Consider the following 69637-nt stretch of genomic DNA (forward strand, 5'->3'; position numbering starts at 1 on the left):
GGTCTCTTTGCCTTGGCGGGAGCCTTCTTCTTCTTCGGAGTTGCCTTCTTCGCTGGTTTTGCGGTTTTGGGCTTCTTCTTCTTAGCCTTAGGTATCTTGAAGGACCCGGATGCTCCGGTCCCTCTAGTCCGGCTCAGGCTTCCACTTGTCACCAGCTTGGTAATAGCGCTGTTGATGCGCTTGTTGGACTTGGCCACATCGACGCCATTCCTGGCCAGGAGTTTCTTGAGCGCCGCCAGAGAAACCCCTTTGCGTTCCTTGGAGTCGGCCACGGCGTCCACGATGAGTTTGGAGATGCTGGGTCCATCCTTCTTGGTCCGGGAGGCGGACTTCTTCATCGGGATTTTTGCCGAGGATCGGATAGCCGCCGGAGCTATTTCCGTCATGTTTCTGGGTCGATCGATCTTGTGTCAAACTTAGAGCGAGAGGCGGGACTTATAACAGACGTGAGAACCGTGAAGAGACAACTCAGCCCGCCGCCACGCTGCCGCCTCAAACATGGCCACACTTGTGTTTTCTCGGCTTCACTTTACGCTTAAAATTCTAACTAAATTAAGGTGTTATAACTTAAATGTTGCTGTAACAGAAGCAAATCTCTCCCCTCTATGTACTAACGTTGTGTTTGGCTTCCATAACTTTGTATTTTTTTCCCAGGACCCTTCAGACCTGTCAGATACGCTGTGATTTTGTGAGCTGAGCGGCGGGTTTTTTACACATTTCGTCTCCTAAAACATTTAAAATCGGTTTGCATAGCGTATACATGTTGTGTTTTTGTTAGCAGAGACATATTTAAGCAAAGGTCTGGTGAAAATGCTGAGGTGGTGCGATTTGTTGAAGGGTAAGTGGGGAGGATTTCTCTGGCAGCAAACACATGGAAGCTGTAGGTGAATAACTGTTATAGAACACTGTTATGGAACAGACTTATGGTTACCAGAAAGGAAACATTTCTGCTAAACCATCAGCAGAATGGATTAGCTGCTTGTCTCTAATTAGTGCCATTTAGATTCACCCAAAAAAAGAGAGAAAGCAATGTTGATCCATTCAGCAATGATTTCAGATCGATTTTTAGACCCTTGCCACATTAAGAGGAATCTGAACATAACAGCATCTGGCTAACTGCTGGTATACTAGGATATTACTCTCAACATGTAATGCATCAGAGGAAAAATAACATTTGTAAATCACAGAGTTGTGCTACCAGGAACTACTTTACTCCACAAACAACAAATAATGAATATTTTCCAATCTGTAGAGCATTTTTCATGAATTAAAAGTCGTTATTTTCAGACTTAGACCAATAGTTTTATCTGTAAGGAAAAAAAAACTTTCTGAAAAATTACCTTATCAAAAGTAAACTGTCAGCACTGGATCAAACTGAAACGACATAACACTGAACTGAATCTTTTTGGTCATTTAATTCAGTGAGAAGCTTGATTTCAGTCAAGGCAGAGGGAAAATTTTCACTTAAATATCTGAAAACAAATATGAGAAGCTGCTCTAAAGCTTCCTCTCCCTAGTCAGAGGGTTCATTTACAGCCTTAGCAATGTTTTGTAATGCAGAAAGTTTGGCCTGAAATAACCAGAGAGAGAAGTAAACATTTATAACAGCAAAGTTGTTGTAGGCCTAGAGACATTAAAATCTAAACTAAGTTTGTGTTTTGAGTTACTATAAGATAGAAAAGGTAAAGATTTCTCTATTTAAACAATGAATGATTTTTAAAAAATATTTTTTGAACATCCACTAGCGCTCTCTACAGAAGTCTGAGAGCCATTGTCCTTCATCAGTCGTGTTGAAATGATTGACAGTCACTTGCTGCCATTTAGTGGGTATTTCTGAAATTGGCCAAAAAGGAATTGTTGAAGTTAAAGCTGCAGTATGTATTTTTTATGAAAAGTTTTATACATATATTTTTACATATTTGTTGCAACTGTCACAATGTTGTGACAACAGGTTTAGAGACAGATAATGTGTGGAAAAAATAGAGCTCCTCTGCCTTCTCCCGTTGCTCCCAGAGCTATCTAGAAACAGCCATTCAGAGTCAGGAGGCAAGTCTTAGCGCTTTGGAATAAAACAAATAAAAATCTCCCTAATGGCAAACTTCCAGCAGATTGCAGCTCTGGTCAGATATTGGGAAATATCACAACAGCATTGATCACTGTTTGGGTGGAGGGCGGGAGATATCCCGAGAGAAAAAATATATAATTTACAATCTGATGTGTAACGATGGCACTTTACAAAATGTAATGTTTTAATTGTTGACTGTGTGTCCTATTACTTTGTCTGTACAAATTCATTTTATATTTATATACATCGTTTTTGGTGGATCTGAGATCATTTTCTTAAAAAAATGTTACTAAAAATAAACCACAACATACGTTTGTATATTTAACTTGCAAACCCTGATATGTGATTAAAGGAACAAAGGTGGGTTTTATATAACGCAGCACCACAAACATTTCTCTACCAATGTAATCAGTGTTCATAAATTAATGGAAGTAATATTCCTATATAACAAGTGTCAGATTTAAGAAGAATCAACAGATTGGAGATTCCGTTTAATTTATTCATTTTCTTAGCTCTCAAGACCCTAAAATATTTTCTCTAGTTATACTTTGAGTATGAAATATGTCACCAACTACTATTTTATTTTATTACCACCTGTCCCTGTTTACATGTAAGTAAGCATACAGCACCATCTGGTGGACAACCAAATAAAAACAATTTTGTTAGTATAATGTAACGAAATCATAATAAAAAAAACAGTAAGTTAGTTTTCTGTTAATACTTAGTCATTTGTGGGGCACTGGCAGGTTTATTTACACCTTTGTCTTTAGGTAAATAACTGAATTTCCTGAAATTAAAGTTTGACAAATCTTCACTAAAAATATGCTTTATTTTCTTTTTTTTTTAAGAAAATATGTCCAGCTGAAATAAAAATACATTAATTCCTGTGTGGTGTATGGAAATTATACTGGAACTAAAATCATTATGCTTTGGTGCTTTATTTTGTAACTCCACCTTACTGGTGAGCGGATGTTATTACGAAAGTGCGGGATTAAAAAAAACTATTCTGATTGGACGGCCGGCCTTCTCGTAAATATTGACCAATCAGTGAACATATGATACATATAAGTGCTGAAAGTGCAGCCTACGTGGCATCATTTAGATTTTTGTCAGAGTCGAAGTCAGCTTTAACTATTCAACATGTCTGGACGCGGAAAGACCGGCGGCAAAGCCAGAGCTAAGGCCAAGACCCGCTCATCCCGTGCGGGGCTCCAGTTCCCAGTGGGCCGTGTTCACAGGCTGCTGAGGAAAGGAAACTACGCCGAGCGCGTCGGCGCCGGAGCTCCAGTCTATCTGGCGGCGGTGCTCGAGTATCTGACCGCTGAGATCCTGGAGCTGGCTGGAAACGCTGCCCGCGATAACAAGAAGACCAGGATCATCCCCCGTCACCTGCAGCTGGCCGTCCGCAACGACGAGGAGCTCAACAAGCTGCTTGGTGGAGTCACCATCGCTCAGGGTGGTGTTCTCCCCAACATCCAGGCTGTCCTGCTGCCCAAGAAAACCGAGAAAGCAGCCAAGGCCAAGTAAACCGTTACAGCTTCAAAACTACAAACCCAACGGCTCTTTTAAGAGCCACCCACATCTATCTCAAAAGCAAACTCCTCACTTGTATCTACAGGCCATAACATATGCATATGATTTATGCTACAAAATTACAAATTGTTTGTTTTCACCAACATTAGAAGGATGCTATGAAGTTTTTCTTCTTCCTTTAGGTAGTGAGACATGTAGTACTAAATATCTCCTGAAAATTTGAACTATTCCCCAAATATCCTGAAATCAAATGTTGTAAAACACTGAATATACAAGTATAACTTTCTGTATTTTGTCAAAATTTCATAACAATGCTTTGTCTAAAATCCACCAGGTTGGGTTAATGGAACGCTTCTCAGGCTAATGTGACAGAACGCAAGTAAACCAAATATGTAAAATCCATTAATTGGACTAGAGAGTATCAAAATAATTTTTAGATTGCAAATACAGCTCAAAGAGATTCAACATTATACAACATGAGATGGCAAAAAAAAATTAGGATTTAGGAAATTAGGGGAAAAAAAGCTATCAAAAGGATTGAGATCGTTAACTCAAAAAAAATGTAATAAAATAAATTTCAGCACACCTGTTTGTACATTTAACTTGTAAATCCTGATGGTACAGAAGAAGTGTATATAGGCTATGATGTGAATTAAATAATTTTTTTTATTTATTCACAAAAAGCTAGTAATCCATTTTATTTAGACATTGTAATTCTTAGTTTGATTAGTTCTTACGCATTTTATGTTTTTATTATGTAATATTTATTGAGTAGTATTTATTGTGTCTGCTCTTTGGCGTAAGCTTGAGGCGGAAGTAGAAGTATGGCGCCTTGACTGTCTTCTCTTACGTCCGTGACACAAACTTAAAGCCAGACCTTCAGCCTTCTTCGGTCAGTATCGTGATACAACTGAAGCACAATGAGTGGACGTGGAAAGGGAGGTAAAGGACTCGGGAAAGGAGGCGCCAAGCGTCACCGTAAAGTTCTCCGTGATAACATCCAGGGAATCACTAAGCCCGCTATCCGCCGCCTGGCTCGCCGCGGTGGAGTCAAGCGTATCTCCGGTCTCATCTACGAGGAGACCCGCGGTGTGCTCAAGGTTTTCCTGGAGAACGTCATCCGTGATGCCGTCACCTACACCGAGCACGCTAAGAGGAAGACCGTGACCGCCATGGATGTGGTGTACGCTCTCAAGAGGCAGGGCCGCACTCTGTACGGCTTCGGCGGTTAAATCTACCAGCTTCTTGCTACAAACCAACGGCTCTTTTAAGAGCCACCCACACTTCTTAAAGAGACGATTCTGAATTTTAATATTTATTCTCTGCTTCTAAAGACTTGTATTGTGGTATATATGACTGAATTTTATTTTTAACACTAAACACAATTGATTGTTGGAGCTAGAATTATGTATTGATGAATATGACTCTAACCCCATATTGTGTCTGGAAATTGTGATTACTACATAGTACTAAAACATTTATAATGTATAAATCGGGGGATTGTTAGACAGATGTCCAGACAAAAGTCATCCTGGATTGGCAGAGTACTCAACATTCATTCTCAAGTAAATAAAGCCCTACCTCAATTTTTTTTATTTTATAAAGCATTCAAGAAATTCAAAATTATACTTTTGAATAGTTTTTTTTTTCTTCACTCTGAGTATCCAAGAATAATTTACTCAATTAAGGGTAGCTAAGAAACCCTTACTTTCTACCCTTTTTTATAGTAAAAGTGAAACTATGTGGTAAAGCAGCTCCTAAAATTATTGTTCCCAAAAATTACTCAAGTAAATGTGACTGAGTAAATATAATTAATAGATATCCACCTCTGCCATAATATCAGATATTAATAAAATGAAAGGTGGAAAAAATGAAATAATCAACAAAAATCTATGTAAAAAGTCATGGACAACATATCATTAACATGTTATTCAGGTGTCATAAGATTTATTTAATTTGTAAGTTTCAAATGAAAAACTTTGATAGTTTCTTTAACATGTAAAAATATCAATAACTGATGATTTCTGCTTGAACTCTAATATATATATATATATATATATAAAAGGAAACATCAAGGCAGTGCTCTAGAGAGGCTCACAGACACACAAACCTTCCGATGAGCTCAGCCAATCAGAGGCAGGCGACAGCGCACTCTGATTTACATACAGAATCTATAATACTGGTCTCTCTGCCCGTGCTTCTTCAGTCGTTTCTGTTTCCCAGGAACACATCAGAATGCCTGAACCCGCCAAGTCTGCGCCCAAGAAGGGCTCCAAGAAAGCCGTGACCAAGACGGCCGGTAAAGGAGGCAAGAAGAGGAGAAGGACCAGGAAGGAGAGCTACGCCATCTACGTCTACAAGGTGCTGAAGCAGGTCCACCCCGATACCGGCATCTCGTCCAAGGCCATGAGCATCATGAACTCGTTCGTCAACGACATCTTTGAGCGCATCGCCTCCGAGGCTTCCCGTCTGGCTCACTACAACAAGCGCTCCACCATCACCTCCAGGGAGATCCAGACCGCTGTGCGCCTCCTGCTGCCCGGTGAGCTGGCCAAGCACGCCGTGTCTGAGGGCACCAAGGCGGTCACCAAGTACACCAGCTCCAAGTAAACCTGCTGTTTACCATCTAAACCACAAAGGCCCTTTTTAGGGCCACACAAATATAACTTGAAGCAGAAATCCTGTTTATTCCAAAGGCGAAGTTTTGTATTAAATGTATGAAAAGTGTGATGTAAAGTAGAAACAACGTGGGAGTTCCACCCTTTCATGCATCGTAATTGTCTGTTTTCAGTGTTCTCACGTTTAATATTTCTTTTCATTTTGAACCTGTAAAACATTTATACTGATTCCAGTTCCCATATCCGTGGAAGATTTATAGATTTATTAATAAAACCTTTTGAATTTGTTCCATATGGTTTGAAATATTTGTCTTCATTTTGTTACAATTCTCCAATTTGGTCAGTAACTATGATACACAGCAAAATCTGTTATATCCTTAAATTAGCTTATTTGTCATATTTTGAACTTTTTTTGTAATCCATGTTTATTTATATTCAATCTAACTTATCCCAAAAAAATTATTCAATGGAATATAACTGGGAAAACAATTAAGACAGAATTATAGCTTTCAACTAAAAATAAATGCAAGGATTCACAATATAAAATGCAAAATAAAAGGCTATAATTACAAATAACAGGTTCTATTTATTGTAATTCATGTTGCCAAGATAATATCCTTCATTTTGGGGGGGAAAGAATACTAGGACTGGCATGCATTTACTAGTGATTTAGCTTTATTTTGAATTGTGATTTATTTTTTTGATTTCATTTTTACTGGATTCATTAATGGAATAATCACCTTATTCCATTGGAATAATTGCTGGAAGCGCAGGTCGGTCTTTAGTTCTACTTTTTTTTTTTTTAAATGAAAAGGGTCATAAATAGATCACCCTTCATGATTTACATATTAGTAAACACTTAAATTTAAAAATATTCGTCTTAAGGTGTATGTAGGTGGCTCTTAAAAGAGCCGTTGGTTTGTTGAAGCGAGTCAGAAGTCAGTTTAAGCCCTCTCTCCGCGGATACGGCGGGCCAGCTGGATGTCTTTGGGCATGATGGTGACCCTCTTGGCGTGGATGGCGCACAGGTTGGTGTCCTCGAAGAGACCCACCAGGTAAGCCTCGCTGGCCTCCTGCAGAGCCATGACGGCGGAGCTCTGGAAGCGCAGGTCGGTCTTGAAATCCTGAGCGATCTCCCTGACCAGGCGCTGGAAGGGCAGCTTGCGGATCAGCAGCTCGGTGGATTTCTGGTAGCGGCGGATCTCTCGCAGAGCCACGGTGCCGGGCCTGTAACGGTGAGGCTTCTTAACTCCGCCGGTAGCTGGGGCGCTCTTACGGGCAGCTTTGGTTGCCAGCTGCTTCCTGGGAGCCTTTCCTCCGGTGGATTTACGAGCGGTCTGCTTGGTTCTGGCCATGTTATTACTGTTTTCTTCTGGCTGTTTTACAGTGAAGAGATGCTTTCTCATTGAGAACAGCGCTCTTATAAGGAGACTGGCAGCAGGCGGTCACTTCTGATTCGCTGAGGTTGTTGACGTAGTGAGACCAGTCTGACTCAGCTATTGGTTAGATTTGAATTTTCAAAATAAAGCGCGAGAGACGTCTAAATAAAGGAAGAGGGGAAGGGGGGAATGTTACACGTTTAAAGAAAACGTTGAAATTTATATTAATTGATCCTTACACTAGCCACGAAATATTCTACTTTTGAAATGTAACGATTAATACTAACATAATTTTAACTATTGCTCATCACTATAATTATTTGCATCATAAAACATTCTCTTATTATAAAAAGTTGTCTGCACACAAGTACATGCTGTTCCTTTTATCCATTATTTATTTAGTTACTTAGTTATTGTTTGTAGTTGATGTAAGATCTCATTTTCAACAGGACCCTTCAAATACATTAAACAGTATAAATAAATACAAAATATAACACACATATAAACGCATTTGAAAATCTGTACAAGTTAGTTAATAAAATATACTTTACTTTACTGAGCTCCAAGGAGAACTTTATTTGTTAATGAGCTTTACCTTCTAGTGTTAAATATTAGAAAATACAAATATAACAATAAACTACATAAAATGTACTTTAAAAACCCACCTGCTTCTTCTGTTTCATTTGAGTTGGAAATGTTCAGTATCCTTTATAGTTCACACCCTAAATAATAAATATAAATTTAAACCTGTTCAATAAGTTATTTCAGTAGTTTACATCCATCTGTCAAAAAGGACACAATTTTAATCTAAAATTACTCAAAACTTAATTTGCTGCAGTTTTAATACAAGGAGTCAATCTTAAATAATTCTGTATATTACTGTCAGCTTTTTTAAAAGTGATCAATACTTTGAAACAGGCATATTCTAGAATAGTTAATATCAAAATCATAATTGTATTTAGCTGTCCTATGGAGCACAACATTAACATTCAGTCAATCCAGTTGATATATTTGTAAAAATATGTGTATGTTGGAAACAAAAAAACAGATTATTTGTAGGAGTCATGTCTTAATTTGTATAAGTGGTGGCTCTGAAAAGAGCCTTTGGTGCCTTAAGCAGTGGTTGGAGGAGAAAAGTTGTTTACTTCTTGGCCTTCTTCGCTGCGGGTTTTTTGGCTCCCGTTTTCTTGGCTGCAGGCTTCTTAGCAGCCTTTGGCTTCTTAGCGGCGGGCTTTTTAGGGCTCTTTTTGGGGCTCTTCTTGACCACTTTTTTGGGAGATTTCTTGGCTGCTGCCTTCTTTGGGGATTTCTTGGCTGCTGCTTTCTTGGCGGCGGGTTTCTTGGGTGTTGTGGCCTTCTTGGGAGCTGGTTTCTTTGCCTTGGCGGGAGCCTTCTTCTTCACCACCTTCTTGGCCGGTTTGGCGGCTGTGGGCTCCTTCTTAGCGAGCTTGAAGGACCCGGTTGCTCCGGTTCCTTTCGTTTGGCTAAGAGTTCCCTTCGTCACAAGCTTGGTGACGGCGGTGTTGATGCGCTTGTTGGCCTTGGCCACATCGACGCCTTTCCCGGCCAGGACCTTCTTGAGCGCCGCCAGAGAAACTCCCTTGCGCTCCTTGGAGTCGGCCACGGCGGCCACGATGAGTTTGGGTAGGCTGGGTCCATCTTTCTTAGCCTTGGTACCGGACTTCTTCTTCGGTGCTTTAGCCGGGGCTTTAGCCGGTGCGGCTGCTGGAGCTACTTCTGCCATGATTCTCAGTTACTGTTAGTGATTCTCTGTTGTCGTCCAGCAGGAGGCGGAACTTATAAAATTCATGAGAACCGTAAAGAGACAACTCAGGCCGCCGCTCTGCTGCCGTCTGAAATGCGTCCCCATTTGTGCTTTCTTCGCCACATTTAAGGCTTTAAATCTCCACTAAAGTGGCGTTTTCTATCTTAATTATCATTGTAACGGAAAGACAACTGTTCTCTCTCTACAATAAGGCCATATTTGCCTGACAGGATTTTCTCTTTTTGATCCAGGAGCGCTGGAAGGTGTCAGAATCTCTTTAATTCTGTGCATCGAGTAGCGAGTTTTCCCCACATTTCTTCTCCTAAAACATCTAAAATCATTTTGCGGAAGACATAATCGCGGTGCTGTCGATAAAAAAGAAGGTTGCGGACAAAATAAAAGTATTTTGGTTGTCATGTTTAGATTATATGGGTATTAAATAGGAATGGTTTTCCCGACAGTAAACACACAGAAACTGTCTATGAATAAACCAGTCAGGATTCCTCTCCTGGAAGAATCCAATAGCAATGACTTATATCCCATCAAATAAATAATCAAAACAAATATTATCAGAATTTTATACCAGATTTTGATGTAGAAGTTCACATACGCAGTATGTGTTCATTTTTTTGGGAGTAGAAAATAGATTTATTTCCTCATTATATTATATAATTTGCATTTACAAATCAGATTGATGGACTCATTTAACAAATGTTAACTGAAAAATCTTTGCATATTTACACTCCTGTAGACTTTTATGTTATTTAAAGTCTCCCAAATTGAATTGATAGTCACAAGTAAAACATTTCAAGATATTGATTAGTAGTATTTAATGCAGCATTTAATGCAATTTTTAAAAAATGAGGGGTGGATAGTTTAGGGCACAACACTTAGACTTTTATGACGTCATTCAGATCATTTTTGACATGAGTGAAATTTTATTTCTCAGGTGAATGGTATTACATATATTAAGAGTTAGAATGTGTTTTGCTTCTATTGGAAATCTGTTTCAGCGATAGACAGATATGGATTTGGAATAATTTTCTCAACCTATACAGAAATGAAAATCAAAGTATATTTGTACAATCTGTTTTAAATGGTTGAGTAACTCCACTACGCAGTCAGCAAAACGGAAATAAATGAAAACCAGACTTCTAATAGGATGATCATAAAATTAGCTGGTGGTTTTCAACATTGGAGGAATCGGTGAAATATGAAGCAGCTGTTCGCTTCCATCAAGCGAGTATTGTCTGATCAACGTCCTTCTATTAATACTTGTAATAAATAATAATAAATAATTTCAACATTTGTTTTATTCTGAATTAAACAGTTTTTTTAGATTAAAGAAACATGGTAGAAAGTAGTTTGAGAAATTTTGGTGTTTGAAATGGAACATTGTAATTTTTCTCCAGTTTTAATGGCAAAACAAAAATGTAGGATGAAAGGATTTGTTCAATATTTAACACTTTAGCTTTTCTGCAATTTCTACACAACTACATAAGGACTTTTGATTCAAGTTGTATTTGTGTGGCCTGATAGCAAGATATTATCTTGGCCGCATGAATTTCAATAAATAGAACCTGTTATTTCAATTATAGCCTTTGGTTTTGTTTTTTATATTGTGATTCCTTGCATTTATTTTTAGTTTTAAGCTATAATTCTATTTTTTTCCCAGTTATATTCCATTGAACTTTTCTTTTTTGGATGATTACAGTTAGATTGTTTTAATATAAACTGAACATGGATTACAAAACTTAAGAGGTTCAACACAGATGTAAAATAACTAACTTAAGGATATATATTAGATTAAGACATTTTCGCTGTGTATCATAGTTACAATTCTCCATTTTGGTCAGTTGGTTCTGGAACCAAAAGACAAATATTTCAAACCATATGGAACAAATTCAAAAGGTTTTATTAATAAATCTATAAATCTTCCATGGATATGGGAACTGGAATCAGTATAAATGTTTTACAGGTTCAAAATGAAAAGAAATATTAAACGTGAGAACACTGAAAACAGACAATTACGATGCATGAAAGGGTGGAACTCCCACGTTGTTTCTACTTTACATCACACTTTTCATACATTTAATACAAAACTTCGCCTTTGGAATAAACAGGATTTCTGCTTCAAGTTATATTTGTGTGGCCCTAAAAAGGGCCTTTGTGGTTTAGATGGTAAACAGCAGGTTTACTTGGAGCTGGTGTACTTGGTGACCGCCTTGGTGCCCTCAGACACGGCGTGCTTGGCCAGCTCACCGGGCAGCAGGAGGCGCACGGCCGTCTGGATCTCCCTGGAGGTGATGGTGGAGCGCTTGTTGTAGTGAGCCAGACGGGAAGCCTCGGAGGCGATGCGCTCAAAGATGTCGTTGACGAACGAGTTCATGATGCTCATGGCCTTGGACGAGATGCCGGTATCGGGGTGGACCTGCTTCAGCACCTTGTAGACGTAGATGGCGTAGCTCTCCTTCCTGGTCTTTCTCTTCTTCTTGCCTCCTTTACCGGCCGTCTTGGTCACGGCTTTCTTGGAGCCCTTCTTGGGAGTGTAACAGATGGTATCAATGAGTCTCGGAAGTCGTTCAGGTGGGTCTCAACCAGATATTTTATTTTTTTATTCTGGGGGAAGAAGGGAAAACAAATGAACAACCTCCTCAACTCCTTCTCCCTGCACTCCAGCTCTAAAATGTGAAAATAAAAACAATGTTCAACCGGGCTGTGCTGGACTAGCACCGGTCGTTCGCGCCAAAATGAAAAGGAAATTATAATAAAACTGTTTATAAAAAAAAACCTACAATGACGGTCACAACTGCAAAATAACACACTAACAAACAATAATAAACAACATATGGTAAAGACATCAACATGAACAACATCCATACAGAAAAACAAACATATCTCAGCAGCTAACTTTCCTCTGACTTACCCACAGCAGCACAGAACAACGCTCTGAGGGAAAAAGGGGGGGCAGAGGAGCTATGAGGGCTGGAGTAAACTACGGAAGCCCAGGAAACACAAACGAGGCGGAGAGCAGAAGGGCGACCCCCGCAGGCAAAAACAACAAAATAAATAAAAATAACTGAATAAGATAAAATTCACAAATTCTCAATATAAAATGAATAAGAAATAATAATTTAACAAAGAAACACATTTGTAACTCTGTTACAGGAGCAGATTTTGCGGGTTCAGGCATCCTGATGTGTTCCTGGGAAACAGCAGAGAATGAGGAGGCTCGGCACAAACTACTATTTACAGAGGCTGCATGTAAATGTGAGCGCGCTGACGCCTGCCTCCGATTGGCTGAGCTCATCGGTAGGTTAGTGTGTCTGTGAGCTGTGAGCCTCTCTAGAGCAGTGGTCCCCAACCATCGGGCCGCGGACCGGTACCGGTACGCGTACCAATTGGTACCGGGCCGCGCAAGAAATAATGAACTACTTCCGGATCTCTTATTTTGAAAATCCTAAACCGGATTTTACCTGTTACGTCTTGCGCGTCAAAATTGAGCCAACTTGCAGCAGAATGAGTAATAAAACAACATCAGAGTACAGTGAACCCTCGCTATTTCGCGGTTCCGCTGCTTCATGGATTTGCATTGCACATTGTGTTCTGCATCCTGATTGGCTAAACAGTCTCTCCGCTTCTTCTCTACCTGTGTGTCAACAACGTTGCGGTTTAATATGTACACGTATGTAAAACAGCTTGCTTAATTTAACACAATCGATGGTGGCATGTCGGTTTATAAGAATCTTTTTGCCCAGAAGAAAAAAGAGCGACAACAGCTGCCGATAACTATGTTCTTCTCTCGACAAAACACACCTGCACCGCGGGCTTTAGAAGAAAAAACCGCTACAGAGCGGAGTCAGGCTGCAGCGGCTCAGTCAGAAGTGAAATACACGTGAGTCTCTATTTGTCCTACTGTACTTTGTTTTGGGGTTTTTTCATAATCATTTTTTATTTTCTCCTGTTCTAATTCAATAACTCAGGTCGCGGTGGGGCGACGCTGATCTCCGCAATTCGGGCAGGGAATCCGCTTTCAGTTCATATTAAAATTATTATTTTACAGTACAGTAGTTATTTGTATTTGGTTTCAATGTATTATGGAGTATTTTATTGTATAATAAATGTAAAAAAATAAAGGTTCCTACTTTGTGGATTTCGCCTATCGCGGGTGGTTGGGGACCGCTGCTCTAGAGCACTGCGTTGATGATTCCTTTTATATATATATATATATATATATATATATATATATATATATATATATATATATATTTTAGAGTTCAAGCAGAAATCATCAGTTATTGATATTTTTACATGTTAAAGAAACTATCAAAGTTTTTCATTTGAAACTTACAAATTAAATAAATCTTATGACACCTGAATAACATGTTAATGATATGTTGTCCATGACTTTTTACATAGATTTTTGTTGATTATTTCATTTTTTCCACCTTTCATTTTATTAATATCTGATATTATGGCAGAGGTGGATATCTATTAATTATATTTACTCAGTCACATTTACTTGAGTAATTTTTGGGAACAATAATTTTAGGAGCTGCTTTACCACATAGTTTCACTTTTACTATAAAAAAGGGTAGAAAGTAAGGGTTTCTTAGCTACCCTTAATTGAGTAAATTATTCTTGGATACTCAGAGTGAAGAAAAAAAACTATTCAAAAGTATAATTTTGAATTTCTTGAATGCTTTATAAAATAAAAAAAATTGAGGTAGGGCTTTATTTACTTGAGAATGAATGTTGAGTACTCTGCCAATCCAGGATGACTTTTGTCTGGACATCTGTCCAACAATCCCCCGATTTATACATTATAAATGTTTTAGTACTATGTAGTAATCACAATTTCCAGACACAATATGGGGTTAGAGTCATATTCATCAATACATAATTCTAGCTCCAACAATCAATTGTGTTTAGTGTTAAAAATAAAATTCAGTCATATATACCACAATACAAGTCTTTAGAAGCAGAGAATAAATATTAAAATTCAGAATCGTCTCTTTAAGAAGTGTGGGTGGCTCTTAAAAGAGCCGTTGGTTTGTAGCAAGAAGCTGGTAGATTTAACCGCCGAAGCCGTACAGAGTGCGGCCCTGCCTCTTGAGAGCGTACACCACATCCATGGCGGTCACGGTCTTCCTCTTGGCGTGCTCGGTGTAGGTGACGGCATCACGGATAACGTTCTCCAGGAAAACCTTGAGCACACCGCGGGTCTCCTCGTAGATGAGACCGGAGATACGCTTGACTCCACCGCGGCGAGCCAGGCGGCGGATAGCGGGCTTAGTGATTCCCTGGATGTTATCACGGAGAACTTTACGGTGACGCTTGGCGCCTCCTTTCCCGAGTCCTTTACCTCCCTTTCCACGTCCACTCATTGTGCTTCAGTTGTATCACGATACTGACCGAAGAAGGCTGAAGGTCTGGCTTTAAGTTTGTGTCACGGACGTAAGAGAAGACAGTCAAGGCGCCATACTTCTACTTCCGCCTCAAGCTTACGCCAAAGAGCAGACACAATAAATACTACTCAATAAATATTACATAATAAAAACATAAAATGCGTAAGAACTAATCAAACTAAGAATTACAATGTCTAAATAAAATGGATTACTAGCTTTTTGTGAATAAGTTGAAAAAATTATTTAATTCACATCATAGCCTATATACACTTCTTCTGTACCATCAGGATTTACAAGTTAAATGTACAAACAGGTGTGTTGAAATTTATTTTATTACAATTTTTTGAGTCAACGATCTCAATCCTTTCGATAGCTTTAATTTTTTATTTTTTAACAAATCCTAATGTTTTTGCCATCTCATGTTGTATAATGTTGAATCTGAGCTGTATTTGCAATCTAAAAATTATTTTTGATACTCTCTAGTCCAATTAATGGATTTTACATATTTGGTTTACTTGCGTTCTGTCACATTAGCCTGAGAAGCGTTCCATTAACCCAACCTGGTGGATTTTAGACAAAGCATTGTTATGAAATTTTGACAAAATACAGAAAGTTATACTTGTATATTCAGTGTTTTACAACATTTGATTTCAGGATATTTGGGGAATAGTTCAAATTTTCAGGAGATATTTAGTACTACATGTCTCACTACCTAAAGGAAGAAGAAAAACTTCATAGCATCCTTCTAATGTTGGTGAAAACAAACAATTTGTAATTTTGTAGCATAAATCATATGCATATGTTATGGCCTGTAGATACAAGTGAGGAGTTTGCTTTTGAGATAGATGTGGGTGGCTCTTAAAAGAGCCGTTGGGTTTGTAGTTTTGAAGCTGTAACGGTTTACTTGGCCTTGGCTGCTTTCTCGGTTTTCTTGGGCAGCAGAACAGCCTGGATGTTGGGGAGAACACCACCCTGAGCGATGGTGACTCCACCAAGCAGCTTGTTGAGCTCCTCATCGTTGCGGACGGCCAGCTGCAGGTGACGGGGGATGATCCTGGTCTTCTTGTTATCGCGGGCAGCGTTTCCAGCCAGCTCCAGGATCTCAGCGGTCAGATACTCGAGCACCGCCGCCAGATAGACTGGAGCTCCGGCGCCGACGCGCTCGGCGTAGTTTCCTTTCCTCAGCAGCCTGTGAACACGGCCCACTGGGAACTGGAGCCCCGCACGGGATGAGCGGGTCTTGGCCTTAGCTCTGGCTTTGCCTCCGGTCTTTCCACGTCCAGACATGTTCTTCTATATGTTTTCTTTCTTTACAGATGAAGATAATCGTTCCAAGCTGATGTCAGCTATATATACACAACGCTGCTGCTCACTCATTGGTCAGAGTGAGCGTTAGGAGGGTTGTCCAATCACAGTTGAGCTGGTGTCACTTTTCAGTTTGCGCCACAAATTTCCACTTCCCGACACGGTCCCTTTCAAAATAAGGCGAACATTTCAAATTCAAATTTAGAAAAGATACGGTACAAACTCATTGTGGACAAATGGAAACAGTGGAACTTTTCTTTTTGGAATGTAAAAATTATACACATGAAAGCCTGGTATTAATTATACATTTAAATATGAATATAAGTAAGTTAGAAGTAAGGCAGCTACTTCAAAGGTAAGCTGGGGATGGAGTTTTTAGCAGCATTTTTTATTTTTTTAAGAAGAGCATGTATTATTATTAAATTTCCCTTGTGGATCAATAGAGTATTTTTGAATTTGAATCTGTATATCTCATCCATTCTCCAATCTTGAAGGTTGTAATGTGGCATGTACTGTATGGTTGTTGTTTTTTTACAGTAAAACATACTGTAATTACTGTATGTTTTTGAAAACTACATACATCTGTGAACTGTGTCTTGTTTAGTAGGCTGGCATCTAATGTAGTCGGTTTAAGATCAATAAGTTTGGTGTGTTACAGTAAATTATATTAAATTACAACTGAGTCCTGAAAACTACAGGATCGTTAAATAAACTAACTTTTCATAAACTATGAGGGATTCTATTGAAAACTATTGCATAGTAAACTACAACGAACTTCTTTCAAATGCGCTAAATTTGAGTACATTGCAAAAGAATCTAATAAACTACAGTGACGTCACTAAAACTGCAGTAAATGTGTGTCAGCTATAGCAGAATACAACTATTTACATTTTATTTTATCAGAATTGATCTCAGTAAATTATAGCATGGATCAGTAAGCTAGGTAATTTCAGTAAATGTTAATAAACCATAATTGAGTTCATTAATACTATGGTGCAATTCAGTAAATTACAATTAACATTTTTAAAATACAGCAAATTTGAATAAACGACAGAAAAGTAAGCTACTATACATTTAATGCACTGTAGAAGTAGTAATTCCAATAAATAACAGTGATGTTCAGGGACAGAACAGTAGATTTGAGTTAACTAAAGCAGAATTAAATAAACTACGTAATAAATCAGAACTGTTTTCACTAAACTATAGAGTAGATCAGTAAACTACAGCAGAATGATGGCCCTCAGAGGTCAGCATCTCAGCATCCTGTCGGCCATCTTGTAGTGGGAGGACAGATTGATGCGGTGAGCTCCTTTTTTGTATTTTTTCCTGATTTCATTGATCTTTTAAATGCTTATTGGGATAAACTCTTTATAGACCATCACAGGGTGTGTTTCTGGGCTGATATGAATCGCGCAGTGAAGATAAACGGTGTGAAAAGAAGCTTTAAAACCAGCAGTTGGTTGGTTTTTGTTGTTGTTTTGAGGGAACTAGCTGACGGAGCCGCAGCAGGCCTCCCCTTCAATTACAGGGACAAAAACACAGTTTTCTCCCGCTCTGATCTTTTTCCTGTAGTCTACCTGTTGGAGCGCAGTGAAACCGACCGTATCTCTGGGAATAATTACCTAAAAAATGTTTTCACGGTTCAGTTGTAGCTGGCTAGCTAACGCTTAGCTGTCATGCTAACAACCTAGCGTTTTCTATGGATTTAGCTACAAGCTAACGGCGGCTAGCTGCAGCTTTGAGCATCGTTTAAAGCGTATACATTGACACGGTAAAACAGATTTTATACACACCAAACTAACAAACAAACTATCACAACGAGTCGTAGTTATTTACTGATGCGTGTTTACTTGTAAACTGACTATTGTTGATGCTAGCGTTAGCCTACATCTCCTAGCTTCTTGCTACACATCCAGGCTTATAAACCGACCGACTCGCTTTCATAACTTATACTGGAGGACTATAATGAGGTTGTTCTGCAAACTGTCGTTCAAAGGAATTAAAATTTTACTTTAAGTAAGTTTGCATTTAACCTTTTTAGTTTTTGCAGATACATGATGTTTAACCAGCTGTGGTAAACAAAAGGAAATAGCGTCGATCGACGCTGCGACAAGGATTAGTATTTCATCTGCTTTATGGTTCCTTTTGTGTTTAAATGTAACCCAAGATGTGTTGAAAAAAACGGTGTAATGTTTGTGCAGGTTAGACTGGTCATCACATTTAGATGAGCTTTGATCAAATCTGACATTAAAACATCTTATACTTAATTCAGGTGCAAGGAAAACTGAAAATAGATCCTGAATTATCAGGAACCTTTTCCACCTGTCAGATTACTTTGAGAGATTTAAAGTTATGAAGTTCTGTGTTTCTACAAGCCTGCATGTGAATGCAAGCTCTGGATGTGTGTGTATTCACCTACAATAGGAGAATTTGGAATAAGTGGATCAACAAGAAATGTTGCTTTAAATGTTTAGAAAAGTTAGTTAAAGAGTAAAAAATAAACTTGTGCATCCAAATTATTAAAGCAGGGATGTATTAAACATTTTATCAGTTCCAGTTTTCTTGTATTGAATGATAAAGGTCTGATCTTTTGGACAAAAAGGTTTTCATATTAATCAGTTGAACTGTTTTAAATCCAGTTTGCACTGACTGTTTAAGTTAATTTTCTGCCTTCCAGTTGGTTTACACTCATAATATGGAACTGTTTGGAGATTATGATGTATACTCTGGATAAACAGCAATATTAATTTTTCAGAGGAAGTTCTGAGCTGAACCTAAACTTACCTCAATAAACCACCTATCCTGCTTCCCAGATCACCAAATAAATACTTAACTGCAGGCTGAACTGATTTAACTTGAGTGACCAACTGCAGTTAGATATAATGATGGAGTCGCATTACCACGTTTCCATGATCAGAGCTGATCTTTTTGATCATTTTGATCGAGAGATTTGATCAATTGGCTGCTGCTGCTTTAACCTGCATCCATCTCTGATCTAACCTGGTGATTTTCCAGAATCAGTCATACAGGTAGAGCGCTGCAAAAACTGAACCAGCTCTAAAAACTTACATTTCAGGAGCTTTAACTGCTTCTTATTTACCAAAGTAGTGAAATTATTACCTGCTTCTCACCTAGAAAATGATCAAACTAGAGCAGGACGATACACCTGAAAAACCTGTCATGATATAACAGTTTCATATCAGTCCATCAATAATTATAGATTTTTTTAATAGTATGTCAAACTGGTGATGTGACGCTTCCTGTTTTATCCAGTTTTCTCTAGACTTTTTTATTTTTAAGTAGTTATGAGTCACGGTGGTGAAACCTTAAACTGCTGCTGTGCAAATTACTCAGCAGGTTGTTGCTAGGTAACCGAAGAGTGAGTGAGTCAGTTGATGACACCATGGCTAGCCTAGCTAGCCATGAGAGATTGAGCGGCTAAAGTCTTTCTTCTGCCTACATCTCCCAGAATACTGTGCTGTTCTGGATTGGAGTTCAGTGAATATTTTATATGTTGAATTTTAAATGTTGATAGATAGAATATTCTATCAGCTCTATTACCTATTGACATTGATCAGGTGTTGATTGTGATATATATAGTTATTAATTTATTGTCCAGCTTCATTGATTTCATGAAAAGCAACATTTTCCTTATTGCCCTGGAAAGAAACAGAGTTGTGCAGTATTACATCTGACTACAATAAACAGTTCATGCAGAATTTTTCCACAGAGAAATGAACCTTTGCTCAGCAAGTTCATTTTGTTCCTGAGTTCTGGGAAGAGAAAGATAAATCTCAGTCTGCATTATTCAGGCAGGAAGTTTTCTTCTTCACATCCTAATCTGATCAGAACATCTTTAGTCTCTCTGCGGGGAACCTTAAAGAAATGTGACTGGTCTGTTTTGTCATGAATCGGATGTGTGACCAGACGTTTGGATCCCAGTTTCCTGCGTTCTGACCGTCTCTGATCGCTCCTCAGGTGACACGCGGAATGTTTGGTGCTACCAGGAAGAAGTTCATGGAGGGGGGGATCGAGAGCGAGTACTCTTCGGACGACTCCAGCCTCTACTACAACCACACGTCCATGTTCGCTCCTCACCGGGCCGACAAAGACGTAAGTCTCTGTTCTGCTTCAACGCTGAAAACCCAGTTAGCATGAGTTTGACAATATGAAGAAAAAATCAATGCTCCCTTCTAGCTGCTGTAGCTCTTTGCACCGTAGTTGTTTAGTGTTTTTTGTTGTTAAGTGGTCAACTTGTTTTTGTTCTTTTTTTCAGATGCTGTCGTCTTCCTCCTCATCCAGTCAGCTGTCGCAGCTGGGAGCCAGTTTATACGCCCCACAGAGTAAGATCAACACTCAGATCAGTTCAGCCTCTCCAGTGAGGGTCCAGTAGATCCAGCTGAGGTCCTCTGATACGGCTGGCTTTGGTTAAAGTTCATCACTGAAATATGTTGCTTCTTTCTGTCTCATCATCACAGATTTTCCATTTTCATTACCAGTAGTTCTCAAGTTTTTCTGAAAGTTTTTCACTGGTTTTCTTCAAATTTTAGCTACTTTTTCACTAAGCTTTTAGGTTTATAAAGTGATTATTTACTTAGCTTAAGGAGGAGCTCAGGAGAAATGAGGCTGGAGACCTAGCAGACCAGCAACCTATAGAGGGATTTATAAGCTCTGTGTGGTGAACATCGTCTGTCTGTAAAAAATATCATTAAAAACTCTAAAATTCTGGAAGCGATCATATCAAATTTACAACTTTTGCTCCTGTTTTCACTTTTTCTTCTGTGGGAAACTTTAGGCTCACAAACAGCTGGTTGTACCTTCACTCCAAATATGAAAGTTCTTTTTTTGTCAAGAAAACAAAATGTTTTTTTGTTTACCATCATAAAGACAAAGACTTCATAATCAATATTCAAGTGAGAATGCTTAAGATTGTGTTTTTCTTTAATATTCTGTCTTCTCTACGTTTTTCAACACTTAACTACTTCTGCATACTAAAACTTGGACACAGGTGTCAACTTTGAGGAATTATAAGCCACAGATTTTATGGTATATCATATTTCAAAATGTTCATCTTATCCTGGAGAGTTCTACTATGTGTTTTGTTAATTTCATTTTCTTATCATTTTTGAAATGTTTTATCGTTTATACAAAATTGCTTTTTGACAGCTTATTACTTCTGCCTATTTGAACCTATAAACTCCATTCAACTTTTAAACTAATCACAAGGTATTAATCTATATTCAAATGATTCAGCTTTTTGATATCTTTTATGCTTTTTATAAAATCATAATTTTAGTTTAATGTGAGTTTTTGCCCGTTTTCAGGTTTACTCCTTTTTCACAAACGAAATGCTGCCGTTTGTAAATATTTCACTCTACAGAAATAATTTATGCATCAAAACGTAGCTACAGGTGTTAGCTTTGAGGAAGTGTAAGCGTCATTGCTGAAGGTTTTACGGTTTTCTTTAAAACACTGCCTCAGCGCGGACATGTCACCCCGGCCTCCATGTGAAAAATCTTCAGCTCCGTCTTTCTCTTCAGCATCAGCAGATCTTCATGAATCTCTCCAACCTCTTTGCTCTGCTTGGCTCAGATCAGCATAAAACCTTTTAGTTTTATTCTCTGAGTTAAACACAGAAACTTCATCTTGTGTGTTTCCGTCTCTCCCCGCGGCTGCAGGTGCTCTGGGTTTCCCCATCCGTGGGATCAACAGCAGCGCGGCGCCGCAGCTCAGTCGAAGCTCGCTGACCCAACCCGCCGGCCAGCTCTCCAATCACACCAGTACTCCCAACTCCGGACCGCTGCACACGCCCTCGTCGCCCAACAGGTTTGCCCCCTCATGTGTTTGATTTTACTGTCATGTTTTGTTTTTTTTTATTTATTAGTTGTTCTGTTGTTTATAAAATAGCCTGAACTTTTAAAATAATGAACTGATCCTTGATGTTACAGTGAATTTATGGTTTTAATTTGGTTTCATGGTGGAGTAGAAACAGAAATGTATTATTATTTTGCTTTTTTCTTGAGAAATGAACCTAATTATTTGTTTCTTTACGTCTTTAATGTATTTCTAATATTACATTAAAAAAAGACTTAAATGAAAAAATCTGCACAAAGTACAAATTTTATTCAATTAATCGATTACTAAAATAATCCCTGGTTTTTCTAGCTCCTGTTTTATATTATATTGACTATAGTGTAGATGCTGAAATAATAAACACAGAATCTGTTTCTTTAAACATCATGATGATGTTTTATTTGATGAAAGTGACGTATTCCCGACTCTTCCTTGTGCAGGGCCTCCATCATGCCCTTAACCAGCAGCCGCAGCGTTCTGAACCACAACCAGCAGGTGGGCGGTCCCACGGGGCAGACGGGCGGAGGAGAGCGAGGCGGCGGCGGCACAGGGCGGAGCGCAACCATGGGGAGTCCCAGCAGGTCGTCTCCCAGCATCATCGGCATGCCCAAACAGCAGCAGGCGCGGTTCTCCTTCAACAGGTTCTCGTGACGCCATCGTGATCTGAAATCCTCTCTGTTCTCTAGAGACTTTACAACATTTTGTTTTCAGCTGATCTATAGAAACTCACACTGAATTAGAGCTGGTCACTTTTAAACTGATTAAAGCGTAAGTCGAGCGTAAAATCCTTTGTAGGTCTTTGATGTACAGCGATTCTGACTTTTTTATTTGTTCAATTAATGATTCATTTATTGTTAGAGATAAAAATCATCTCATTATTTTCCCATGTTGGCAGAAGGTTTGGACACCACTGATCAAACTGAACTTCTGCTTATTATGAATGTTATTTTAACAGTTTCACACAGAAACCTGATTCTAGTTTTTAGAAGACTTTGCATTTTCGAAACCACATTAAAAACATTTTCCTGTCTGCAGAACATCTTCTGCTTTACTCTCTTTTCTTATTTTACTGTCTTTTCTACTGGCTGATTTTTTTTTCAATTAAGAAGCTCACCCTTTTTTTTTTCCCCAAAAGGAATCCAGGGTTCAACATGAGCAACTCCTTAACCAGCAACATTTTCAACGGCACAGGTACAAAAAATGAAACCTGGTAGATTAGATTTCAGTGTCAGGAATAAAAGTAAAAGTTGGTCGAAACGACATTTGAAGCCAGTTTGTTGTCTCTGCTCCTCCAGACGGCAGTGAGAATGTGACGGGGTTGGATCTGTCCGACTTCCCGGCGTTGGCAGACCGGAGCCGGAGAGACGGGAGTTCGAACCCGACCCCGCAGCTGAACCCGCTGGCCGGCCGGGCGCCCTACGGTAACACACAGACGATACAGAACATCCGTACGAGCATGCAGCTTTTTATTTCACTACTGCAAACTGTCAAATGACCTTTCCTGATTTCATTTGTGTTTCTGTCTTCCTGTAATTATTACATAAACGTAAAAATTTTATTGCATTTAATATTTATTGTTATGATGCTGTTCATGGGTTGTTTTAATATTCATACAGATGCTTGAAAACATTCAATTTCTGTAACAGAAAGTCCTTGAAAGTGTTTGATTTTAAACTGAACAGTTTTGTAATAAAGTGAAATGTAACATCTGGAAAAAGTTATTTACGATTTAAATCAGATATTTACAAACACCTAATATATGACAGATTTTTCTTCTGACTTGAAGTTAAATCAGACTAAACTTTCCTTGTTAGAATGATCAAAATGATTAGTTTACTTTGTCTCTGCTGTAGAATGTTGAATAATATCACAAGACGTTATTAATAACAGTAATAAATGATGTTACATAATATTAAATTGAAGCTATTTTTTAGTTAATTTATTTGATGTTGAAAAAGTTTGAGAAGTGATTTTTTCTGTGTGAAAAGTGAACGAGCCCTGCATATAGTTATGGATCATTTTATGTTTTTATTATTCCCAGTTGGCATGGTAACCAAGCCATCCAGCGAACAGTCGCAGGACTTTTCGATCCATAATGAAGATTTCCCAGCTCTCCCCGGTCCAAACTACCAAACTAAAGATCCCAGCAGCAACAGCGACGACAAAACGGTCTGAACTCTTCAGTTAGGATGAGCTCACTGTTTCTCAGCTATTTCCTTTCTGAGTTCTTGCTCTCTGCCGTTTCCGAGCAGAACCTGAACTCGTCGGGAAAGGCGTCTTCGAGCGCCGACGGTCCCAAGTTCCCCGGCGATAAAAGCTCGGCTCCGAGCAACAACAACCAGCAGAAGAAAGGCATCCAGGTTCTTCCCGATGGTAAGAAACTCCTCATTCCTCCCCACCGAGCCGCTGCTGCAGTTCGTCTCCTCATTAACGCTGCGTCTCAGGCCGAGTGACCAACATTCCCATCGGCATGGTAACGGACCAGTTTGGAATGATCGGCTTGTTGACGTTCATCCGGGCGGCAGAGACGGATCCCGGCATGGTTCACCTAGCGCTCGGCTCAGACCTCACCACACTGGGCCTGAACCTCAACTCACCTGAGTAAGACGAGCTCACACACACGCACACACACACACACACACACGCACGCACGCACGCACGCACGCACGCACGCACGCACGCACGCACGCGCACACACACACACACACACACACACACACACACACACACACACACACTCTAACAGAAGCAGAAGACTAAACTTTAACAGAAAGATTTGAGGGTTTCCCACCAACATTCAGTGTATTTAAGCGCCTTGTATCTTCCAGGCTGTGGTTCTGATCCGGTTCTGTTTTAATCTGCTCTCATATTTCCTGCAGTTTGTTGGAAGTTGTTCTTCTTTTCTCTGGATTTTCTGTAGTTTCTGGTTCGCTCTGTTAGCCGATGGATGAAAATCAGTCAATTCAGTCGAAGGTTAGAAACCTGCCGGGATTTGCTTTAAACTTAGAAATATCGACATGTTAATCTGTCTTTAAATACAGAATGGATGGATTCATTCTTCTTCTGGGAAATTCAAATGTATTATCAAAATGTTGTTTATAACCGAGTAAATATAAAGCAAGAGCACAGAAAATAGAAGAATTAAGAGCAAAATGTGACAAATCACATTAAAACATTGCAGTCTTTGCTTTGTTACACACATATGGATTGTGTTTATTAATTATTTATAATTACAGGTGCATGCCACACTTCTCAGATTTTTATTTGTAAAAGATCGACCAACTTTCTCTGCTGGAGAAAATGAAACACTCTTTGCTTCCTGCTATGACTTTTATCTGACCGGCTGAACTGAGACGAAGTGGAGAAACGTTTAACAGATTTATAAAATATTTCTGCTAAATTGAAACTTCTGGTGTGACAGCAGGTGTGTGTGTGTGTGTGTTTCTGTCAGGAATCTGTATCCTAAGTTTGCGTCTCCATGGGCGTCGGCGCCATGTCGGCCGCAGGACATCGGTGAGTTTCCATGACAACAAACTTATGAATATTGTAAATGTGCTCATGTTAAAATTTAAAATATTTAACTAGCACTTTGTTCACTCAGCGTCTTGTTCAGTCCTTTTTTAGCACGTTTTAGTGTTTTTCTAGCTTTTTTCAGAATAAGTTCTGAAACCATAATTTGGTTCGTCTCTGCAGACTTTCACGTCCCGTCAGAGTATCTAACCAACATCCACATAAGGGACAAGGTACGCAGCAAAACAACTCTTATTCATTGTTTAAAACCTGTTAAAATGTCTTAGATTTGTGTAATCTACATCATTATGACCGGTTTCCTTCTCTGTTTGCAGCTAGCAGCCATTAAGTTGTCTCGGTACGGTGAAGATCTGCTGTTTTATCTCTACTACATGAACGGAGGAGACCTGCTCCAGCTGCTGGCTGCAGTAGAACTGTAAGGCCGCCGTCCTCTGCTGGAATCCCGGCCGGCCCGCACGCTGTGAACTGACCAGCATGTCTGCCTTTCTGTGTCCAGTTTTAACCGGGACTGGCGGTATCATAAAGAGGAGCGGGTTTGGATAACGCGGGCCCCTGGGATGGAGCCCACGTTAAAGACCAACGCCTACGAAAGAGGGACCTACTACTTCTTCGATTGTCTCAACTGGAGGAAGGTTGCCAAGGTGAACCAGTAATTAGGTTTGAAGTAGCTCATATGTACTTCCAGGTTACCTGCAGTAAACTGGGTTAGTTTTTAAAACTGTAATAAGTTTACTTTATGATTACACAACATTCATTTTATTAGTTTACCATCTTTGTGTGCCTCAAATCTGTCTAAATATTTCATAACACTAAATTTTAATGATATCTTTATATAACATTTGAAATAATATTTTACTATGCCAGTAACTTTTCCACTGTAACTAACCTAAATTTGGTTAAAAAATGTCCCCAGAATTTCTGTTTAAGTGCTGCAGGAGCAGTTAAAGGGGTTTCTATATAAGCTACAAGGTTAGCTACGCTAACCTTAGAACAGTTCTGCTAACGCTAAAGCGCTACACCAAGATGGCATTTAGTGGAACCAAATACTAAATCACTAAACCGTTAGAAAGACTTTAACCCTCGAGCGCCAACTTTATTTTGATGTTATAATTTAAATATCCTATAACAAACTTAGATTTTCCATTTAAACTGAAAGTTTGCAAAACAGCCAAGAAAATTGGTGTTTAGAATTTATCCAGAAAAATGATTTTAGGGGAAGCTAAGTTGCTAAATGTTCTCAAATATAGCAAAAATGATAAAGCATTGAACAAATGTATTCCATAATTATTAAACAGCATTATTGTTAACTGCAGGTGCCTTTTATGGATTTGAATCGGAAAACGTTGAAAATGTAAATCTGTAACATCCAGCTGATCACACTGAAGATTTCTAGTTCAGCCTTTTACTGTTTCAGATCAACATGAGTCACGACTAAACTTGTCATAATAAACAGTAATAAATTAAAGTGAGCTCCATAATTTGCATGTAAATTTGTTTAGTTTGTTTAGTTTAACGGTTAAAGGGAAGCTGCGCTTTAAGATCACTGCAAACATTTGACTCACAGTACAAAGTAGTTAGTTTGCTGGAGTTTTTGTTTGTTTTTTGTTTTTGTAAAAATGCTGACAGGCAGTTTTGCCTGTTTATTTTTTTGTTCTGAGTCTATTGATTAGTATTTTTGAAGGGCAATTTTCTTCAAAATCCTTTTTTTTTTGTAGAAATTAGATATTAGTTAACCTTTTAGAGGGTGAACATGCATTTTATTTATGTTTATCATATTCATTGAACATGGTTTAAAAACATCTACATTATCACTTATATCACATTAATTTCTGGGGCAGTTTATGGTTATGATTCATAAAGTGTTTAGTCTTTAACTCTGGCTCAGTGTGAATCTCACTGCAGCGTTTGATTCCTTGTTTTCAGGAGTTTCATCTTGAATATGACAAACTAGAAGAGCGACCTCATGTTCCCTCCACTTTCAACTACAATCCTGCCCAGCAGGCCTTCTGATTGGCTCTTCCTCCTTCCTGACTGCCTGCCATTGGCCCTCCTGGCTCATCAGTCCCACCCCTGGAGGTTTTCCCGCCTCTGCCACTCACATGAATCTGGCCTGTAAGGACTCAGGACGGTGCCCACCTCTCTGACAGACTTCATCATTTTACCTTTTTCTCTTTTACGTTTGTCTTTTACCTCATTTCTGTTTTTATTTTATTCCCGCTTCTTCTCCATGACTTGTTTTGGCCTGGTGAGTGAAACAGACAGAGCTGGTAACAACTCAAACACTGACTGTTGTTTTCTAAAGAAGTTTTAACAGAGAAAACTGGGTTTACTCGCCCGTCAGGATGGAGAATTTTGTCACTCTGTGGTGCAGAAGAAGCTGAAAATATTTTTCGTTTTTACCAGAATTACAGATCAGGACACGCATCACCACTCAGTGGGCAATCAGGAGACAAAATGCAATGTACATTGTAGCACTATTTCATAATAAAAGAGAAAATATACATATTTTTTCTGTTTTCTTGATGTTATGTAGAGAACTCAGAAACGCCACTTGAACTGGAACGGGTTGGTTTGTGTTTCCTGAAGCTTTTTTTTTTTAGGAAACTCAGTTATTTACATTAAAACGACGTTTTTTATTGTCAACAAATCACAACCAAAAAACTAACATTTAAAACTCCTGACGTTTAAAAACAGTAAAGTCTTCATGAAGGTGTGTAGTTTTAAAGCAAATCTTAGTTTTTTCTAAGTTTTTTTTTTTTAATAGATTTTTTTTAAAAAAAACAACCTAAGATGTTTGAAACGGAAACAGGCAAAAACAATCAATAAAACAACAAAAAGTTCAATTTAATATAAATAAGAATATTGATCATGAAGAATTTTTTTTTCCTTTTTCATGGAGCAAATAAAAAATAAATAAATACATTTTATAGTAAAATGTAGGGAAAAAAAATAAACACATCCACTTGTTTGTAAATATTTAAAGGCTCTAGATTCTGATTTGGGCAAAATAATTTATTACATTTCTCATCAAAATCCTTAACTTTTCTCTAAAAATCTGACCATCAACAATAATTTTCATATAATCAGATATTTCTGTTGGAGTAATCCCAGAGTTGGCTGAAGCTAGCAGCCATTTTGTAGCATTATTGAACATTTTATTTATCTGATATAAAAACAGCCAAAGAAATGTCAGACAGTAAAAACCTGCTCCGATTTTACTGTTAAACAGACAAGCTTAGAGTTTTTAAATGTTAATATTTATCTTCAAGTGAACTGAGCTGTTTGATGCAGGACAGACATTAGCTTCTCATGACCCGTTAATGGAGGCTCTAATGTCTCTTCTGGATGTTTTCCTGTTTCCTAACATCGGCTGTAAACCTGCAGCAGTCGTTTGGTTTTTATGGTAAAATGTGCCAAAAATCAACAGAATCGTCTGGAAGTTTCAGTCAGAAATAAAAGCCGCTTAAAAACCTGATTTTAGAGAATATTTTAAACTTGTTTCAAGTGTGATTTTGTGCATTTGTTGACAGTAAAAAACAGCGTAGAACCTCTTACCTCTGTTTGTTTACCTATAAAGGAAGATTTTAGTTCAGATTGTTCTGGACTCGAATGGAAACGGCAGCCTTTCTTCAGGTCACAGTCAGCTCTGACCTTTACTTTCTTCTATTTTATCCAAACATCCATGTTTGTTTTTCCATTCCTCTTTGTTTTTATTCCCCTGCTACATTCGTCCTCTTTCACCCAGAAGCTACTCTGACTTTTTGGTTTTCTTGCTGAAATCTCCATGATTGTGTTTTCCTGGTTTGGGACCATTTAACCTGAGGGAAGCGTGTCATTTTTACCTTTCAGAGCAGCTTTTTAGAGGTGCTAATTGAGGCGGATTTATTGTTGTTGGAGTCGGAGCAGCTGCTTCCACCTGCCATCCTGCTCAGCTAATTTACAGCTGGCTGTAATTAGTGGATGGAGACAAAAACCCAACTCAGACTGTCTGCAAGAAAACCAAACCAAACTCCTTCATTTTTTTACTTTACATGAAGTTACCTTAAACTCCCTCCAGGAGGCGCCACTGTGCCATCTGGGTGTATTCTGAATATATATTCGCGACACCAAGGCAGCAGAACGAAAGAAAGAGAAATTGGCCCCAAACAAGGAGACCCGGCCTCTGAATGATGCAATATGAGACTTCCTGTTATGTCGGTCGCCATGACAACAGCTTGGTCACGCCACAAGCAACAAGCCAAGGACACGCCCACAGACCCATGTGACTTGTCTGAGGAGATTTGATTGGAGGACTTAGCCGTTGGCTGTTTTATCAAATATGGCAGCTAGTGTTTTAATAGGAAAAAAAAGAATAAAATAAATATTCTGGTAATGAAACTGAACGCAGAGTCCAGACTGTTTCTTTCTGGTTGTTTACTCACAATCATATTATTTGGCATCTTGTGTCAGTTTTCTGACATTTTGGTTCGTTCATTTTCAGTTTTTATTTTTGGTCATCCTTCAACAGTTTGGGTTTATATTGGGCTTGTTTCCTCCAGATGAAGAGGGAAATAGTTTTTCTAACATTTCATTTGTTTCTTTCAGTTTAATGTTTAAATAACATCAGATTTACCTCTGATGTTTTAAACTGGTTTGGTAGTTCTCCTGACTTCACGATTATCTGTGAGATTTTATTTGAACTTTTTCTGCTTTTTCATTCAGTTTCAATCCAGGAAGCAATAACTCTTTATATATCTTGAGCCACTTTACTCTGGTATATTCAGGCTCTTATTTTGAAGGGATGAATAAATGTTGTACCTCTGAATTGGGACCTTCAGCTTTTACAGTCTTAGGAGCCATATCTTCCTCCAGTCCAGCTAAATAAGACTTTAGACCTGCAAGATTTTATGTTTTTCAAGCATTTCCTTTATATTTATTTATTTTATTTTTTGCAGAACATTTATTATTTTTGAAGAAATGGACTTTATTGCTCTTTTTAGGTTTTAAAATAAAGAACAAACATACATTTTTTACTCATGTAAGTTTTAAGTTGAAAACTACTTTCATCCCCATTTTATAACAAAAATAATAGATCTCAGTGTGATTCTGTCATGGAATATCAATTTATTACATAAAAAAACTTAAACCAGTTTTTTAAAATTATTAAATTTTATATTTAAAACATTAGCTGATCCTTCATCATGATGTCTAATTTTTGCTCCAGCTCATTCTGGGGATCCTACAGGCGTCTCCATGGTGATATCTGCTCTGAATATTTGTTTGTTTGTTTGTTTGTTTTTACAGTGTCCCAACTTTAAAATCAGTTATTTTCTCTTTCAGTGGATCAGGATTAATTGATGACAGCTTGTCTATCAGCTCCATTTGTAATCTTTAAATACTTCCTGGACGTGCAGGACAGTGTTTGTCCACAGGAGGGCAGGATAACCGTAAAAAATGATAAACAAGCAGGAATTAATGCTCTGGAAAAGGTTTGCTTAGGACACTTTATTATTGCCTTTTATTTGAAAACGTTATAAAATTTGTGATAACAGAACTCGTCTTGGCTGAATACATAAAGGTCCGAGTTGAATCAACAAGATTTTCTTCTATTCTTTCAGTTAATTGACTGATTTACTGCAGATTAATGTTTAATGAGTTGAGAAGGAGCCTTGATGGATTTCTATGATCGAGGATTTCAACCTAAAAATGGATTTAAAACTAAATTTATATTATTTGCAATTTTATATGTCCAGTGTTTCCAGGTTTCATTTAACAGGTTGAATAAGAAACAGCATGAAAAAAGTTTTAGTAAGATAATTAATGAGATATAAGACTTAAATCATTCAACCAAAAATGCTGTTAGACTCTGAAAATTATCATCCATCCATTTATCCTTTTATTTATCATCATGTTATCCATGCATCTAAACAAAAGAGACAACCAACCAACCAAACATCCATTGTTTCTCCAGGTCGGGTTCTGCAGTTTCAGCGGTGATCCAGACCGGAAGTCTCTCTCTCCAGCTAGATCGTCCCTCCAGAGGGTCTGGGTTTCAAACCTTTAAAGGTCTGAGTCTCGTGTTTTGTTTTTGTTTTTATCATTTTGTTTCATAAATGGACCAGTGTTGGAAATCTTTCAGAGTTTTGAATAAAACGAAATCTCTCAGTCTCTGCAGTTTCATGTCGCCACCTGTAGAGGTCCTCATTTATCTTTTGAGGCTTCCCCAGCATCTGCCCAGTGTTTCCAGTCAGATCACCTCTTCAGGTTTCTGTCGGGACTCAGAGGTTTACGTCCTCTGGCTCAGAGAGCGAGTGATGATCTCGGAGTGTGAGCATTAAATATTTAACGTAGCAGACTTTACAGCAGCTGTTAAATTCAATCTGAGACCAACCAGTCTAATGTGGCGGATTTAATCAGCTGTGAAAATGAGATGTTGAGTTCTGATCATTTATTTCAAATCTAACTTGTTCCTCCAACACGTGACGATGTAAAAATAATTTGCCTGTACAGAAGTTATGTAACCAACAAACCGATCAAAAAAAAAATGTATCAGGGTGAGAGTGGGCGAATGAAGCAAATTAAAACTTCACTTCAGTTAATTAGCTCATTTCTTTTTTTTATTGAGGCAACACAGACATCATTAGCTCACGCAGAGTGAGTCAGTTTCCCCTGCAGAGAAAAAGGACATCCAACTTTAGATGCTCGAATCATTTCTTCTGTCTTAAATATTTTCACATTAGTTGCTGATGTCCAACCTTGACAGCAGCCTTCATCCCTTCATCGCCGAACAAAAAGCTGTTCTATGATCTCATTCTCTTGGTCATGATCCACACAGGAAACCAACAAGTACACAGAGCTAGCTTTGGGTTAGCAATGCTGGATAATCCCGAAAATACCCCAAAGGCGCCACCAAACTCCCACAGTCCCATCAGAAACAGTAAAGATCTGAAGAGAAATGATCTACAGCCAGCATACAGCTTCAGTTATCACAGCTAGAAACTAGAGATTAGGCCTGAAATCTGGATCTGAACCTTCAGAGCCACATAAAGACAGTTACAAAGTCAGCCTTCTAACACCTGAAGAACATCTCCAGTATTACAGGACTAATGTCCCAGAAAGATCTAGAGAAATTCATCCATGAGTTTATCTTTAGTCGCATTGATTTTTGCAACGGTGTCTTCTCAGGTTTCCAGATCCAGAACGCTGCAGCTGGAGTTCTGACTAAAACCCGGAGGATATAGCACATAGCATCTGTCAATATATTTGATGATAATTTTGATGAAGACTTGACAAAATGTAATGTTTATTGCTTGTTTCATAATTGTACTATATTTTTATGGTGTAAAGCTCTTTAACTGCCTTGTTGCTGAAATGTGTTATGTTGTTAAACTCTTGACTTGTAAAGACACTACAGCATCGCGGCGCCGCCAGTGCAGAGCTTGTTTATTATTGGCAGCAACTGAGATAAAGACTTTTAGACGAGAAGGGCGAAGAGAGGAGCCAAGAAAAACTTCTGGAACAGATGTGGAAGGAAGTTTGATGACAGACAGCATTTATTTCCTCTGATGAATCCTCCTTGAGATTTTTGAACATCTGAAGAACCAAATGTCTAAATGAGGAGTTTCCTTCAGCTCCCAACGAAAACTTTTCTTCAACTTCTTCTAACAATCCAGGTGGAGCTTCCTGTTGAGAAAGTGTCCAAGTAAGTAAATATTTAACATATATAGCACCTTCACAAGTCAGAAACTACAAAAGTAAAACGGTGTACATGTGACATAAAACAAAAATAAACTAAAAAGCCAATCTGAACAAATGTGTCCAACTCCCTGCATAAAAAATCCAAAGTGGGTCAAATATCAATGAACAAAAGAGATAAATGCTGGAAATATCTGAAATCTGACCAATTTTGGAATGAAATCTTTATTTTTCTTATGTAACATATGAAGAAAAAGTTAACTTTTGACCCTGATTTGTACGTCGTTAAAAAGCTGAGGTGAAAGGAAGCTGAAAAGTCTTCATCCTGCAGCCTGAAACTATCAAACTGCTGCATCAGAGCTTCAGGATGCATCGTGGTGGATTTCTCCAGCCTGTCAGTCGCTGTTGATGGAGGGATTTCCAGCCAAATGTTTCCTCTGCTCCAGCCATGATTGCTTCTGTTTTTCCTGAACAGAAGGAGCAAATATTGTGCAGATCACACCCAGTTCGACTTTAAGCTGCAGGTCCCTGTTTTGAGCTGTCTGATGGTTCTGCTGTGCACCGACATGTGGGCCGGGTTCTCCCGCTCCGATTCCCGTTATTATTTCTAATCTTTTGATCTCCAGAGATGATGATAATCCCGCCACATGCCTCCCTGATTACTGCCGCCATGGATTCACTCTGCTGTTCTGAGCTCGGGGTTTTTTGCAGAGACGACACCAGTTGCTACGGTGATTCAGGCGGTTCTGTTCGGACCCGCTGCAGATTTCTGAGATCAAACGGTTTCAGGGCGGCCAAGTCCTTCCTGCAACTTTTAGATGCGTCCTAAACGTTTCCTCCTGATCAGATAATTGTCTCATTAAAGGCTGAAAAAATTCAAAAAATGACATCATGAAAAAGTTCAATTATGAAACTCATTTGTTGTCATTTTGATGATTCTGACGTAGATTTAAAAAAAACCCACAAAATTCAGAGTCTCAAATAATAAGAATATGACATCAGATCAATAAAAACTTTTATCTCAGCCGAAATGCCAGGTTTCTGAAAAACGTTTAAGTTTTATGTGTCAATCAATTAAGAAATGTAATCAGATTAATCACAATTAATCGCCATCCTTTTTATAAAAGGTTTGAAAAAATGTTTTATGTCTCAAACCAAACATTTCAGTTTTCCAGATTTACATATTCAAAAAGATTTAAAAAGTAATTTATTCCAAATGTAATTTAGAAATATTAACTATAAATTGGATAATTTATTGTAGCAATAAGTAATTAATGTTCCAACTCCAGTTTTTCTTCACTCCTTATGAAGCTCAATGTTGTTGCTACCCTGGTTATTAGTGCATTTTTTCCCTCCACTTAACTTTCTATGAACATGCAACGATCTTTCCATAATATTTAAATTTTCTGGGATTAAAAATTGAGAGTTTTCATTCTCTTTAAGCCAAAATTGTTGAAATAACAAGAAATAAACACCTGAAATATTTCACTCTGTTTCTGAAATGAAGGACAGAAAATCTAGAACTTTTTCTAAGTTTTGAGATGTTTCTGAGTCTCTGTCAGCTGGACAGAGCTGCTCCAGGTAAAATGTTTTATTATCACTTTATGTCTCATCGGAAGAAGTGATGGTTGTTTTAGAGACATTTTTCACCCAAGCTCCGTTACAAACCGAAGGTGACTCAGACAGAACAGCAGCCTCGCCCAGAGCAATCTTTTTTATTTCTTTACACCCTCAGCTCTCCTCGGCGCCGGCTAAAAGGACCGGAAATCGATCAAATCTCAGTCGGCTCATTGATCATTGGGTCCGTGAGGAACATTTTAGGTGACTGTTTGCATCTCAAACTGCACACACAGGGAAACCCGCAGGAAATAAAACCCAGGCAGACAAACTTTCATCAATAAACGGAACCATTAAAATAAATTAAATGAAGAAAATATAACTAATCATCTCTCTGGTTTAGATGAATGTTTTTAAAAGCAACATTGCAGTGCTGCTAGGAAATACTCTGTCACGCCTAAATATTTAAAGGCATCAACTAACTTTATTTGTTAGTTAAATACAAAATGCAGTTTTCAAATGATGATTTCATTTGTTCAAGGAGAAAAAAGTCCAAACCAACCTGGAATTATGAACAGCGATCTGAAATCATGACTTCAACCACTTCTTGAGTTCAACTGAGTTTAGTTTCACCAGATTTTTACCTTTTTACCTGTTAAATCAGTAAAATCCTTAAAGTAGAACATGTTGCAATGAACTCCTATTTCAAAACAACAAAATCTAATTCAGATCAAATTCAAAAGCTCTTCATTAATCCCAAAGGGAAGTTAAATGCAGCCTATTTTCATATTTGTTACAATAGTGTAGTTTATAGCGCCACCTGCTGACAACACATTCTAAACAGGGTTTACAAAAAGATCATTTTTCACCTCAGGTTTTGACTAGAAGTAGGTCACATTTGTTTTCTGTGCTCTCAATCAACTAAGTAACAACATTTTGATTCATGGCTCATCACAGCCTTCCCATATGAAGAACGAGGTGTAAAAGTGTCCAGTGTGTTTCTGAGCGAGACTGATGTGCTCTTCCTCCACTAAGAGGCTTATCTCATGCAGCTTGTAACAGTGAGAGAACAACAAGCAGCCAGCGGCGTAATAAAACTCAGATCTGGATTGAATCATCAGGCTGCTGGAGCGAGCGAACGTCACTACAACAGGAGAGAGAGAAAGGTGAAACCATAGAAACTGTCACACTGCTGCACCATGTGACCAGGAGTGTCAACACCTGAACCTGTGAGAAGGTCAAGCTCAGACATGAGCTGCTGGCAGCAGAGTCTTCACCAGGGAACGCTTTGCCAAAGTTATTCTTCCTCTTAAACAAATCCCACATCAGTCACATAACAACAACTGACTCCCAGATATTTGGATTTAATGTGACAGATCTGCACAGTCAAGCAAAATATTGAAGAGGAAAGCAATTTGTTGTTTTTTGTTTCTATTGCTATATAAATAACTCTTAAAAGTGTGGCATGCATTGTGGTATTTAGGCTAAAAAGTTGAATTATTGTCTCATCAGAGCAGAGCAAGGCGATAGATCGATATTAGAGTTTGAAGGACTAAAATGTGTTGAGGATTTGCCAAAGCAAATATAATCTATTAACCTCATCATGTCCTCTTCTGAACTTTTATGTAGCTGGCCTGGAGAAGTTAATGTTTTAATGGTCACCGTGGTCAACACATAGCATTAATATTCAGTAGTCGTGAAAGCCTCGGGTTAAAATGAAAAGTAAAACACTATAAATTAAACACGCTAATAAAAATTCCGGTTTTTTAATAGTCCATCAAACGCACCTACCGAGAGGCGTTAGCACAGAAGCAGAAGTAGAGAAAGTTTAGCATATTTCGGCAACAAATATTAAAAACAGCCGTTTTGGACTTTTATCGGGACCAGAAAGACGTTTTGAAGATGCTTCGGTTTTCACTACAAACAGAGGGAACTACAGCTGAGCCTCCAGCAGCTAACTGCTAATGCTAAGTAAGTTAGCTTTTCCCCGGATGTTTGTTTGTTGTGTTCAGGATGTTCAGGTTTGATAGTTTGGCTTGTTACCAGTTTTGGCTTTCAACGTTGTAGCTAAATGTCTGTTTATTTATGTCAGTTTCGGTCCTACATACTTTTACATCAGCGTCTGTTCTGTAGTCTCATGTTAGCTAAGTGAACTAATACAACTTCACAATAACAGCGCAACGTAAATTAAGTACTTGTTAGACTTTGAACAGCGTATTTTGTGATTTAATGTTGGTTGTGGTATATATAATATAATATAATATAATATAATATAATATAATATAATATAATACAATATAATACAAAAGTCATTCTGCGTTGTTAATGTGAATGTAATAAAAATAAAAGATTTTAAAATATTTATTTTCTGTAACAGGAAATAACTCATCACTCATAAGATAATACAGCACAAAAGAAGTTTTAATTTTGGGGGGGTGAGCAATTTATTTGGTTTTTACCTCAAATAAATTAGGTGAAAAATTATTTTTACCCTATATAATGATGTATACACACATCTTTATTAACTTTTCCTACTGATTCTTTATCAGATTAAAGTTGTGGCTCTGGCTTTGTTGCTCCGAAACATTCATATTGCTTTTATGTTTTTATCACTTTAAACCAAAATCTACCAATGGTTTTGGTCTGAACTTAGTATATATGTTATCAGATATGTAGACTGTGTCAATATCCTGTGTTAAAAATGTCCTCAGACGTGGAAGAAAAATATTAATCTACTGTTTGTCCTCCAATATGGCGAACAGGAAGTTCCCCCAAACCACCAGACTCTTTCAGCTTAAAAGCACTTATTTCTGTCCTTGATAAATGAGTGAAATCTTTATTAAAACTAAATATTTTTTTGTATTTCCTTCATACACTAGTTGTAATAGGTGACTTAAACTTTTACATAGAAGCATCCAGTGAATTAAGATTTTGTTGAACAAATGTTAAAGTTGTAAGTTGGAGAAAATATAAAATAAACAATTGTTGTAGGTTGTTGTCGGAGCGTTTGGTGATGTTTTTGAAGCAAACAGAGTGAAAGTGAGCCGGAGAGAGAGGACGGGGATGGGAGGAGGGCAGATTATGGAAATCTCAGTAAATAGATGCAACAGAAATTGGAGAGATGGTGAGGGGGTGAAGAATGGAGGGAGAGTAAATAAAACGGACTCGGAGTCTGAAAGCAGCCGCTGATTAAACTCAGGCTGTGAGCAGCAGCCGCTTCTCCTCCTCATCTTCCTCCTTCCCTCCGCTTTTCAGCCACCCATCCCCGCTTCCTCCTCTCCATGCCGGCGGAGGTCTCCGCGGGGCTGCCATGGCGAAGATCCGGGTGTCGTACGAATACTCCGAGGCTGAGGACAAGAGCATCCGGCTGGGTTTGTTCCTGATCGCCTGCGGGATCCTCAGCCTCTTCATCCTGGGCTTCTGCTGGCTCAGTCCGACGCTGCAGAGCCTGCAGAGCAAGCCGGCCAACTGCACGGTGAGCCCGGCGGCGAGCTGCGCTGCGCTCCGGTGGGGTCAGAACCGCGGACCGAACCCGCACCGAGCTGAAATTATACCGGTTAAAGCGATTAATCGCGCTGCAGGTTATTTATGTTATTAATACAGTTTTAGTTTTGAATAAACTTTTTAGGTAGATTCCAAAATGCACTTTGAAAGAAAATATATTTGCTACTTTTTTTAGTCATCTGGCCCAGTAAGAGTTTGATTTAGTGTGTTAATTATGTTTGGGAGCCCTTAACGGTGCAGCATGCATCTATTTGCATTAATTTTACGATGTTGTAGATGCAGACTCTGAAGCTTGGTCGATAATCCATAAAACAGTAAAAATAAATGTGTTTTATTGTGGTTTACTTTGGGGATAACTTCATATGTTGGTGCCAGGAAGTAGCAAGGAAAGCCATGAATGATTAAGAACTGCACCACACAGTTTTTATTGGCAGTCATTTCCATTTTTTATTATTTATGTTCACAGTTATGTTTTTGCCAGTCACATATTTTACAAATTGTATTGGTCCTTTTTGGATTGTAACTGGTGTTTCCAGTTTTATCTACCAGCTTTGTGAGTTTTAACATGCTGTGCATTCACAGCTGATATTCCATTTAGTTTGCTGGAAGTGGGTTATTCTCCTCTGCTCTCTGACACCAGCAGGGTCAGATGTGGTTGTTTGTGAAAATCCCAGCAGATGGAACATTTCTGAAACAGTCCATCTGGTACCAGAAATACATCACATTCAGTCACTTAAACTTCATTTGTTCTGATGTTCGGTTTGAATTTCAGACAATCGGCTTCACCTTGTCCACAGACCTTGAGGTGTACCTACTAAAGTCTCTGCTAAGTGTGCTAACAAAGTGAAACATTTCTGGTTTAAATACAATAATTTGTACTTAAATTAGTGAAAAACTGAAAAATAAAACTCTTAAAGTTGGGTCACAAAACTTGATTAAAACTGAACTTAACCAGCAAAATAACCTGCAGCTGCAGAATTATTCATATCAACATAAAGACAGGAATTATATTATGACTCCATTTATGTCTGCTGAAAAATTACTGATGCATTTTACTGGAGGCTTTATTTTGCTTACCCAGTGTTCAATAAAGCTGCAGTATGTAACTTTAAAAAAAAAAAAAACTTTTTACATATTTGTTAAAACTGTTGCCAAGTCATGACAGTTTAATATGAGAGATAATCTGTGAAATCGCCTCCACATTCTCCCTGAGCTGCTATTGCCATCTGAAGAAACACCAAAAACAACCAATCAGAGCCAGGAGGCAGATCTGAGCGCTGTCAATCAACCTCCTGTACTTGCAGCTAAATGTTCTAATGGCAGAAACAACTTATTGTTACTGGAAAACAATTTATACGCCGTCATCAATGGCTATGCCAAGTAGCCTTAGCATTCACAACAGGGATCAAGGGGATGCTAAACGGAGGATGTGATTGGTTGTTTTTATTTAGCACTGGGTGGGTCTTCACAGATCGTCTCATTCCAAACTGTCATCGTGACAGATTCAACAAATATATATATATATATATATATATATATATATATATATATATATATATATATATAATAAAAGTTACAAACAGCAGCTTTAATATGACAATATGTGTGATACTGGTTAGATTCCAACCTGTTTGTAATGACCAGTTAATTCCTTAAACAGTGAAGAAGGCTATAGTGATCAGATGTTGCTCAGTGTTGATCAAGTTGATGCAAAGTGAAGGTGATCAGTGGAACATGATTGATCTGATCTGACAGGATCTATAACGCTGAGCTGTCACTCATCATCCAGGGAAGCTTGGTGCATCACAGCCTCACTGACTGCACAGTTTAATTACATTCATTAATTTTAGTCCAATCAGTTTAATGATAAATTAATAGGCTTTGTATCAAATTCAGCTTAAATCAGTTTAATTTATTATATTACTGTCCATTCACAGGGAGTTTTACGCCCAGTTACAGTAAATATTATATTGAAGTATAATCATCTGGAGACGCCTTGACTGAACTGAATCATTGACTCTACAGAAATGTAGTCATCTTGCAATCCAATTGCTACAGAAGTGCTCTATAAACTAAGTCTATTTAAAACAGTCTCAGATAATTACACCATTTAGAACCAGATCTGCAGTTTCTGAGTTTTTTTTAGGGCTGCAGAGTCTGGCTATGTGTCAGAAAAAAACGAGTGTTAGTGAAACTACTGAAGTTTATCTATTTTTTCTACATAAAGAAACTTCATCTCATTTTGTTGTTTGAGGAGAAAGTGTTACACCAGCTGCTGAGTGAACCCTGCTCTAATTAAAGTGCTGGATAAGAAAATACAATATTCTCAAAATCAAGTTTTGTTTAAGACTGTGACAACTGGCATTGGGTTTTTACACATTTTTAAAAACCTGCATTGGAAATCTATACTTGCATAACTTTGGCTATGTTCACACATCAGGTGTTGATGCTCAATTCCAATTTTTTGCTGAAATCTGACAAAATGTTTTGTCTGATTTCGATCATATTTAATTATACAAACTTCTTTGAAAATCTTTTACATCCCCAAACGTTGACGTCATGCAGCAGCTCATTGTTTCCAGCGCTAGTAATGGACGCCATGCCACGGTTTATGGATCGATTTTAAGGTTGTTGAGAAATGGGAGCCAACAGTATCGTCCCAAAATCATAAGAAGACAAAGACTTGCTTCAAACATTGTTTATGTCCGAATTTACCGCATCTGGCTTCTTCTGGTGACAAATTATTACGCTTGACTGACATCAATGACGTAAAAGTTGGATAAAATGAGACATGATCATTCAGGCTGCAGATGTTTTGAAAACTATTGGATACATATTAAATTTAATACCACAGATGAAAGTGGCACAAATCAGATTTTTTTTTGTGGTGAAAGATCAGACGGCCACTGAAAATGTCAAATATGAAATGGGGGGGATTTGGATTTACGTCACATTTTCCTGTTGTGTGGATCTTTGTGGTCTACAGACTTGCAATCCAGATGTATAATAATGACAACAATACATTATATTAGAAAGTATGTAGCTGTCTTGTTTCTGTCACATTTTTACAGTTTTGCTTTAATTCCATGAACATTTTATTGTCATTGTCTTGATTTATTTCTCTATTGGTTTCCATAGAAACAGTAATTGCTACACGCTGTATTTACAGTGGTTACTGGCTCTTTTAATCTTCATCACGTTTGTGAAAGATTATACTTTGAAGTATCATGTGTTCACAAATTGGACAAAAGCCAAAAGTATACTTAAGTGTTTGCTGCCTGATGTTTCCATATGATTGGAGAGCTCAGTTCTCGGTGCAGCCATCCGTTTTGGCAGCAGTAAGTCAAACAACCTGATTAAAGGAGGCAGACTCTTTTCGGTAAAGTGCTTTGGTTCCCTGACAACTGACTGAAAACAGAGAAATATTTCACAAGCTGCTTAACACAACTGACCATGTTGAACATCAGGATTAGTATTTTTGTGGAGGAAAACAATTCAGTTTTTTCCTTGTAATGAAGATTTAGAACCATGGCTGTGAACACACTTGTCTGTGTTTTCTCACCACTACTTTATGTTAAAGATGACGACTTGATTTCCAGACTTGGACTCAAGTCATAAAATCAATGTTTTCATACTTGACTTGGACTTGGCCTTCAAAGACTTTTTGTTTTACTCAAACTCATCCACTAAAGACTTAAGATGTAATGTAGGTCGTGAACTATAACTCAAGGACTAGGAATGGAGATCTACCAATCTTAAAGACCAGGCTTGAATTGACCTTGGGCTCAAAAGACTTTAAGTTTTGGATTAGACTCAAGAGTTGATTTAGATGCACGTTCTAAAGACTGAAGACTTTGGGTCGACCTAAGCTGTAAAGTCTCAAACTTTGGCTTAGACTCAGGTTTTTAAGAAGCCAGACTTGGCTGTAAAAAAGAGGCAAAGTCTTTATATCAGTGAGTGATAATCAAAAGTCTAATGTTGTTAGAGGATCTAACCCATTTTTCATCTTCAGAAGCACCACCATGGTTTTATTTTGATGGATTTTATTTTGCTTATTCTAAGGAGCTTCTGTCGCTGGCCACTAATAAATGTAAAGTCTTGTATTTGTAAGAGGTCAGTTCAGTATCAGGAGACCAACATGACCTTTAGTGTTGACAATTAAATGTATTTTTAAAAAATAGTCAAACAATCAGCCTCAGACAGATGTTTTGTTTCTGATTTAGTCATTTTAATCTTTTCGGTTGTCGATGAAAAGTGGATTTGTCCAGCTCTTTAGGCTGTGGCATTTCAGAGCCTTTGGGAATATATGCAGGAAATGAATTACAGGCTTCCAATGTCTGCACTTTATGCTGTGTGCTGTGGATGATGAATTTATTCAGATGATTTATTCGGCTGTTAGCTTATTGCATCATCTTGGACTGATGTTCATGCGTCATTTGGAGGGTTTTTCCCTGAATTGTGCAGGTTCTGGTCATGCAGTAGAGCGCTCTTCCAATTTGCCATTAGTGAATCTGTGACATAATAAAACATAAATCAGAAAACTTGAGTTTACTGCAGCTCTTTGGCCCGTTGAGTGAAGACCGTCTGACTTTTATAGAAGCAGATTAGATTGATGGCGTCGTCTCCGTGTGTTGTTTGTTCATCCGTCTCGTTGTTTCAGACCACTAATGAGAGGTCATCACTCCTGTAGCAGAGGCCACTCCTCTCTCATCTTTTGGACAAACTTCTAATTGCTAATTTCTACTTTTCTTGTCTTTTCTGGTTTCCATGACAGAATGTGATTCTTCTTTGTAAAATGTCGTTGGGTTTGGTGTTGGTCCTGTTACAAACTGTCCTGTATTGATTGGTAGATAAACACTAAAGAAGGTTAATTGCTTCAGTCCAGTGGTAAATGTCAGCAGTGACAAAAGACACTTGCATGTGTCTCAGATGTTGCACTAGATATGATAAGACAGCATTATATTTGTTTATTTCACACACCCAGAATGTTACAGTGTACTTCTCTGAAACTTTCAGATATTTCAAGGCATTAATTAAAGCTTCCTTTCCTTGAACATACAAAGTGATTTCCCAGAACTACACATATTCATTTTGATTTTGGTGCAAACGGTAAATGATTGGTGCTTCTGCTGATCATCCATCTTGTTTCGCAGGTGGTGTCTGTGCTGCGTCCTGAGGAGATGTTTGAGTGTGTTTTTACGTGCGGAGCCGACTGTAAGGGAACGTCTCTGTATCCCTGCCTGCAGATCTTTGTCAACAACTCCGAGTCCAACTCTGTGGCGCTGCTGCACTTCGACGAACAGCAGCTGGTCCTCAATCCAAAGGTAAACACCACTGGTTCTCTGAGATCCAGCAAATATTAGAGTGGCATCGACCTCTCTGGCTAACACAACCCTACTATCAGCAAGCATGAATGGCCTTTGTTGAAGCTGTTAGGGGAAAGTTTAGTTTTCATCAGCTGGATCAATCCTGAATAAGAGAGGCTGGGTAACTAATCTTTTGTAGTCATGGCTTCTTCTTTCACTTTGTGATTCCATTGTTTTTTAATTAACAAACTTCTCAGGTTTTTGTTTGAGTTTTAGCCACTCTGATACAGTTTAGAAAAAGTTCTCAAGTAGATTTTTCTCATCTCTGATGTCTTTTATTTTTAGGGTTTTTTTTGGTACTAGAAACCTTTGACAGTTACCAGACAGGAAATGGGCAGAGAGAAGGGAGGAGATGTTAACATGAATATTCAAATTTGTATCATTTTGTATCAGTAGTGGTTTTATTATATTTTTTTTGTGTATTTATGTTTCACACCAACCTGCAAATTGGCCTGAGGAGGGAAATCACCCTATAATCTGCTAATATCTACATGTCGATATCATTGATATATAGAAATCTTTTACTTTTTCAGTGAAGTTTATTAGTGGAGTTTGCAGCCAACAGCTTGTCTCTTAAAATCTCACTTTGTCTGTTTTTATTCTGAATCTGCACTAAAATAAGGAAGTTTGGCCTTTATAAACCCTGGGGTTGACTTAAACTGGTTAGAAAGCGTTTAGATGAGCGGAAACTGATACAATAATTCATACAACAGCACCTGTTGTAAAGGTACGCAGTTCTGAATTAGTAGAGATTAAACGTAAAAAGACGCGACTGAGGATGAGGTGAAAGATGAAGATAAAAATGGAGGCACAGCTGCAGTGATGCTGTTATTTTCCATCCAGCCAGGAGTGTTTGCCGGCTCGGTTTTTGGATTGCAGCCGTCTAAATCTATTTCTGTTCAGGACTTCAGAGACACACGAGGCGTTTAAAAACCCTCGTCGTCATTAAGAAGCAGCTGATGTTAGAAGCGTCACGTCAGGTTTTCCAGTGAACTTCTCAGTTTGTTCAGGGTTTCAAAATCTGAGCTGAGCCTTCGTGATCAGGGATCAGAACAGCAGATGCCACATTAAAGTTACCACAGTCTATCAGGAAAAACTACAATTCTTCTGTGGAGACGGTTGTTGCTAAGGCTACGACTTAGCAATGACTAAAATAACATTTCTGTTGTTCAGGCCTTCATTTTACTAATTAAGATAAGAGATAAGATAAGATTTATTTGTCATTGTCATCAACAGATTACAACGAGATTGAGATTTGCTCGACTCGAGTTAAAATGCAGGTTATGTGTATATACATAATATACAATATACATATACATACATACATAAAAAAGATAAAGAAATAAATAGTACAAAATGAGAAGTAAATAGACATCAGAAGATGGTTGCAGCGCCTGGAGGTGTCGCAACAGAATTTACATTTTTAACAAAGTGGTGTCAAGAGCAGAAGTTCTTATGCCTTTCAATTTAGTGCTATGATTGCCATCGGGAAAAAACTGTTTTTTAGACGATTTGTCCTGGTTTTTATTGCTCTGTATCTCTTGCCTGATGGCAGCAGCTGGAAGAGACCATGGCCAGGGTGTGAAGAGTCATTTAAAATCTCCAAAACTTTCTTGTGGAGCCTGGAAGTGTAAATCTGTTCCATAGTGGGGAGGGGGCAGCCTATGGTTCTCTCTGCTGCCCTAACAACCCTCTGGAGCGCCTTCTTGTCCACGGATGTGCTGCTGCCGTACCAGACACACAGACCGTACGTGAGCACGCTCTCTATGGAGCAGTGATAGAAGGCCTGCAGCAGGTCTGAGGGGAGACGGTTCTTCTTGAGTATTCTCAGAAAGTACAGTCTCTGCTGTGCCTTCTTCAACAGCTCCTTGGTGTTGGTGCTCCAGGTTAGCTTGTCCTCCAACTCCATGCCCAGAAACCTGATGGTGAGAGGCTGGATGTCCGTTTTGTTCTTCCTGAAGTCGATCACCAGCTCCTTTGTTTTGGAGGTGTTGAGGAGCAGGTTATTGACTTTGCACCACTCTGACAGCCGCTTCACCTCATCCCTGTACTCCAGCTCCCCCTTCCCGCCTGAGATGAGACCAACAACAGTCGTGTCATCTGCAAACTTTATGATCTTGTTGCTGAGGTGGTTGGAGACACAGTCATGAGTGTAGAGGGTGTAGAGAAGTGGGCTGAGCACGCAACCCTGTGGAGATCCGGTGTTCAGGCTCAGAGCAGTGGAGGTGTGGGGGCCCAGTCTGACCCTCTGGGAGCGACCTGTTAGGAAGGCCAGGATCCAACTGCAGGTGGCTGATGGGAGCCCAAGGTTTGCTAGCTTGAACACCAGACGTTGGGGAAGTATGGTTCAACGCGACTGCTATCAAACTTCTATGTGTTTAAAGCGCAGAAGAAGAACGTGGATGGCACACTTCAGCGCTCTGATTACAGAAGTAATAAAGACTTGAGCTGTTTATGGATAAGTTTATTTAACAATGGGAGCCAACAGGATCGTCGCTAGACTGTAACAAGACCAGATAAACTATCAGCAACGGCTGTTTGTGGAGCATTGCCTGAAACTTCAGCAGAGAAGTCTGTTGGATGTGAAGTCAGAACCAAGAGTGGTGGGATTGTGATGTCATTGACACAAACTGCTTTCATAGTTTCAGAATAATCGTCTGTCTTTTTCTGGAGCAGAATTATTATGAATTATGATGCATGTCTCTCACCAACGTTGTATGTTGGATAAAATGCGACATGACCGTTCAGACTGAAAACGCTTTGAATAAAAATCAGATATCCGATTTAGTTCAAATCAGATTTTTTGGGAGGTGGAAAGATCAGATTTGTCCGTTCAGACTGTCGAGAAAAAATTTGTGGCTTGCAGCTGTAGACTCGTTCAGGTCAGAAACATCACATCTAAGTGAAAAATACATCTGTAAAATCCATCGTCTTCCACTTATTCTATGTAAGTTGTTAAAATAACGGGTCCAAAAAGTAAAAACAATCCTCCCTCATCCCATTAACCTTCTGTCCAGCTCTGTTCCCAGCTCAGAGGAGACACAGCAGCTGCTTTATGAGACACACTTCATCACTTCTCTCAGAACAGGAAACACAAAATACAGTTTGTACAGACAGACCAAAAATTTTAGTTGTAACATTCAGGTAGTTTGGGTCAGAGTTTGCCTGGTTCATGCAGTAAGATTTTAAAATTGTTTTTCTTGGCACATGTTGGGGACATTGCCAGCAATTAGCATTAATTAAAAGCTGCAGCCTGCCTGAGGACTGTCAAGTTTAAAAATATTTTGTTTTTTAACACTTCAGATCAGCTCCCACCTCTGTCGGATGTTAGATGGAAAGAAAACAGCGGCCCTTTTACATGACTTATTCAGTGAAGTAGAGATTATCATTTAATATGTTAAGCTGAAGTCTGAGGTGTTATTTCCAGAGATCAGTGAATGCAGCACAGCTGGGACGTTCAGGTGTCTTCACCATCTGTGAGATTCAAGCCAAAATAATAAAACGGCACTACATTAACCCAGAAGTTTACCCCCCTCCAACCTCGCCGCATGGCCGGGCCGTCACCACGGCAACAGAGTAAATATAGAGGGCAGAGATCTCGCATCAGCTATGGTGCTCTGTCGCCATGGCGACCGATAATGTGGAGACGAGGAGAGAGAGGGAGGGCGAGTCACGCTTCATTCAGGAATCCTTTAATCTCCCTAGAGGGAGAAAGGAAACCTCGGAGGCTCCGCCCACTCCTTACATCATCATCATCATCACCGCCAGGTTAACCTCAGGGATTAAACTCTGTTTATCCTCAACCAATCACACAGGAAGGCAAACAAGAACACAAACAACCTCTAGGCCATGATTGAATGCAGAATAATTATAAAGAATGAAAAAGTAATCATCAGGAAACTGTTCAATACGCTGCATTGACATTTTACTGTCGTTATTTTCACATTTAAAAGAAAAGTTAGAAAAAAATGGCCTAAATGACTCATGTGTTTTTGAAAAGTTGCTCAGATTTACTGTATAAGGAATAAAGTTAATTATTTTTTGCTTTTGACCAATAACAAAATTGTACATTTTGGATCATTATCCTGCTGAAAACTGCAGCGATGTTCAGTTTTCCAGAGAGTTTCTGATGCTGAACTCTCTGATGAGGTTCCCAGACTTTCTGGAAGAGAAACAATCCCGCAGCATCATAGATTCTCCCCCGTACTTAGCAATGTGCTATCAGGTTTGTAACTTATTCTGGGGTCCCGATAACAGGACCCCAGAACTCCTCAGTTAATTCCCTGTAACCGGATCACTCCTAGAGATGTTTAGTATTAAAATAAGCTCTCCTTGTTTCACATCAGGGTGTGAAAAATAAGAAACTCCACAAGTCTGAAAAAAATCGAAACTTTTTTGGCTCTAATAACGTCCAAAATCACATCAGGAATTAATGTTGGAGTCAGGATAATCCATCTCTTGTTACCATGGTGATGTATCATTTGAATCGTCAGTTTGCTGTCAGGTTTACTTTATTTTAAAGTGTAACGTTTTAAAGTAAAATTATATTAAACATTAATTTAGGGCTAGACAATAAATCAATAACGATATTTATTGAGATAGATACATGATCAATATCAATAGATAACACGTCTGATGATATTCACTCCAATCCAGAACTAGACAGCCAAGGAAAGGCTTTAGCTGCTCAACCGTTTGTAGCCGCTCAACTAACTCTCTCATTCTTTGGTTGCCTAGCAACAACCTGTTGAGTAACTGGCGCAGCAGCAGTTTAAGGTTTCACAACTGTTCCTCATAACTGCTTAAAAATAAAAAAATGTGAAGTGAAAACTGTAGATAAAACAGAAGTGGTCACACCTTCAATTTGGCTGTATGTCAGATATTTAAAACAAAAAAACGAATCAATACTTATCGATATGGACTGATATGAAGCGATTATATTGTGATGCGTTTTTCAACATTATCGCCCAGCCTTGTATTAACTTAATAATTATGCTGCAGTTTGATGTTTGATGTGGATCATTAGCAGTCAACCAGCTGCAGGTCCAGTAATACAGCTAATGAGTGATCAGACTGAAGTTGTAATATTAATTGTAGATAAATGAAAGCATGAAGTTTGAGCCTTTCAGCATCAGAAGTGACTGTAAACTCAGTGAACTACAGCTCTGCTATCTGTGCAACTGTTGATGTATTTGTGATTTCTAGCTGCTAGAGCTGACTGACAGCAAATAAACAGAGAAAATAAAGAACATTTCATTTACCTTTAAGTCCTCCTGAGCTCTGTGACCTTTCACCAGCAGACACACAGGCAGCATTAATTGCAGACTCGTCTGAAATGGACTTTGTGGATGTAAACCGGCTGACTGAGAGCCAGATGAAGAGAGGTTTTCTCCCAGTTAATTGGTGTTGTGTCTATAGGGGGCGGTTAGTTAATGGAGCCGCCCGCAGACTAAATGACTGACATGACATTAAGATCTACGTCAGCTCACAATCTGTATGTGAAGCAAAGATGTTCAAGAAACAAACCCAGGAGATGGATCACTACATATCCTTAACATGAACTAGTTCTTAAAACTCAGTTCAGTTTGGTTACAATGAATTCATTCATGTTCATAGTTCACCATCTAAACCTTTTGTATTGAGTTCTCATTTTCACTTTCAACATTTAATTCCCAAAACTGCTTTTCTCATTCATGTGTTCAATGATTTTTTTCAACATATTTGACAAAAAAGTGCTTATTGTAGACACATTGTAAATACAGCCATCTTTAACCTTTGAGATTTGTTTATTTTTTCTCTTTCAACTGGAGTTGAAAAACTCAAAATATAACTCAAAGTCTGATGTTGCGTTCCAGTTGTACTCAGAACTGGGGAATTCTGATTTTCCAGTTGGAAAAATAAACTGGAATGCCATACAAATTGGATTTCCAAGTCCCACTACCAAAGTTATGACTTGAAAGGCCAACTTCCTGTTTTAACATGGCCGCTCCTCTCATCAACGTAATACAGTGGAAACGTGTTTAGTGCCTGTTACTCTAAATTGAACAAATTGAAAGAAGTTTTTGCTTATGGAAAATAAAACTTAAAATGAAGTTTGTAAGAGTTTATGGGCGCCGCCATGTTGAAATTCTGACGTCAAACCCAGCTCCGAGTTCCCACTTCCCAATGAGTTAATAACTCATTTTAACAATTTTATGATCACAAAATTAAAATAAATTCAGGTCATCTATACATATTTGTGTCTGTGAAGGTGTGAAGCCACCGTGATGTTTGTTTTTAATAAAATCTTCATCCTGCATCAGCTGACAAAATTATTCATTCTGTTGTTACGGTAACTTACCTGCAGGTTGGTTGGAGAAAATGGTTCAGTGCTTCAGCTTTTCTGTGCATCATTTCCCTCCCATAACTCAAAATGAAAAACAGTGAAGTCTGACTTCACACTTTGTGAATCAGCTGATCAGAGTGCTCTAATTTGCATGGTAATGCATCAACACACACTCAGGTTTGATGGTTTTGTCACATTTTAATTAGAGCTACAGGTCTGCGTGGTTATCTGATGAAAAACGGCACTTCATCATTTTCTATTTAAGGGGAGCTGGATGTATGCTGAGCTAAGAGTGCTTTTGTTTTTAAAAAAGGATTAATTAAACCTGACTCGGAGCCTTAAAGGTGAGACGACCCTGCCCTTCAGTGGAGCCATAATAACGTCCTCATGAGGTCCAAAACCTTCAGGAACAACTCACATCATTTTTATTATCCTTCTAGACTTTTCCTGTTCTTATTTCTACAGATAATTTCTGTAGGAACAAAAATGAAATGAACTCCTGACCTCAATAAAGGAAAGATGGCTCAGGGTGTCGGTGTGTGTGGGTGTGTCGGGGTGTGTGTGTGTTTATATGGATGTGATCAGAACATTTGCTGCCCTCAGAGCGGTGGAGGTGAATCCAGGTTTCCTTTCAGGTTGAGAAATGTTTAAAGGGGACATTCTACATTTTTATATTTTCGTTTTGGTTTCTACTGCTTCTAGAAACCGTCCAAGCACTTAATAAAAAAACAAAAAAAAAACATCCAGTCTGTTTTTGGCAATAAGTTAATAATTTTTGGTGTCTGGAAAATGAGCTGTTTCAAATACTTTCCAATTGTTGAGTCACACTGTGCCATTACCTGGCAACCCCAGCACTCCACCCGTTACCTAGCAACCCAAGCACAGTTCCCTCATATTTGGTCAGCTGGTTTTACTGCTGTATGCCTTGTACAATGGCTGCTGGATAAGACAGATTTGTTGATGTTGACTTAACATCCAGAATCCACTTGCTGCATTCTAGATGGTTGTGCAGGAGGCACTACTAATTCTTTTTAAATATGTAATGATTGTATAATTGCACATTTGTTTGCAGCTATTTTCACCTGCTAGTGTAAACATTGAGTTGAGGGGCGTGGCCAGCAGCTGCTTATTTGGGTTTAAAGTGGCAGGAGGCCAAAATAGGCAGAACTGAGCTGACTAAAATCTCATCTAAATATGATTTTATGCGAATAATATAATGAACATGTTTTTTTTATCACCTTATGCTAACCTGCTCAAGGAAGTATAATAGGTCACCTTTACCAGCGGGTGAATAAAGGAAATAGATTACTTAACTGTGTTGGAAGGTCATTAGCTGATTAGTCTGTGAACTCTGGTTGGAGTTCAGAACATTCCTCTGGTTGATCATAAAACATAACTTTCATCAAAGCCCGACTCTTTGCACTGCAGCCTCCGTTACCCCCGAACATAGCAGCGTTTATACACGATTGTTCAGACAGTGTTCCCAGAATGCTTTTCACTTGTTCTGAAAGGTACTACATCCTTCCCTGAAAGTCTTTCCATCCAACTAAAGCTGCTTTGGCTCCACCGGTGATCTGTAAAACCTCCACACAGATGTTGGCTGTGATGAGGATTACTCCACATGAGAGCTCATTTCTCAAAGAGATTTTGTTTGTTGCACATAGCTCCTGCTGCAGCTGTCCCTCCAGTGGTTCAAACTTGATTTCCTTCCTTCTGAATGGAAATCCGAAGGTGTGTTAGCAGGACGGTTAGAAACCTGCTGCTTTTAGCGGCTGAAGTGATAATGAAAACAAACTAAATGTTTTTCCATTTTGCTTTCAAGCAGCTCCACTGTTACCCTTTTTTTAGACGTGTAAATAGACAGCCTAAGAACATTTAAGTTGTCTAGTAAACTTTAATAAATTCCAGTCCGTTTAAAGTTTGGTTTGTTTGGTGAGGTGTGAAATTGGACTAAAAAAAGCGAACCCATGGACTTTTCCAAAACAAGGAATCGACTCCAGTCCAGGGCATTCTGGGTAAATAAAACCAAAACAAATGCAATGCCTTTAGCAGGAGAAATGGCTTGTTGTCTTTTACAAAAGACAAAAGAGAAATCCTACAACAGCTAAAATCTGACGCCGCTCCATTTTTGTTTACATTTTGCGAAGACGAAAGTTGCGTTCAGTGTCGTCTTCAGACATTTTTATGCCATTTCCTTCAGTGGTTCTTGTTGCAGTGCCCCCACAGGCGAGGAGGAGAACTGGTTTGTTAATGGTTTGGCTGGTATGAAAGAGAACCACAGCAGCTGAAAATGTTAAAAATGTTGCAGTTTTGATCCCCAGTCGAACCGAATCTACTGGACTATCAGGTGTAAATTTCACTCAGCAAAACAATTTTAAAAGTCCAGAAGAAAATGCCCAATTATACAAGCAAAACATGTGATTTTAGCTGAAACAAATTGACAACCAACAGACAGGATCACATTTTCATGGGAAATAAAATAACAACGCAGTAAAATTTTACATAACTCCTGCCGTTTTGTTTACTAAATCTGTTTAGGTTTTAGATTTTTATTTAAACAAAGCTAGAGTATGTCTGAAGCAGTGATGGCAAAGTAGAGGATGATATTTTAGCTTCCAAAATCCTTGTGTGATAATTAGGAATCGTTGAGATGTTGATCAAATCAATGCTGGTTGATTTATTGAGTCTGTAGACGGAAGCAGCTGCAGACCTCTGGCCTTCTTCCAGCGAATCGGATGAATTAGAGACTAACCTCCTTCAGTTTCTGTCATCTAAAGAGCAAATGTCACCAGTTCTGGGCCTAAAATCCTTCATGTGGCGTCTCAATAATGAGACGGCGACACGAACATGATGTGACAGAAAAGATACGGAGGAAGGAAGACAGGAGAAGGGGCAGGTGGGCGGCCTCGTTCAGCCAATTACTGCTCCAGTAATTTCCTCGTTTATGACTTAATTATGTTATAAATGTAAATGATGAGATTTGTGGGTAACAACAGGGCAACGCTGCACACACACACACACACACACACACACACACACACACACACACACACACACACGTAGACATTATAATTCATATTAAGAGTCTCAAGTCTTCAGCATTCTTGTAATGTAGCTGATAATCTATCAAATTGATAATATGTCAGGAACAAGATTGTTTCCTTGAGAGCTCATTTTCTTTCAATTAAATTAGATAATAATATTTGCTAATTTAAGACACTTTTTCAGTTATTCTCTCCTTAAATAATTTATTAATAATCCTAAATGCCAAAGACAAAACTGGCAAATGAGTAAATAAAAACATTGCTTAGTTTTTGTCAAGGTACTTTGTTATTTACCTCCTAGCTTTATATTCCTACAAGTTTGATTTTTCTTGTTACAAATTCCACTAAAGTTTAATTACATTTCTAAAGTTTTCTGAAAATAATATTACCCAAATATTATGGCCAAAAGTTTGGATGTTGTTTTTGATTTTTCAGATATGGAATTATTTAGTAAAAATAGATTCTATTAAAGCAAAACAAAAAAAACAGTTTTTATTGTATTTTTTGCTCTGACAGAAATTCAATAAAGAAACTACTTACAGAAACATTGCGGCTGGAGAAACGGTTTCCTGGATCATCCAGAACTTTATGGTGAGAGTTTCCTCTGCAGTGAGGAAATCCAATTCAATCTAATTCAATAAAAGTTTATTTGTCCCCGAGGGGAAATTTAAAGGCAGAAAATAAACACAATCAAATCCAGGAGGGGGTAAATTTCTGAAGTTTCTTCAGCTGCTTGTTCTTGCGCATAAATCACACATTTGGTCAGTTTACTTGTTTAAAAACTCAAATTAGCAATTTATTCATCTTTGGGTTGGTTTGGTGCTTGGAATCCTTAAAAATAATTTGATTTCATTTAGATTTTTATCCACATCTGGAAAATGTTTAAGTTTTGTATAAAGTCCTTGAAAGTGCTTGATATTTAAACTGCAGAGTTTAGCAATAAAGTTCAATCTAACGTTTGATTAAAAGCCTAATTTTGGAGAAGGTTATTTGCAGTTGAAAGCAGATATTTACATACAATCTAATTAAAATACACATTATTTTCTCTCTCTCTGAATTTAAATCAGATTAATCTTTTTTTATTTTATGTCAGCTAGAATTACCAAAATTATTTCTATTTGCTAAATTCCAGAAAATGAATACATTTTATATTTAAGAACTTATTTTGACTAATAATGGTCTTCATTTTAACACAATATGTTTGGATTTTTTTTATGTATTGAATATTTATTATTCTTAATGCCTCAGTGACTCACTTTGTCATTGAGGCAATTCAATCTCTGTACTTGGAATAAAGATTTGATATATTTTATTACATTAAAGTTATTGAAATTGGGGAATTTAACAAAAAATGCCCCAATTTCATTTCAAACATTTAAAAACAAAAATGTCACAAAAATATTAACAGCAGTAATAAATTATGTAAAATAATAAGTTGAAACATGTTTTTTTTTAGTTTATTTGTCTTGTTTTTATCTCCAAACTGTGGCGGTGGTGGAACAGTTTAAAAACTTTGAAAATGCTTGAAAAGTTCTTCTATCTAATCAAATCCTGATTTTTCTTGCTCCTCTAATTTACGCCGCACTTGATTTGTTGTCTGATTTGGGATTTTTTGGATGACTTGTGCATCTCAACTTCAGATTTAGCTTGTGATTTAATCAGGCTGTCTTTAATTAGGCCATGTTTGTGTCGGCGTGAGGATTTAACGTCTCTACCTTCATGAAGTTATCATGACTCAGCAGAAATGCTCAGAGCTTTTCTGCTGAGTCATGGCTGTTTGTCAGACAGGTAGACGTGGCTTCGTGTTAATCCGTTTAGTCGAGTCAGACAGAAAGCCTCTCACAGATCCTGATTATCTGTTTAAATTCATTACAGAAACAAGCGCTGCGCTTCCATAACGTCAGCACTTTCTGCTCTGCTGTCAGATTACAGAAAAAACACAAAATCTCATCATTTGTGGCTCTTCTTCAGTCATTAACTACTTCTTGGTGGCTTTATAATCCTATTTATTTTGTTTTCAAATGTTTTGTGGTTAGTTTCTGTTGTGGCTGATTTGTAAATTCCTTTTTATTATTTTATCTTCATTAGTTCCCAAGGAAGCTAATTTTACTAGACATATGGTCACAATACCATAATCTCAATAAAAGAAAAAGTTAATAAAGCAAAATTACAATTCTATATTTTAGGGAAAGATTACAGCATTTAACAAAATAGAATCATTTAAAAGAAAAGTAAAATTAAATGGTAAGAAACACAATGAAACAAATACAAATAAACAAATTAAAAACATATCAAATAATGATAATGTGTATCTACTATCAGAGACTTACAGTCTTCCTTACTTTATCTTGTAATTTAGAAATGTTATTTTTCCATTTTATACATGTTAAATGTTGTATCCATCCAGTCAACCGGTTTGTAAATTCAATGAACATTTTTCATGTTTCTTTATGTTTTGCTGTCATTTTCCATGTTGGTGCATTTCTGTTTCTCCTGATCACGTTTTTGTTCCTTTTGTTGTCGTTTTGAATTGATTCAGGCTCATTTCTGTCTCTGTTTATGTTTTGCTGCTCAGTCTCTTGTGTTTTGGCCTAATATCCGGTTTGGAGGCTGGAAGGAGAACTTTGTGTTTTCTTTCTGTCTCTGTAATTTCAGACCAATCATGAAATCATGGAGCTTCTCTCCTTGGTTGATCTGATCAGCCTGATGGGATGTGATGGATGCTGCTGTGCTCACAGTTAATTGTTTTCAGTGTCTGCTGTCATATTAATGTTTCATCATTTTTAATTTAAGACTGTTTGGACCAGAACGGAAATGGCCAGAGGACAGAAATGTTGTCAAAAACGTTCTTTGGAAAGTTAATTTCATACTGGACTGGTTTAATATTAGACAGAGAGAATAAAAAATGAGACATTTTACTCCTGTATCGGCATAAAGTGCTTGATGAAGATGAAGATGTGGATATTTTCGTTTTAACCAGGATAAAATTATTACTGACATAATTTTTTGCATTTGAAAAAGTTTAAACTGACACAAAATATTCATAATTTTATAATAACTAAGTTTTTTACAATAAGTAGAATCACGTTTATCCAGACTTTGTTGCATATAAATCAGCTTTTATTAGATGAGGACGGATCGATCCAAAATATTGATAATATTTATATCAAGTTATCAGTATTGGATAACAACAGGCTAATTCTATTTATTAGTCTTTTTCAGTCTTACATTATTCTGCAATATGGTGACACCAAAAGTTGTGAAAGAAATGTCAGTGAGTTGATCAATCAAGAATAATTGATCACAATTTTTGAGTATTACCTAATTGATGTGTACATAATCACAATTCAGACTTTTTAATTCTGGACCGACAAATTAACCAAAGTGTGAAAAACTAAAACTAATAAAAACTAAATAATATTGTACTAATAATGACTAATGAAAACTAGCAAACACACTGTAAAAATTCATTAAAACTAACAAAAGTCACAACGAAATAAAGCTAAGCTATAATAAACATTCAAAACTAATAAAACTGCAGTTAAAAAGTCGATATGTTTCATTTTCCTGCTGTGTGTGAATGCACCCTAACTAAACCCTTAAATTAAAGAGGATTTTTGTTTTAATGCTTTGTTGTGGAAACTGAAGCTCTGATTTGATGACACACCTGAGTTTAGATGATTTTAGATTTACATGCATCTAAATAAACTCTTCTTCTCCAGTTCTGCTTTTCGATCACTTTCAGACAGTTGAAATCCATTCACTTCTCCTGTTGCTGTGACTAAAATAAGTCAAGGCTCGGCCAGCTGGGAACATGTGGAGATAAACTGATGGCAGAAAAATCTCTTTAAACGTGACGACCTGCCTGCTGCTTCGCAGCGTTAAACGTGTCAGTCGCTCCGTTTTTTCCTCTCGCTGCTTCTCCTGCTTCAGGTAATTGTCGCTTCACAAACGCCGCGGCCTCGGCCGGCCAATGGCACGCACCTCGCCCCGTGACGTCAGCGGCGGGCCGCCTTGTCGGATGATTGCGGTTGCCATGCCAACGGGCCGAGGTTACAATCGCAGACGAGCGCGCTCCTGCCTGCAATAAGCGGCCTAAATGAAATCGATGTGGAGTGTGTGTGCCGTCACGACGAGGAGAGCGGCTGCAGATTCACACTCCCTTCAGGATGTAGTGGCAGCGTGAAAACAGCAGCTCATTTACATTCCTCTCTGAGGCGCCGCCGTCACTTCAGGGGCTTCATATTCAGAGCACTGATGCTTTCAAAGACAATGTAGAGTTTAATAAACCTAAAGCTGAACCAGTGTTGCCACTTAACCTGCTCTTCTTGCAGGAATAGTTTAATATTTTACAAACAAGTTCAAGTTTCTGCAGCACATTGTCTATTAAAATGAACAGGTAGGTGCTGTCTGAAGTTCATATTTCTGCAGAGAGAAACCGCATATTTACCAGTGGGAAACATTTAAAGAGGCAGTTTTATGTGTTTTCCAGGCATAAAAAGCCATTTTCTAACATAATTAAGTATAAAGATGCTGTGTAGATCAAATATGACCCAAAAGAAATTGTACTTTGTAATTTAACACTTTGAAATTGGGTCTCTGTCTCTTTAAGAAGCTCCTGCTCTTTCTGGAACTCCACCTTTAGGAAGTCATCTCAACATAGCTCCTCTATTAACCATTTAACATTCTTACCAGCGTTGAAGTGAGAAGTATTTTCTGTCCTACAGAAAAAATTCACCCTCGTTTTGCTCAAATTTATCTTTATTTTAAATCCTTAAAACAGAAATAAAATGGTGGATCTTTAAAAATAAATTTCTAATAATACATCTTTTTCTAAAATTATAAATAGTCAGAAGACATTTTTGGCAACAAATGAGTTTTATTTGACTAGCTGGATAATAAAAATTACTCTTTAAGTTGTAAAGGTTGTAGACCTCTGGCCTAGTCAAAGTCCAAACCTCAACCTAGCTGAAATGCTAAACTTGAATGGACTGAAGCAACACCTGAGTAAAACCTGAGCTTTAAAATGACTAAACTGACCTCCTTCTGTGATTGAAACTCCCCACCTTCCTCTTCCTCTATACCAATCACTCCATCAGCAGAGCAACTTCTCGTTCCTCCAGCCAGGCAACAATCAGCCTCCTGCTATGAAATGTGCAGAAAGTAAAGTTGTGTTCAGCGGCTCACAGTAAAAGACAACCACAGACGCCTCTGAGCCAATCAGTATTCAGCTTTTCAACTTTGTTTTGACCCCATTACGGCGCCTCCTGCAGGGCAATCAGTGAGGAGAGGTGTCAGATGAACAGTTCTGTACATGTTTATTTATTTAAAGGAGCAGTACATTCAAAATTTACTCTTTTTTTTAGCTTTTAGCTTTATCATAATAACATGATGTAACCTGATTCCTTCATGCATGTTGGAGAATACCTTTAATCTCCATGGCAACCATTCAGAGCTGCAAAATGCCTGGGTGGGCGAAACTCCTCCCCCACCAGGGCCGGCGGCATTGGGGGGCATTGGGAGCCCGCCCACAGAGTTAGCCGTGCTGGACTGACCGACTGGAAGCTGTTTGTTGTTTTTACCTTAGAGAGACCAACTCTCTGTTATTCCTATATCGATTTGATACAGTAGGGGCTTCCGCACTTCCCATATCTGTGTCCTCTGTCACTGTTTTCAGAAGTTAAAACTGTTTAATCCGTTGTTAACACGTCGTAACCTGTTTTTCCGAGGCGCTTTTAAACGCAACGTGAGCGCTACGATGCTCACACTAGGTTTACACCTGCGCGTCAGCGAAGGAGAACTGCTGCTGCTTTGGAGGCCTGCGCAGGTGTGTGCTAGAATCATGCAGCAAAACGCAAAGAACTTAGCACAGTTTCCCCCCCAAACTAACAGAGTGAGTTCAGTAATGTGGTTGGATGCAGGTTATGTTAGCCAAAAGATCACTAGCTAACACCAATACAGCATCTTAAGCTTGTTAACAGGTAGCCTGTAGACTACTGATGTTGTTGGTCTTGTTTTTTTTGCATTATTTGAGGTCTGAAGGGACTGCATCTCTTTTGTAATTTTAACTATTTCTCATTTTCTGCAAATAAATGCAACATTTTTTCTTGGAATTTCGGAGACATGTTGTCAGTAGTTCATAGAATAAAAGAACAATGTTCCTTTTACTCAAACATAAACCTATAAGAAGTAAAACCAGAGAAACTGTTCATTTTAAGTTGTCTCTTAATTTTTTTCCACAGCTGTATAGCGTTTTTATAACAACAGAAGGTAACATAGTTACTTAATTTTGCTACACAGTAAAAACACAAAATCTTACCAAGTAATCCTGATCTACTATTAGTGCAAATATCTTAGTACACTTACAAAAAACTTTTCAGCATGCTTGTTTTAAGTCAATAATTCCTTAAAATTGCAGAAAAACTACTAGTTCTATTGGTAGATTATTTTCATTTAAAACATTTTTCCCATGTTATAAGTGAAATAACCAAATGCTTGGTACGATTTTGTGTTTTTGCAGTGTAAAAAGTGGCACTATGTGCCTGCAAAACACATAAAAAAAGCTGTTTAAGATGTAATTGATCTCATTTAGTGTTTTATTATTAAAAGGTTACGTCTGTGTCCCCAGTGCTCCTACGTCCCCCCCTGTGAGAGGGACAACCAGAAGAACAAAGACAACGTTCTGCTGTGGGAGGATTACTTCACCAAAGAGGTCAGCAGCCAGTCCTTCACCTGCTTCTTCAACCAGCAGAGGAGGTGAGACACAAACACACGCTCGTCTGTCTCCAGGTGCGAGACGGACAAATTGGAAGCAGGAGGACATGTGAGGAGGTGAAAGCTCCCTGGCTGACAGATCGATTTTACCTCAGGAGATTACAGACGGCCAGGCCGGTTTTCAGGAGCTGCTGCGTCTGATAGAAGCTTATCCACTTCCTAAATGACTGGCTGGGATTTGTGACCCTGCGGAAAAAAACTCCATTTCCTGGTTATTACATCTCAACACCAGAGTTGGGCTGTAACTAGTTACATTTGCTTGAGTAACGTTTTGGACAAAATGTGCTTTTAGGAGAATTTTTACTTTTAGTTTAGTAACTTTATTTTGTTAGGACTGTCGCCAGATTAACCGCATCATAAATTAAAACAAACTCAATAATTTCCATTTGCATGATTTATTGTTTTTTTCTCTTTCTACTAAAAACTGGATTATAAAAGTTCAGTTTGGTGTTTTGGTCTCAACTAGACCATTTTTTAAGAACAGCTTTGTTTACATTTTATTTGTTGTGTTTATTTATTTTGGATATTTAAAATGTCTTCCAGTCCCAGTGTTAAATATTCATTAGCATTTAAAGTTTATTAATCTTTGAGAATATGTTCTTGCATTATATTACTCAAAAATGGTCTCAAAACATCATTATTATCATTTATTGCGATAACTTCTGGGACAATTTATTGTCCAGAAAAATTTGCTATCATGACAGGCCTGTTGCTACTCTTACTAATTATGGAGACGATGATGCAAGGAAGGATTTTACATAAAATTAAGAAAATTATGAGCATCGGCTTCTTGAAAAACAGAGTCTGCTTCTTCTACAAATGCACCAAAACTTTTTATTGATAAACTTTCACATTTCATCACAACCAAGAAATTCTGTGTATTTCTTCATCATGTTTTGTTTAAATTTTTTACTAATAAATTTGTAGCATGCATTTGTTTTCCTGCCTCTCTATTCAGAAACTGTTTTTCTGGGTTCAGTCTAACAAAACCTTTTTAAGCGTGGGACCACAAACTGATGAGACAAAGAAAAACTGAGGAGCTTGTTGTGTGTCAGCTTTATCCTCCTATTATTCAGCCGCTGCTTACCTGTGACCTCAGCTGCTTTTATTTTTATCTCTGCAGCAGGATGAGGACTCTCTGCTTCGTAAATGAGGGCCCAGCGGGAGCTTGTTGATGCTGCACATTGGCTCTTCGGTCATTTAGACGGAAAACTAGAGCACTGCATGCTGTTTTATTTAAAGATTTGAAAAGAAACACACCTGGGCTTTGGGTTTATGTGTTTCTGGAAGGAATGTTAAAATATAACAGCAGCTAAAACGTCACAACAAGTGATTTTTCTGAACCAGTTCTTTGCTGTTTTAAAGAGTATTTCATTTAAAAATTCCCCAGACGACTGTTTGAGTTGGAGACTCGGACTAGTGTCGCATTTCAGGCTCAAAAATAAAATTTCAGACTTGGCTTGGACTCGTGGTCAGAGACTCGAGTCCCAGTTTTTATCAGATTAATGAAGAATGACAGGAAGCCCATGTGTGAGCTAAAAACTTTTACTGTGAAACAATGAGCTGGATTATTAGCCAGTGATGTTGGTGGATTATTATGGGATGTTAGCGACTCATAGCAATCTGTTTATGTTAGCGTTAGCTTCAAGTCTACATGAATGTCTTTCCAACAAAATGACTGAATCGTTTCAGAACAAATTAAACATATCCTACCGACTGCTAAGCTATCTGCTAAATTACAGGGACACTTCCTGCTGGAAATATCAAAATAAAAGCACTTCCGGTTCCACTTATTTAGAAGTTTAATACTCATTTACTTCCTCCACTTTGTCCCATTCATTATGTTGCTATTTATAACTTAAATTTGAACATCTTTACTATTTAGAAATCTTAAGAAATAATTTCCCAATATTGTTAAGATTTCTCCAACTCAGAAGAAGAAAACGATCCAAATCGGATTTAATCCAACAATGAAGTTGTTAATTTAATCACTATAAATGCTAACGTTGAAATTAATCAGTAACAGCTTTTTGATTTCTTTCTAGTATTTTTCTATTTCTAATTGGTAAATATTACATCTGATCAATTTTCATATTAATATAAATCAGGCTTTCACAGATTTTTTGGATCATTAATTAAATGTGAAATGATAAAACAAATTGATAGTAAATGTTGCTATTAGTTTAATTGTTGCTTCTATGTTGGTTACAGAAACTAAAATGTTGCTGCAGCTGGAAAGTTGGACATTCATGGAAGTTTAAACATGTTTTTTTTATTATTTTTGCAGGGATTAAAATCTTTTCAATAGTTCTGAAGAAAAACTAAATCCAGTTACTGTGAAATGAGAACGTTATTAATATTTCTGACCTTTTCTCAGAAGCACGGCTCATTACCAGGGTAACCAATCGAGGTGCAGCATGCTGCTGCATTATATGCCTCCATTATATAAATTAGCTTTACCTCTGCTCATTAGTTTTTTCACTACAATGTCTGATTGGACCTCTGGGGCTTAATAACACGGGACCAACGGTTCGTTTTGTTTCTGAAAAAAGATGCTTAATGGAACTTGAGTTCAGAAATATTGAAATTTACCTGAGAGATTCTTCAGTTCAAGTAGGAAACCTGTGTTGGTGCTACAGCTACATCTTAGCTGTAGAACCTCTTTAATTTTCCACAGCCATGTGCTACTTTGCACATAAAATCCCAATAAAATGCATTAAAGTTTTTCCTGTAACAAAGCAAAGTGGTACCGATGTCAGTGGGTGGGAATACTTTTGTGAGCCAAAATGGCTCCCATTGCAGCGATGCAGCTCAATGAATCAGTGAATGAATGCTGTGAAGGCATTTGTGTCTGTTTTTCTAAGTCCTGCCAGGCCTACAATTAATTTCACCACATGGTGTTTTATAAGCCCAGTTTAAAACGGTTGGTGTATAATTTTTATCGGATGTCAAAAATGGCGTTCAGGATTACAGATATCTAAAAATTTAAAATCAACTAAACTGGTGGTTTTAAGTAGTTGTTTTTTTAATAAACCAGTTGTAGAACAGGAAATGCTTTAGTTGCAAATCAAAACAAACTGTGTCTGTATTGTGTTTATCTGAAACAAAAATCTTTTAAGAGTTTCTTTTATAATTGTTTTATTTTCAATTTCTTTGCTTCCAAATCAACATGCTGCATAGTTTCCACGCATCCTTAAAAAGTCTTTGAGTCTGAATCTTATCTATCTAAAAATAAGGCCTTAAAGTGTCTTAAATTCATTAAAACAAATTTCAGCCGGCCTTAAGTGTTAAAGTGTTAATCACAGGTCTTAAATTTTGTCATTTCTTCCTCAATAGTTTTCCATTCTTATGCATGTATGTATATATTCCTATATGTCAGAATAAAGTTACTAATTCATAAATCCTCCAATTGATTTCTGTTTATTTCTGATTTTCCAGGTCTGACGACGCTTTGTGGCATCAATCTATTTTATTTTCAATTTCTTTGTTTCCAAACCAATGCAGGGCATCCTTAAAATTTAATTAAAAGTTAAATTTTTAATTAGTTAAATTAAACTTTAATTAAATTAGCTTTTAATTTATATAAAACCAATTTATATCAATTAGTTTTAATTTACATAAATTAAAACTTATATTTATATAAATTATAAATGTATATAAAACTCATTTATATAAATGAGTTTTATATAAACTAATTTCTATAAAATTAGGGCCTTAAAATGTCTTAGATTCAGTTAAAAATGTAAGTGGGCCTTAAATACGTTAATTGCAAGTCTTAAATTTTGTCATTTCTTTTTTGATAGTTTTCCACTCATGCTTTGCATCCTGTATTTAATTTTCAATATCTTTGCTTTCAAATCAACATGCTGTGTGGTTTCTGCACATCCTTAAAAAGTCTTAAATTTATCTAAAATTAAGGCCTTATAATGTCTTAAAGTGATTTTTTTTTAAACAGGCCTTAAATGTTGTCATTTGTTCCTCATTAGCCTTCTATTGTTATAAATATTCATATATTTGATTATAATCCTGAGGTTGATTTCTGTTTATCTTTGGATTTGCAGGCCTGACGACGTGCTGTGGCAGCGTTCCCATGACACCAGCGTCCTGCTGCACTGCGTCCTCTGGCCAATGGTGTCTCTCCTTCTGGGCACGCTCATTGTGCTGCTGACGGTTTGCGCCCGCTCCCTGGCTGTCAGAGCCGAGGCGCTGCAGAAGAGAAAATGTTCCTACGAGGTTTGCCAGGACTTGTCCATCACCACCTCTGATCGCCGCGGCAACAAACCCGGGGACCTCCTGGCGACTAACTCTGACCCTGAGCTGTCGTCGCCATCAAGGACCCTTCCTCTGTTTGCGGTGCCGGTGAGGCGACGGGATCGGGAACATTAGGCCAGAGAGGAAACTTGGTTTCTCAACTGGAGCCGCTGATGGGCGACTGTGATCTTCATCAGGAGGAAGATGAGGGTAAATCCACTCTGATGTGTGTCGGGTTCACCTTAAACACACTAGCAGCTTTTCTCATTCGGCCTGATCAGCAGGAGCTGAATCCACCTCAGCCGTCCCACATTTCATCTTAAATCAGAAAGTCTTCTGAATTTCCTATCAAAGCTTTTATTTCTCACGTTTACATTACAAAAACACAAAAAATTACCAAATGATTTTGGTCTAGTTTCTAGTGCAGATATCTTAGCACACTTGAAAGAAGACAAACTAACTTAAAAGTTACACAACAAATTCCACAGCACATCTACTTGTTACGGTTGTCATAGTCAAGCTAGCATAACTGAACTACTTCCCTCTCACTCGCTATTTTTTTTGTAATTAAAACTGTTTCCTGACCTTGTTATCTAGTTGTCAATTTTTAAGATTTAGTGCGTTATATTGATAAATTAAAACCAATGCTAGTCATTGGTTTTAGCTGTTAAAACCAATGACTAGCATTGGTTAGCAAGCAGCTTTTTGCCCTCCAGCCAGGAGATGGTGTGGGAACTTGCGACGTCACGCTGGAAGGAGTCTGTCGTTTGCTAAGAAGTTACTTTTATGTTAGTTTTGCCTTATTTCAAGTGCAGTAATATATTTGCACTACAAACTAGACCCAAATTATTTGGTAAGATTTTGTGTTTTTACAGTATATTACATTTTTCTTTGTTAAAAGCAAAGAGTTTCTATATTTAATCATTATTTTTGGGCAGGGTAATTAAAGCAGGTCCGATCATTTAAATAAAGAAAAAAAACTCTCCTTCATGTATTTGCTGAGCTTTCACTTTGCACTTCCAGTAATCCCCAAGAGAGCTTATTATAAAACAAGAAAGTGCTTCTTCTAGTCTGATCGGTAGAATATGCAAAACAACAACAGTAAATCCTCTAATCACAACCAAAGCAGATTTCCAGCGCAGATTAATGTTTTCCTTCAGCAGCGCCACTTTTCTTACATTGTTCCACTTCACAAATCAGAAAGAACTTGTAGATATTCAATCTTAATTAATCTCACTAAAACTGAATCTTAGATTTTGTTGGATTTTTCAGAAATATGTACTGATAAAATTACACTTAATATTTATTTTATAATCAGTCTTATGATGTAAAATGTATTATTTTAGTCATATTTGTCTACATGATTTGAAGAGACCAAAAATCTCTCAAGCTTCGTTTCCATTGACCATTTAACTGCGCAATTTGACATTTAAAAATAAATTTGCTTAATGGAAGTTTGGCAAGAACATTTCCGCTTTTTATTGCAGCTTTTGTGTAAAAATGCATTTTCCTTCTAAATCCCAGCAGCCAAAATGTTTCATGATCGCCTCTGGAGGAATTACGCATGTGAAGATTATTGGATGTTTGGTTCAGCACTTTGATTGCTGATCATCATTCATTCCTCGGTATTAAAGTTATATTTCATGACTCGCCCAAAACTTCCCTCCGTTTTATATTTTTTATATAAAAATTGAAAACGGCTCAATGAATTTAAGCCCTAGCTAACTGTGAACAGTATTTAGAAATGCATTTATGAACATTTGGATAAAAAAATAATTTATTTGAATCTTAGAGAATTGTGATTGAGATGAATATTATCAAAGGAAAATCAGATTCAGCTTCAGTAAATTAAAAACCTTCTAATTATAGTTGAAACTAATCTTCCATCGGTTGTTTATGTTCTCAGATTTTTTTTACAGCTTACATCAATTTATAACTATCAATCAGATCAAAGTTTATAAATATTAATCACTATAAATCTAAATCCTGTTCAAAGTTAGATCCAATCAGATTTCATAAATACTGAACAGAGTTCGCTCGGATCAGATTTTCTAAAATATTGCTTAAAGATCACAAATGCTTAAAACAAGGTTTCTAAATTCAGAGAACTGTTTTCAGAAAGCTGACATGATTCCAATCATCTTTATTGATTAACTTTCTCCTGCTGATGACCTTCTGTAGAAACTCCTGATAAAACTGAGGATCAAACATTTTATGGTCGACACTTTTAGAAACTCTGATCTGGAAAACCCAAACAGAAAACTGAATTTTCTCACCAGTTCTGGTTTAAAACTGTAAAACCATCAGCTGAACTGGTTCACTATCTCTTCCTTTCCACTGAGCGGTACTTAGTACAAACCTCTTTCAAAAAAAGTCAAACCATCCTCCTAACACCAGTTTTTTCCATTTTATAAAGTTTTAATTCAAAGGAAACTGCTTGTTTTTAAAATGTTGGCAGGTTTCCATACAGAGCGGGTCTGAATGTAGCTTCATGAAAACACTTAGTGCCTCCTCTTCCTCTGTGACTCCGGTGCCATGCTGTCTTCCTATCGCTTTTACTTCCCTTTTTGTTCTAATTGTAATTTCATTTCCACATTTCCTGTTTTCTAATATCTATATGTGTGTTTTTTCCTTAGTCAGCCTGGAAGCTGATGTGATGAAATTAATGTTTATTTTAGGAGAGTTCATTATTAGTTTATAGATTATCAGTTTTTATCTTCCATTACATCAGCAGAAATACAGTTAAATTGTTTGGTTGTGTCTAAATTGTTTGAGTTATTTTGTTCAAACTTAAACATTTAATAGTTACAATGAACCACTAATATATTTCTATAGGAAGCACTGACATTTTACTATTTTAGTAGTGAAATCAGTGAATTTAATTCATTTTCTCATTATCTATAAGTAAAGTTTGTTAATTAAAATCCATCATTTTTCTCTTTGTTCATCTAAAGAAAATGTAGCTTCACTGTAGCATTGAATTTTCCAAGCTTGTTATGTTTCCATCTGGGATTAATGAAGTTAGATTTAATAGTTAAAGCCATATGCTGAGCTGTCAACTGCTGTAGCAACAAAAAACTACAAATCTTTGTATTTAACCAGATTTTCTCTGTTGAAATGTTGACTTTATTTTTCCTGTGAAGTCAATAGCTGATGGTTGAGATGAAATAAAATGTTTGTGTTGTTATAATGAGCGAGCAGCTTCGGATCTTTGTGTCGTCCCGTCTGAACCTCAGCTCTGTACCATGTGACCCAGGTAGCCGCTTCGCTTCGTGTTTCACTGATGAACATGATGACTGCTGTGCCTGATAAAGATCTTTAAATAAAAACTAACTTTATCTGAAACAGTGTCACTCTACTTTATTCTTCTAGACTGTTTCATTTTGTTTCCCACAGAGACGGAGCAGCAAACCAAATTCAGAAATCAAATTCTCAAATTTCTGAGATTAAAGTCAAAATTTCTGAGTTATTTCTAGCAAACTTTCAAACTGTGAAATTTCAACGTTTTTTCTTCAAAATTTCTGAGATTTAACTTTTTTTTTTTTTCAAGAAACTCAACTTTTCAGACACAGAAACGTTCATGTATTTTCTTTGAAAGTTTTGGTGATTAAGTTTCACACTTGAAACGGAGAAATTTTCAAGTTTTTCTTAAAAAAGATTTCTGAGATTAATCTCAAAATTTCAGTTTTCCCTAGCAAATGTTCAACTTTTCAAGCGCCGAAATTTCCCCCCCAAAAATTTAAATTTCAAGATAAATCTACAAATCTTAGCAATTTTTTTTACTTTTAGAGCTCAGAAATTTCCAATTTTTCAAAAATATGTCGAGATAAATCTACAAATTCTAGCAATTTTTTGACTTTTTGAACTCAGAAATTTTAAAGATTTTCTAGAAAAATCTGAGATTAATTTAAAAATGTCACATTTACAAATTTTCAACCTTGGAAATGTTCACATTCTTTCTGGAAAGTTTCGAGATTTATATAAAAATTTAAGAGTTTTTTATAGCAATCACTTCCAGACCTGTAAAATCATTTAGTAGAACCAGTCTAATAACACGAAGCAGGTAGAAGAACTAAAAAAGAAATGCATCATGCCGTGATTTAAAGAAATGAAGAAAGCCAAGTCATCAAAGTCAGACATTTTGGTAGGTGCAATGACAGGCTCAACCACTAGGTGTCACTACGTTCTAGATAAATTAAAAAATTACACAAAAAGCTTGTTTGAATCTGAAATTGTCTGTTTGCAGAAACAAAGTAGCACGTTTAGTCACACACATGCGCTCGCTGTCCTTCCTTTTATCTGACCGCCTTCATCTTCATTGTTTCATTCACAGATCAGATAGAGGATGAATGGCCTCCAACAGGAACAGCTGCTAGCAAGGTCTGAGTCACTACACTCACTCTTTGTTTTTAATGAATATTCAGTGAGTCACATATTGACACTCATTCAGCCGGACTGCAGTGTTTAATGCCAAACCACTTACTCAGAGCTCGCTGGGATCAAACTCACTCGCTTTGATTTGTGCCTCAGTTTGTCATAAACTCAGCACATTTATTCACCGGAGCAAGTTCTGCTGAATGCAGCTCATCTGATTCGAAACAGCTTAAAGTCTCCAAATGTGTGCTTTTAAATCAAACTGCTGTCTCTATCCTTAGTTTGAACACTGCACACCAAGATTTTACTCAATATTTCAACAATTTAAAATAACTTTCAGCTCTTCTGTTAAAGTGATTGAAGAAAACAAATGAGGTCAAATTGAAACATGTTGGAGCCGCTGTAGATTGAAAAACATAAGGAGTAAGTTTATGCCCTAAAAGTTACTAATTTTTAGATTAGTGTCAGAAATTTTCTTTAATAAACAGGGCAATTTCTGAGTTTGTCCGTTGAACACTAAAATCTATTTTCTTTAAATCAATATATTTCCATTTTTATACTATTACTTTTAGACTTTACCGTGAATATCAATTCAGTTTATAAACGCAGAAATTTCTAGGTTTTTTTCTCAAAAATTTCTGAAATTTATGTCGAAATGTAACATTTTTCTAGCAAATTAACAACTCTTTGAACTAAGTTTTTTTTCTCAAACAGTAATTACATCATCAAAATTTATTTCTGCCTACATGCCCTCCATGTTTCTGTCATAACATCCTCGCTGTTATCCTCAGTCATTCTGTGGCTGAGAAGTTGACTCTCCTCCGACATGAAACTTAAGTTAAAACTTAAGGAGTTTCTTGAGAGTTTATATGTTAAAACAGAACCACATAAAGTGACGTTTTCATCACAAACAAAACTCTGAACCGTTTCAATTTCCCATTCTGGTTTGGCTACCATATTGGTTCTTCTGTCAACAGAATAAAGATAACCAGCGTCGCCCTCTGCTGGATGGAGGCCAAACTACAACACTAACAGAAGATCTAAGAGGACGTTATTAATGAATCTGAACTAAATTTAATAAACCATTAATTGACAATTAGTCATAAGTTGATTAATTGTTTCAATTCCTAATTTATACTCTGTAAAATGTCTTTGAATCCTACTCATCCCTGTCGTGAATCCTTTCTGCTGTTTCTCACCTGTTGAAGGTTTCTTATCCGTTCTGATATTTAAAGAGCTGAAACCATTTTCGTTCACCTTGTCTCTTTTCATCTCGGTTCTTTGTTTTAATGAAGAGATGTAAAATGTCAC

At 37.6% G+C, this 69637-nt stretch overlaps 11 protein-coding genes across 12 annotated transcripts in view; 5 read left to right on the top strand and 6 right to left on the bottom strand.

Annotated features, from left to right (window-relative positions):
- LOC102216732 (histone H1-like) overlaps window positions 1-500 on the bottom strand; it is a 747-nt gene extending 247 nt beyond the window's left edge. Inside the window, exon 1 of the mRNA XM_005817313.2 lies at window positions 1-500. This exon is cut by the window's left edge and continues 247 nt beyond it. Within this exon, the coding sequence (XP_005817370.1) occupies window positions 1-386 (386 nt within the window). The 5' untranslated portion in view covers window positions 387-500.
- A 2705-nt stretch (window positions 501-3205) lies between these two features.
- Window positions 3206-3967, top strand: LOC111611820 (histone H2A). Its single transcript, XM_023350036.1, has one exon. The coding sequence runs from the start codon at window positions 3206-3208 to the stop codon at window positions 3590-3592; it is 387 nt and encodes a 128-aa protein (XP_023205804.1). The 3' UTR covers window positions 3593-3967.
- A 551-nt stretch (window positions 3968-4518) lies between these two features.
- Window positions 4519-5106, top strand: LOC111611823 (histone H4). Its single transcript, XM_023350040.1, has one exon. It carries the CDS (start codon window positions 4519-4521, stop codon window positions 4828-4830), a length of 312 nt encoding a protein of 103 aa, XP_023205808.1. The 3' UTR covers window positions 4831-5106.
- Window positions 5107-5822: 716 nt separating this feature from the next.
- LOC102228754 (histone H2B 1/2) lies at window positions 5823-6479 on the top strand. Its single transcript, XM_005812252.3, has one exon. It carries the CDS (start codon window positions 5834-5836, stop codon window positions 6206-6208), a length of 375 nt encoding a protein of 124 aa, XP_005812309.1. The 5' UTR covers window positions 5823-5833; the 3' UTR covers window positions 6209-6479.
- A 619-nt stretch (window positions 6480-7098) lies between these two features.
- On the bottom strand, window positions 7099-7571 carry LOC111611819 (histone H3). The gene has a single exon (XM_023350035.1). It carries the CDS (start codon window positions 7569-7571, stop codon window positions 7161-7163), a length of 411 nt encoding a protein of 136 aa, XP_023205803.1. The 3' UTR covers window positions 7099-7160.
- Window positions 7572-7992: 421 nt separating this feature from the next.
- On the bottom strand, window positions 7993-9371 carry LOC102231633 (histone H1-like). The gene has a single exon (XM_014473770.2). It carries the CDS (start codon window positions 9337-9339, stop codon window positions 8737-8739), a length of 603 nt encoding a protein of 200 aa, XP_014329256.1. The 5' UTR covers window positions 9340-9371; the 3' UTR covers window positions 7993-8736.
- A 1942-nt stretch (window positions 9372-11313) lies between these two features.
- Window positions 11314-12943, bottom strand: LOC102231891 (histone H2B 1/2-like). The gene is made up of 2 exons (XM_023350619.1): window positions 12907-12943; window positions 11314-11952 (listed from the first exon to the last, which is right to left on the bottom strand). The coding sequence occupies exons 1-2, from the start codon at window positions 12941-12943 to the stop codon at window positions 11555-11557; spliced, it is 435 nt and encodes a 144-aa protein (XP_023206387.1). The 3' UTR covers window positions 11314-11554.
- Window positions 12944-14189: 1246 nt separating this feature from the next.
- Window positions 14190-14747, bottom strand: LOC102229019 (histone H4). The gene has a single exon (XM_005812253.2). It carries the CDS (start codon window positions 14745-14747, stop codon window positions 14436-14438), a length of 312 nt encoding a protein of 103 aa, XP_005812310.1. The 3' UTR covers window positions 14190-14435.
- Window positions 14748-15142: 395 nt separating this feature from the next.
- Window positions 15143-16055, bottom strand: LOC102229281 (histone H2A). Its single transcript, XM_023350038.1, has one exon. It carries the CDS (start codon window positions 16053-16055, stop codon window positions 15669-15671), a length of 387 nt encoding a protein of 128 aa, XP_023205806.1. The 3' UTR covers window positions 15143-15668.
- A 1252-nt stretch (window positions 16056-17307) lies between these two features.
- Window positions 17308-29447, top strand: LOC102229539 (CCR4-NOT transcription complex subunit 2). Of its 2 annotated transcripts, none has more exons than XM_023350377.1 (15): window positions 17308-17374; window positions 20052-20186; window positions 20350-20416; window positions 21752-21899; window positions 22367-22567; window positions 23062-23117; window positions 23222-23374; window positions 23968-24095; window positions 24179-24299; window positions 24371-24527; window positions 25378-25439; window positions 25620-25669; window positions 25772-25872; window positions 25954-26098; window positions 27381-29447. In XM_023350377.1, the coding sequence occupies exons 2-15, from the start codon at window positions 20064-20066 to the stop codon at window positions 27465-27467; spliced, it is 1599 nt and encodes a 532-aa protein (XP_023206145.1). In that variant the 5' UTR covers window positions 17308-17374; window positions 20052-20063; the 3' UTR covers window positions 27468-29447. The 2 variants fall into 2 exon arrangements, with proteins under 2 accessions (XP_023206145.1, XP_014329255.1); XM_014473769.2 differs by having other exon boundaries at window positions 23222-23347.
- An 8295-nt stretch (window positions 29448-37742) lies between these two features.
- kcnmb4 (potassium calcium-activated channel subfamily M regulatory beta subunit 4) lies at window positions 37743-64373 on the top strand. The gene is made up of 4 exons (XM_023349942.1): window positions 37743-38163; window positions 43346-43516; window positions 59556-59683; window positions 63763-64373. Exons 1-4 carry the CDS (start codon window positions 37999-38001, stop codon window positions 64085-64087), a joined length of 789 nt encoding a protein of 262 aa, XP_023205710.1. The 5' UTR covers window positions 37743-37998; the 3' UTR covers window positions 64088-64373.
- The last annotated feature ends 5264 nt before the right edge of the window (window positions 64374-69637 follow it).

The sequence above is a fragment of the Xiphophorus maculatus genome, chromosome 17, assembly GCF_002775205.1.
Source record: "Xiphophorus maculatus strain JP 163 A chromosome 17, X_maculatus-5.0-male, whole genome shotgun sequence".
NCBI lineage: Eukaryota > Metazoa > Chordata > Actinopteri > Cyprinodontiformes > Poeciliidae > Xiphophorus > Xiphophorus maculatus.

Excerpts from the sequence above, each read along its gene's own strand:
- LOC111611819 (XM_023350035.1), bottom strand. The coding sequence starts at position 7,571 with ATGGCCAGAACCAAGCAGACCGCTCGTAAATCCACCGGAGGAAAGGCT.
- LOC102228754 (XM_005812252.3), top strand. The coding sequence starts at position 5,834 with ATGCCTGAACCCGCCAAGTCTGCGCCCAAGAAGGGCTCCAAGAAAGCC.
- LOC102229281 (XM_023350038.1), bottom strand. The coding sequence starts at position 16,055 with ATGTCTGGACGTGGAAAGACCGGAGGCAAAGCCAGAGCTAAGGCCAAG.
- LOC111611823 (XM_023350040.1), top strand. The coding sequence starts at position 4,519 with ATGAGTGGACGTGGAAAGGGAGGTAAAGGACTCGGGAAAGGAGGCGCC.
- LOC102231891 (XM_023350619.1), bottom strand. The coding sequence starts at position 12,943 with ATGAAGCAGCGGAACCGCGAAATAGCGAGGGTTCACT. Across the intron at positions 11,953-12,906 it reads CGAAATAGCGAGGGTTCACT|ACCCACCTGAACGACTTCCG; the intron begins GTACTCTGATGT and ends TATCTGGTTGAG.
- kcnmb4 (XM_023349942.1), top strand. The coding sequence starts at position 37,999 with ATGGCGAAGATCCGGGTGTCGTACGAATACTCCGAGGCTGAGGACAAG. Across the intron at positions 38,164-43,345 it reads GCAAGCCGGCCAACTGCACG|GTGGTGTCTGTGCTGCGTCC; the intron begins GTGAGCCCGGCG and ends CTTGTTTCGCAG. Across the intron at positions 43,517-59,555 it reads AGCTGGTCCTCAATCCAAAG|TGCTCCTACGTCCCCCCCTG; the intron begins GTAAACACCACT and ends CTGTGTCCCCAG.
- LOC102229539 (XM_023350377.1), top strand. The coding sequence starts at position 20,064 with ATGTTTGGTGCTACCAGGAAGAAGTTCATGGAGGGGGGGATCGAGAGC. Across the intron at positions 22,568-23,061 it reads GCGCGGTTCTCCTTCAACAG|GAATCCAGGGTTCAACATGA; the intron begins GTTCTCGTGACG and ends TTTCCCCAAAAG. Across the intron at positions 26,099-27,380 it reads ACTGGAGGAAGGTTGCCAAG|GAGTTTCATCTTGAATATGA; the intron begins GTGAACCAGTAA and ends CCTTGTTTTCAG.
- LOC102231633 (XM_014473770.2), bottom strand. The coding sequence starts at position 9,339 with ATGGCAGAAGTAGCTCCAGCAGCCGCACCGGCTAAAGCCCCGGCTAAA.
- LOC102229019 (XM_005812253.2), bottom strand. The coding sequence starts at position 14,747 with ATGAGTGGACGTGGAAAGGGAGGTAAAGGACTCGGGAAAGGAGGCGCC.
- LOC111611820 (XM_023350036.1), top strand. The coding sequence starts at position 3,206 with ATGTCTGGACGCGGAAAGACCGGCGGCAAAGCCAGAGCTAAGGCCAAG.